The sequence below is a fragment of the Magnolia sinica genome, chromosome 17 (genome assembly GCF_029962835.1).
Source record: "Magnolia sinica isolate HGM2019 chromosome 17, MsV1, whole genome shotgun sequence".
In the NCBI taxonomy this organism is placed as follows: domain Eukaryota; kingdom Viridiplantae; phylum Streptophyta; class Magnoliopsida; order Magnoliales; family Magnoliaceae; genus Magnolia; species Magnolia sinica.
Window position 1 is genome coordinate 2,502,851 of NC_080589.1, and position 72,089 is coordinate 2,574,939.

General features: G+C 40.2%; 5 protein-coding genes and 2 non-coding genes across 9 annotated transcripts in view; 4 read left to right on the top strand and 3 right to left on the bottom strand.

The window, feature by feature from the left end:
* The window catches only part of LOC131231861 (CRS2-associated factor 2, chloroplastic), an 8,319-nt gene extending 8,215 nt beyond the window's left edge, over nucleotides 1-104 (top strand). For all 3 annotated transcript variants that reach the window (XM_058228177.1, XM_058228175.1, XM_058228176.1), the window contains one exon: nucleotides 1-104. This exon is cut by the window's left edge and continues 550 nt beyond it. The gene's annotated coding sequence lies outside the window, so the exon portion shown is untranslated.
* A 3,758-nt stretch (nucleotides 105-3,862) lies between these two features.
* Nucleotides 3,863-7,054, bottom strand: LOC131231862 (S-adenosylmethionine synthase 2). The gene is made up of 2 exons (XM_058228178.1): nucleotides 6,902-7,054; nucleotides 3,863-5,328 (listed from the first exon to the last, which is right to left on the bottom strand). The coding sequence occupies exon 2, from the start codon at nucleotides 5,314-5,316 to the stop codon at nucleotides 4,135-4,137; it is 1,182 nt and encodes a 393-aa protein (XP_058084161.1). The 5' UTR covers nucleotides 5,317-5,328; nucleotides 6,902-7,054; the 3' UTR covers nucleotides 3,863-4,134.
* Nucleotides 7,055-32,377: 25,323 nt separating this feature from the next.
* Nucleotides 32,378-32,450, bottom strand: TRNAF-GAA (transfer RNA phenylalanine (anticodon GAA)). The gene has a single exon. It is a non-coding gene; the product is annotated as a tRNA-Phe (tRNA).
* A 5,088-nt stretch (nucleotides 32,451-37,538) lies between these two features.
* LOC131231743 (protein RALF-like 19) lies at nucleotides 37,539-37,952 on the top strand. The gene has a single exon (XM_058228043.1). It carries the CDS (start codon nucleotides 37,539-37,541, stop codon nucleotides 37,950-37,952), a length of 414 nt encoding a protein of 137 aa, XP_058084026.1.
* A 3,856-nt stretch (nucleotides 37,953-41,808) lies between these two features.
* TRNAF-AAA (transfer RNA phenylalanine (anticodon AAA)) lies at nucleotides 41,809-41,881 on the bottom strand. Its single transcript has one exon. It is a non-coding gene; the product is annotated as a tRNA-Phe (tRNA).
* Nucleotides 41,882-57,220: 15,339 nt separating this feature from the next.
* LOC131231322 (probable beta-D-xylosidase 2) lies at nucleotides 57,221-63,778 on the top strand. The gene is made up of 7 exons (XM_058227482.1): nucleotides 57,221-57,609; nucleotides 57,721-58,026; nucleotides 58,672-58,841; nucleotides 59,180-59,280; nucleotides 61,068-61,409; nucleotides 61,812-62,225; nucleotides 62,918-63,778. The coding sequence occupies exons 1-7, from the start codon at nucleotides 57,319-57,321 to the stop codon at nucleotides 63,535-63,537; spliced, it is 2,244 nt and encodes a 747-aa protein (XP_058083465.1). The 5' UTR covers nucleotides 57,221-57,318; the 3' UTR covers nucleotides 63,538-63,778.
* Nucleotides 63,779-66,718: 2,940 nt separating this feature from the next.
* Nucleotides 66,719-71,245, top strand: LOC131231744 (probable beta-D-xylosidase 5). Its single transcript, XM_058228044.1, has 7 exons — nucleotides 66,719-67,235; nucleotides 68,079-68,384; nucleotides 68,768-68,937; nucleotides 69,214-69,314; nucleotides 69,397-69,738; nucleotides 69,911-70,324; nucleotides 70,629-71,245. The coding sequence occupies exons 1-7, from the start codon at nucleotides 66,759-66,761 to the stop codon at nucleotides 71,243-71,245; spliced, it is 2,427 nt and encodes an 808-aa protein (XP_058084027.1). The 5' UTR covers nucleotides 66,719-66,758.
* Nucleotides 71,246-72,089: the final 844 nt, after the last annotated feature.

Consider the following 72,089-nt stretch of genomic DNA (forward strand, 5'->3'; position numbering starts at 1 on the left):
GGAATCTCATAATATCAGTGTACACATTGAAAGAATTATATATGTGTAAAAAATTACAATGTATTTTGAGGAAATTTATTGTTACTGAACATTCTTCTCTGTTAGTTTGGTTGCTATTTCTAGAGCTGCACACGAGCCGAGCCGAGCCGAGTATTGCCCATCTCGTGCTCGGCTCATACTGCCTGAGTCCCAGCTCGTACTCGGCTCGGCTCAGCCTTGGAGCTCGGATGCCCAGCTCGTGCTAGGCTCATCCGAGTTTGAGCAGATGTCGAGCCGAGTTCGAGCAGAGTTTTTGGCAGGGAGCAGGATCCAGCTGTGTTCGATCTCGGTAGGGAGCAGATAAGCTCGGTACTCCGCCAGCTGCGAAACCGTCTTGAGTTCTTTCTATGTTAGTTCACAGTTTAAAACGCGGTGGGGATTCATTTCTGCATGTGAAACTGATAAATATACAGCCATCCTGACCATCCAAACTGTGGGTCCCTTAAAATCACACCGATCGAGCAATGACAACCATCCAATCATTGCCTATCAAAATGGACAGTTATAGTAAGATAAGTCATCCAAGGTAGAATGGGAAAATCAAATGGTTATAGGAATGGGTACAGATCTTATTTCTGTACCACTTACTACGTGTACGGTCGATGAGTTACTCCACCGCTTTCTTTTTTACTCTTGAAATCGTCGATGTTCTCCTACTTGTTTTGAAATGTTAGTCCGCAGATTCCTTCCATTGTTTGATCCTTCGGTTTCTACGCTGCGCTTGAAGGTGTGTGAGCTATGACATATTTCAAAACGAGTGGGAAAACAAGTGGGGTATATATACTCCTGGTCGAGTACCGAGTCGAGTCGATTTCGAGTACTATTCGAGTCGAGCCAAGTCGAGCAGGGTTAAGCTCGTGCTCGGCTCGAACTCAATTCGAGCACCAAAAATCAGCTCGTGCTCGGCTCGAACTCATTTTGAGCCGAGTTGAGTCAAGTATTTCCGAGTCGAGTCCAGTGAGTTACCAAGCTAACTCTGCTCATGTACAGCTCTAGCTATTTCTGAATGTAGTGAAATTTTCTGCCTTCAGCGAGTGGTGGGACGTCCGACTCATCTCTTGTTGATGAGTGGTCATTTGCAAGCAGTCGCAGTCATCCGTTCCATTGGCCATTTTCGGAAGTTCCTAGCTGATTTTGGACTCTTTCACTATCAATTAATTGTCTTGTTGAGATTCTTCATTCTCTTCCAGCCATGGTTTTAAGAGTCTGTGACTCAGATCAACTCGTTCGGTCTCGAGTTGTGGCTGGCGTCTTAAGTCGAGCCACGACTCGCCTGTTTTTTTTTTGGAATTTGAACTTTTGATTTTAGAGAGAACCCAAAATTAGATTTTGGGGGATGAGAAAAACTATCAAGATTCAAGAATGGGAGTCTCCCTTCACTACTGTGATTCTTGCTTACCTTTTCAATTAAACTCTTCTCATTGCATACATAGATCTAGCTTTTCTTTTCAGTGTTTCCTTTTTAGTAGAAAAAGCGATGTCAGGGTAGTTACCGATCTATCTATTCATTTTCACCATCTAGTGTTTGGAGGGTCCTTATCATTTCAGTCACTGTCTTTGCGTAGGCACGGGTATCTATTCATTTTCACCGTCTAGTGTTTGGAGGGTCCTTATCATTTCAATTACTGTATTTGATTTGATAGAAGAAAATATCGGTACCCCAATTCTACTATTTGGTTCTCAATAATGCCTACCCAAATGTATGGCTGTCGATCATCGGGTCCGATCAGGTCTTACAGTTTTGGGAATCGTGCATGAGGACCCGGACCCAAACTGACCAGGTTCTGGTCATGCCCGGGTCCAGTAAGGACCTTGCAAGGTTGGACTAGAGCTGTCAATAGGCTGGGCTGGTCCATTAGGTTTTTAGACGTAGCCTGCTTTGGGCTGAGCTTGGGCTGAAATACTTGGACTGAGGGCTGGACCTGGGTCTAAAATTTAAGCCTGTTTATTAATTGGGCCTGTTTAAGTTTTCAAGGGCATTTTTGTCAATATCATGCATGATAAACAGCCTAGATCTTGCATGAAAAACGGTGGCTCTGGGCCGTCATAGCCGAGAGCCGGGCTTGGAGCTTGGGCAGACCTCTGCCTGATGCAAATCCAGCCTATTGATAGCCCCTGGGCTGGGCCCAATTGATGGATGGATGGATTAGATCACAGATATGTGTGCCACTTTAAGAAATGCATGATGAGTAGATGGGCTTTCTCAGATACATATGTGGCTTGGAAAACCTTATTCTAGTACTAACATATGCAACTGACTTTACCCAGCCCAATTTTAATCGGATCCAATATGGTGAATCGGATCCATGCCCAACTAGACCTTGATTTTATTTTTTTTAATCGGGTCCAAAATGGTAGTCCCAAAGTAAGGCTTATTAAAATCGGGTCGGGTCTATCAGGTACCCGCTAGTGGGGTCCCATTGACAGCCTAGCTTATTCACATGCGCGTAAAACTACTTATTCATTTTTGCCTCTGTCGGATTCATGTTCAGTGGTAAAAATGAGGCCAACCACCATGATGGATGGGAAGCCCCAAAAGTCAGGCATGTCTAGTCATTAGGTGGGCCCACCGTAGAAAACAACTGAGAACCATCCATGGACCATCCAAAAGCCACCAAATTGATATGGTGGACCATGTAATGGTTTGGATGGTTCTGATTTTGGGGTTACCCAACCTGGACAGGTTGCTTGACATACGCCACTGTGGGATCCACTCGCAAAGCCTTGTAGAGGCTTTTGGGTAATAGAAACGCCAAGATTTCTCTAGTTTTGGTAATAGAATAGACCTTCAAAAAACTGATAACTGACGGTCCAGATCTGGTGCGGCCATTGAAGAACAAAAGATTTATCATATTTGGTGGGCCCAACCTCAAATAGATTAAAAGTGCTTACGACAAACAGAATAAGGAGAGATATCATGGTTGTCACATGGGGTACAACTAACTGTAAGGGTGGACCTTAAAGATGGGATAAAGGAAGGAAACGCATGCATAAATACAGCAGGTGATAGAGGTGGGCCTTACCCATTTAAGCCATATGACATGACTTACCTTTGCATTATAACAAATGGAAGAGGATTCCCTGCCTCTTTTTTTTCGTGCGTCCACGTCATTCTGAACACGTGGTAAAACGTATATAAGATAGATACCGTTAATTTCGTATTTCAGGTATTGAGTAGGACATGGTTGAAAATCACGAGGTTGATAGGATGACCCCGGGACCTGACTCTTTGGGGCCACCTTGATGTATGTGTTTTATCCACCCCGTCCATCTGTTACACATACATCAGGGTTGGGCCCACAAGTCGGTTATCGCGGGTGAACAAGCCCTCCAGAGGTTTAAAAAAAAGACTGTTTTATTAGAGGATTAGGGATAGGGCAGGACCAATCAACTGCTGAGGCTTCCCATCCCAAAGTCGTAGATCGGCCACATTTCATTTAAAAAAGCAAACTTTGCACGATAGACACAGGTTTTAGTTTTGATTAGTAGGGCCCATGGTTTGGTGACCTGGGCCATCAGTCCATCCATGCTTTGCTGTTGGCTGACGAGGCTCCAATAATCTCCCATATTATAAGACCTCAGAAATCATTTTCTTAGTGGAATGGGTACTCTCCAATCAACACGCCCCAAAATGCTATTGGATAGAATATGAATTGCGTGCTACAATTCCAAACTACAATTACAATGGAAGGTCTTACAAGAAACCAACCACTGTTCCAGTACCATTTGCAGTAGGTGGCTCCATCTTTCATACACGGCTCCGATGGGCAAATACCTCTTTCAATCACAAACCAAAAATCATCCACTAACTACAAACACATCGTAAGGAAGGCTCTCTTTTCTCTTTCAAATTCATTAAACAAAAATCGATATCTTCATTTTTATCAATTCTTCCATCATCCAAGCAACACCGAAAAAAGAAGGAAAAAAAAACAGAAACACAAGATGGTTAAAAGATATAGAGAAGATAGTAGGCAATGCAAGGAATTCTCTTGCGATTGAGAGAGCGAGCGAGCGTGGCTGCAGCATCAAGCTATACACCCAAACGTAAGAGATTCAAACGCTTGTATTATGTATATGTGGGAGAGAGAGATTCTATGCAGACGTCTTCTCCCACTTGAGGGGCTTCACCACCTCCCATGTAAAATCCGTGTCGTCCCTACCAAAGTGACCGTAGGCGGCTGTCTTTAAGAACCTGCTGTTGCCTCCCCTCTTCAGGTCGAGGTTGATCGTGATCATGCCCGGCCTGAAGTCGAAGTTCTCCTTCACTATCTTCAGTATCTCCTTGTCGGGTATCTTCCCTGTCCCGTACGTGTCCACGAACACTGACAGTGGCTCTGGCACGCCGATGGCATATGACACCTGCACAATGCACCTCCGGGCTAGCCCGTTGGCGACGATGCTCTTGGCTGCCTGCCTCACAATGTAGGCACCGCTGCGGTCCACCTTGGTTGGGTCCTTGCCAGAGAAGGCACCCCCTCCGTGGGCTCCCCAGCCACCATAGGTGTCGATGATGATCTTGCGGCCAGTGAGCCCAGCATCACCATGGGGCCCACCAATGACAAACCGGCCCGAGGGGTTGAGGTGGAAGATGGTCTTCTCGTCAAGGTACTTCTCGGGGATGATGGGCTTGATGACGTGCTCCTTGAGGTCAGCAGCGATCTCATCGTTGGTGACAGTCTCATCGTGCTGGGTCGAGATGAGGACGGTGTGGACGCGGATGGGGACCATGGCGCCTTTGTCGTTTTGGTACTCGACGGTGACCTGGGTCTTGCCATCGGGCCTCAACCAGGCACAGGTGCCATTCTTACGGACCTCGGTGAGGCGTGCACCAAGCTTGGTGGCCAGGACATGGCTGAGGGGCATCAGCTCCGGTGTCTCGTCAGTGGCATAGCCGAACATGTGGCCCTGATCACCAGCTCCGATCTCCTCAGGGCGCTTGGTGAAGTGGCCATGGACACCCTGTGCAATGTCAGGGCTCTGCTGCTCGATGTTCACAAGGACCTTGCAGTTATCAGCATCGAGGCCAACATCATCGGATACGAATCCGATCGTGCGGCATGTGTCCCGGACAATCTTCTCATAGTCGATGTTGGCCTTGGTGGTGATCTCACCAAAGACCATGACCATGTTGGTCTTGGTGCAGGTCTCGCAGGCGACCTTGCTATCGGGGTCTTGCTCGAGACAGGCATCAAGGACTGCATCGGAGATCTGGTCACACAGTTTGTCGGGGTGGCCCTCGTTGACGGATTCCGAAGTGAATAGGAAGGTCTCCATTTTCTCTGGGAACTGCGCAACCCAAACACCAGAATGGAAATCAACAGACCATAGGAGTAGCTGAGTCACCTAACTCAGCCGAGTCAAGTGGCTTATGAGCAAGAACCTATGAAATAGTGAAATTTCAGGAATATATACATAAAAAGGAAAATCTTCTCAAAATCCGTTTCTACCAAAATAAATTCCTTAATCCTGATTATTAAAAGTCAAAAGAATCCCTAAAGAGAATCGAATCCTGAAAAGGCCAAAACCCATTTTGGATAACTGAGGGCACATGTTAGCAAGAAGAGGGTTATTCGTTCCTTATCTGGCACAACTGAAGGCGTATGTTAGCAAAATCCACCATCCAATTTCAGTCAATGTACTAAAATCCTAGTAAGACTCATCAAGCTACTGGAAATCTAGAGAAAGAATAGATCTAGGAAAATAATCTGGAAGTTCTCATGCGAAAAGCAAGAGAATTGAAAAGGGGAAGCAGATCTGGGAAAATAAAGAGGCAAAACAGAGCAAACAAAGCAACTCTTCTGGAAATCCATGGTAGAATACTGAGATTGAGGATATATTCGAGCAATTCTCAGTGTTTCAAGTGAATTCATGATAAATTTCCTAATTCCAAACAAAAATAGATTCGATGATGCTAAAACCCTAGGGCTTGTAAACAAGCTAATCTTAGAAATTCCAAGCATTTCTTCAAAAAATCACATCAAACATCATATTTCTTTTACCAGATTACTGGAAATTAAACCGTAAAAAGCAAATAATCACAAAATCGGTTGATCGAATCAGATAATCGGTCTCAAAATGCATTCTGAATTAGTTAATGGAATCAGATCATCAATCTCAAAATACATTTTGACTTTAAAAATAAAAATAAAAATTGAGTAGGGTAAAACCTAAACGCTATAAACAAACAGATCCTCAGATAAAGTTTTCCCACGAGATTTGTTACAGATCGAATTGAGAGGATAGAAAATAAGCCCTATAATCCTTTGCAGAATTTGAAAATCTACAGTTGGAAAAAAAAAAAAACTCTGTGCAGAGCTCGAAAACCCCACAAAACGAACGGATCTCAGAGCCTCCCCACCATTTATTTCCACTACTCGAATTGGAAGAATCAACTTTTAGCTCCAAAACCCTAGAAAACGAATGGATCTCAAAACTTCTGAATCATTTCTACCCGGAATTTCAACTGTACAAAATCAAGACCCGTGAGGAAATAAAAACAGATCTGGAATCGTTTTGAAAGCATTTCCCTCAAACGTCCAGAGAACCAACAGATCTGGACCCGTTTTTCCCCCCAAACACGCCAACATAAAAGAAATTCAACCAGATCCCATCATCTAGTGGAAAAAAAAAACACAGCATTCGCCAGAAATCAAGGACGATAACAGATCTCCAATCCTTTCTCCTAAAAACTCGACGCAAAGACAGAAAAAAACGAGAAACTCGACTAGATCTGCTCATCCGCAGCCCAAAAACAGGACAAAAAGAGAAACGGATCTTCGAAAAACAGAAAGTAAAGTAACTCCACATCGCTGAAATCGATGAAGATCTACAAAGAAAAGAAAAGGATAACATCACGCACCTGGATGAGAGCTAAAACCCTAGCTGTAGTAGATCTGGGAGGAGTCGATAGCTGTTCTCGTTTCTCGGAGAGGTTCGAGTCTTATCGCTACCTTCTACCCCGGTATTTATAGGGGATGACGGCCCTGTAAGTCCATGCCACTGGATCTCCTTACGGAATCTTAGATCCAAATACACGCCGTTGGATTTCCTAATGATCGTGCGGCCAGGATTTTCTGGAGTTGGTGGGAGAACGACCCTCCCTCGAACCCTCGACCAACCACGACAGAGTCGAGTTCCCGGGTTTACCGGTAGAACCGGTAATTCACCAACCCCGGAGCGGTTTTCGGCTCGGCTTGCTTCTTATTTAGCCGGTGAGAAGGGTTTAACATAAGCGAAATTACTTTATTACCCTGCATGAATAATTTTGCTGTACGAAAAGATACGGTAGAGACAGAAGAACCTGAAAATCCAAGTGCGATCTCTCTACTATCAATCTGAACCGTCCAAACTAGTGGACCCCAATGGATGTACAATGTTGTAAAATCATACCCATCAATTCATCTTTAATTTTGAACACTCAGGGCTTGTTTAATTTACCAATTCACTTGGAAATACCGTATAAATATGTAATATTTATTTCCTTTGTATTTACCTCACATTTTTCCAGTTTGACGGGAACATATGCATTTTTTATACAAAAATTAAGAGAGCCACAACATATTCGTGGGTCCAACCATGATGTGTATAGCTTATCCACACCGTTTATCTATTATGCCTGATAAATTTATGGCATAAGCCAAAAAATGAGGCATATCGAAAGCTCAAGTGGACCACGCCACTAGAAAAAGAGAATCGAACACTTACCATTAAAAACCTTTCATGCCCACTATTTCTTTTTGTGTGGGTCATTTGAGTGTTCAATTTACCTAATTTTTCGGCTCAAACCTTAAAATGTTTTTTTAAAACGAATGGACGAAATGGATTTATCATATACATCACTTTGGGGTCCACAAATTTAAAATAACTCTTCTGACCAGTTCTGTAGATTTTCAAACTACTTTCAAACAGATGAAATGGTAATAATTATCCATTTCAAGGATATTTACACATCCGCTGAAAAATCAAACACACCTTTAATGTTAAAAATTAACTGTTTTTCTTTCCCTAAGAGGATTTGTAGGCCACTACTTAGATTATTAAGATCACCGTATCTAACAACTTTGGCCTTTGGCCCTATGGTGTCAGCTCCCTTGGTTTAGAAGGCGCTTTTGCTGGAGAAGACATTTGATACTCTGATAGAGTGTGATGCATGATACACGCTCACTCAGACATATATGATTTTTTGGCTCAACTGCAATTACCATGTAAATTAATAATAATTATTTACTTAGGTAATCACTACATCGTTTCTAATATAGATTGTGATTGCATACTTTTTAACACCAAATTTAATAAATATGTGGCCTGCGGTGATTTTGAATCGGTACCACAAGTTAATTTATTTAATTTTATTTAATGGATGCCAGCTCTACAATTTCTGAGTGCTTGCTAGTAATCAAGTGCCATACTCTACCATATTATCAAATTACTTATATATCTATTGAAATGGAGATTGATTATCTACACGCTTATATTCCACTGTGCTAACTTTTGAATGTGTAGGACATTGTGTTAATGAAAGGTCGGCCCGATCATGAAGTTCACACGCATGTGAAATCAGATGGGCCTCACCTAGTTCGGTCATTGGTCTATCAATTTTGATTGTGGGGCCCACCAAATGAAATTGATCGGCTTCTTTGTAAGATTGTTCATCTTAATGTGGGTTGGGATTATGCAAGACAAAGTCAACATATGCCGTTGATCAATAAAGCCTACATTATAGAATTCTTAGAGTAGGTAAATACATGAGAATGTCAACATGGGCCATTAAGATATAAAAGCTCCAATGATTTAATGCGTATTATAACATTTAATGCTCTTAACTTTAAGATTTGGTTATTTACTTCGCGTGCATATATTTCATTGGAAAGCACACTATGAACTTTATATCATAGCCTGTACAAAAGTCCATTAGTTTTTAAATAGTTTTTCAAGAATAAAATCATTTTAGGAATTAATTTTAAGTTAAAAAATATTACTTTTAATAAGTTATATATTTTATCAATTTTATGGATATTTTAGGGTCTTGAGAGTCCTGAACTAACTTAAAGTTCTTATTTGAGTTATAAATTTATTGTTTTGAAAAAAATTATTATTTAGAAAATATCATTAGCTTAGTATTTAGACTTTATGTAAGTCGCATTACTTACTTTTCAAATGGATATTATGGCTTTCATTAACAATATCATTTTTATTTTCTTTTTTTTTTTTAGAGATTTTTCTCTACTGATAAATTCAATGATTATTTTTGAAAAGGAAGAAATGATCTCTTTTCATTTATCCATGTACCCTTGTCTTATAAGACTAGGACAAAGGCTCATCTTCAAAATGTCTAAACTCACCAAACTTGTTTGTTTTTTACCAATAGAGCTCAAGTTGAGCTCAGGTCTAAGTTTTACCTTGCAAGCTGACCTGGATAGACCTTGGCCTGGCACCTTGGCCTGGCCTAGCAATGGCTGCAGGTCTATCCGGCAAGTCTTGCTTGTTTGAGACTTAGAAAAGCTCCTAAATGAGCTCCTAGTAATTCTACTCCAAAACTAGCTGAATCAAGTTTATTTAAGTGATTTTCAAGCCCAACCACTTAGAATTGAATCATGGGTCTAATTCAAGACACCACATAGCTTGAATCATATTGATTATCGGATGTCCTAACATCTCATTAATGGACTTCTTTTGATGAATACAAAGGGTGGACCATCTTATACTATGTATGTATAACAAAAGATTAAGTATTAATTATTTCCAACCAAATGAAAAGATCGGATTTGGCACATGTTTTCCCTAATGGCACGTGTATGAAATTACCAAACCTCTCAGTTTAAGTGTGCAACTGGGAAAAATATAAATAGTAAGTTTTAGTTTGATTATAACTCTTCATCCGTCGGGCTTTAGGAGTTGCGCCCAACGTGAAAAGAGCTTAGAATAATTAGGAGAACGGTTTGGTGAAGCCAAATAAGACACTTACTATTTTTGGCCGAAAACCTTGCACACTAGTAGACATCACGACCGTCTATAAATAGTAAGTTTACTATTCATAGTAAGTCGCGGATTCTAAGAGTTTGAGTTGTAGTTTGATTCTAATTTCTTTCCCATTGCTTGGTACCTCTATTTAAAGAGTTGTGAACTCGCTTTTATTCATCAATTAATCATTTTCGAATTTATTAGAATTTATTTCTATTTTCTGCTTTCTTTCCTCGTGGATTCGGAGTAGTTATCCTCATCACATTCATCCCTGCGTCATATCTCATTGTAGCAAGAAGGTAATCACATTTGAGAAACAGCAAATACTAAGTGGGCCAGAGCTTTAATTGCTTATTTAGTTGGGAATTTGGTGGGCCCTATTTGATAGGATTTATTAATTTTGCTCCATGTCACTGCAGTGAATTATTCCCTGGCCTTTGGGTTATAAAGGAAAGCTTTGATACTCCTGGAGGGTGTGATGGATGATGCACATGTACTTTAAAGTTACTTAGAACTTGCATACTTGGCGATTTCATTTGAGATGACCCATGAATAAAAATTAAAATTATTCTTGAGATGACCCATAAACAAAAATTTGAATTATTCGATGATCTGACCATTGGATTGGCGGACATTTATTCGACGGTCAAAAATAAAAAATATCTAATGGTCACATTTTAACAAACAAGTGTCCCCAACAGAGGTTAGGATGGGTCACCAATCTGATTTTGGGACACTACTTATCGAGACTGGACTTTACAATTTCGAATGACACATGTACAGTTTCTTGGTGCCTGTGTATCAAGCATCTTCCAGAGTATCAAATAACTCCCCTTTGTTACGACTTTCCTATAAATTCTCATAGAATGTAACACTGCTTTCTGTTTTCAGTCGTTTTCTCTTTTTAGGTGAAGATCTCGAATCATATGCTTATCTTAAGCAAGGGTTTTAGCATGGAAAAAGTCAGATATGGAATCATGGCCCACAAATCATACTCCCGGGAATTTTAATTTCATATGTGCGGGAGCCCTGCCCATCTACAACCACATGCAAGCACACGTGCCAGTATGGAAATGTGTGCGAGATCTGATCTTTCCATCAAGTGGGCCACAGTGATTAGTTCTTCTTTCCTGAAATTCAAACCATTTTACACATCAGGTGGACCTCAACACAGAAAATAAAGGACAGCAGAAGATCTAACATTATTTCCAACCGGATAGAAAGCTCAGATCCCACGTGGCATGTACTTGAGAGCCGATGGGTAGGCTATGTGCCTGATGTAGAGCGGGTCACGGATAATTTCATGGCCAAGATGGACTAGAAAAGGCCCGATCGAAGGCAAAAGTGATTAGGACCGATGTAAGATTACTAATGCAAGTGTATGTTGCAAACCGAATTGTTATTGTACAAAATATGAATTTAATTTGGAATAGGAGAAGCCACTTTAGCCAACTAACCCTACTACGTTGGGTTGCCCAAAACCGAAATTGTGAGATTCCATGAGATTGAAAGTCAAAAGTCCATTTTAATTTCATCTTTACTATTTATGATAAATTTTAGGCCCCATTTGTTAAATCTGAAATCTGAAGCCTGAATCTGAAATCTGAAATCTGAAATCTGAAGTCAAAAAACTTGTTTGACAATTATGGCTGAAGTTTGAAAATTAAGTACTGGATTTGAAATAATATGTTTGTTAACAAGCATCTGAAATGTTATGAAAAATGTTAATTTGACACATTTGCCCATATCTCTTGTTTGGAAATATTTTATGTTATAAATAAATTATTTTTTATTAAATGAAAATAAAATTATTCTATTTAATTCAAATAAACTATAAAGTACTTAATAAAAAATTTAAATATCATTATTCATAAAAATAGATTTAAAAAAATTAACGATTTGCAGATATAAGTGTGGCGGCAATTTCTTCATTTTCTGACCTAATGTCCTAAAATGAGTTCATAAAATGGATGGACGGGGTAGATTTCTCACAAAAGTCAGGGTCGGCCCCATATAAGTTTCCAGCGCAGGAACTTCATGCAAAAGGCTTTCCCACGTGTACATGGGCTGGCGTACACGGGCGCAAATTAGATACTTACAAGGTAAGTAGCCATATCGCTACTAAAGTGACGTCACCAAGCTCTATGGACCCCACCATGATGCGTGTGTTGTATCCATACCATCCAATCATTTGTAGAGATGGTTTTATGGCATGAGAAAAAGAATGAGATAGATCTAAAGTTCAAGTGGATCCACTACAGAAAACCATGGGATCAGTCACACCCACCGTTGAAACATTTATAGGGCCCACCATGATGTAATTTTTAGATCCAACCTATTCATAAGTTAGATCATAACACTTAGGGGTCGTTTGGCACCGCGGACTGGAGGGGATTGGAGGGGGTTTTCAATCCCGTGGTTGTTTGGTAGCATAAAGTAATTGGGGGTTTCCAATCCCCTCTCTGAGGAGGTTTGCAATCCATGGTGAGAGCTTGGATTACACCTAAAATCATTTCAATAGTTGCAGGTGTAACATGTGTGTCACTATACACTATCATTCTATTGGGCACATGGCCCACTAATGATGATCAGCACCATCCAAACATTGTCCATGTAAATCAGCACCGTCCAAACATTGTCCATGTAAATCAACGATTAAAAATCGTTGGTTAGTCACTCAAACATGATCTTGTGCTTGTGGCCCATCTGAGACTTAGAATTTCATCATTTTCAGGCAAAGCATACATTTCAGCCAGCTTATCACAACCTATTGTATCAAAAATTACATATCTCACTAATTAGAGATATTAAAGTTGATTTAGTAATTAAATTCAAATCCCTGTAAATGTACTATAGATAGGTACTTTTGGATTAAAGTTGATTCACACTCCAAGGTGTCAAACACACTGGGAGGATTGCAAATCCAGGGGATTTCGACTCTAGGGGATTACAAATCCACGTTCCCAAGCAAGCCCTTATACTTTGTGCTTTAGGAGCCATGCCTAACATGAGAAGTGCTTAAAATTTTGAGGAGAATAACGTGGTTAAGCCAAATTGAACACTTACTATTTTTGGCCGAAAGCCATGAAGTCCGGTAAAAGTCAAGATGGTCTATAATAGTAAGCCACATTTTTTGGGAGTTTGATTCTAAACTTATTTCTCAGTTTGATATCACTGTTTAAAGGGTTGTATTCTCCTTTTTATTATGAATCAATTTGTTTTACACCCAGATCCATAGCTCAACTGGCAAACTGAGTGGAGATACCTCGTTTCAACACTTGAGGTCTTGGTATCGATCCCCAACAGGGGTGGCTAACATGGAGTGTGTGTACTGACATGGGTGTGTACTAACAAGCTAAAAAAAAATTGTTGAGTCTAGAGAGACTCCGTGGGTTCGGAGTAAATATCCTTGAGGAAGACCGTGCTTGACCTCATCATGTTCATCCCTGAGTTAATATGATATCGAACAGGTTGACCTGTCATGAAAATAGACTGGCTTAAAAATCATGCCGATCCAACCATCATATGGACCAAATTGTTAAAAAGCAATGAACAATTAACTGAGAGCATTAGGGCCTGTTTGGCCAAACGGATCCCATGGGATTAGGAGGGATGGGATGGATTTTAAGGTAATGATGGTGGTGTCAGTGGATTGGTTTAAGATCCATGGGATTGCTATATCCCGGGACAAGTTCATCAAGTTCGTCTGGCACGCCCGGCATATCCTGGGATTTTACCTTCCAATCTGTCCAACCAAACACCCCCCAGGCACGATTGAACGGGATTAGGAGGGATGGGATCAATTTTAAGGTAATGATGGTGATGTCAGTGGATTGGTTTAAGATCCATAGGTTTGCTATATCTCGGACAAGTTCATCGGGTCTGTTTGGCTCGTTTGGCATATCCCAAGATTTTACCATCCCATCCCTCCTAATCCCTCTTAATCCGCCTGGCCAAACAGGCCCTTAATGTGATGGCCCACCTTTTTTTCTTTTCTTTTCTACACACGCTCACATGTACACATCCAATACTATCACCGGAACCCATGATCTCAATGTTGAAACGCACTAATTATACCACTATGGATTGAACCCCCACATGGTGGCCCCTTATTTGTTGGATTAATATTATTTTTCGAGGCATCCCATTTCACCAAACTAGGACTGGATGAATGACATGCAAACACCACGGTGGGCCCCACACCTTATCTAGTTGCATCTCCAATCAGATGTGGGTGGGTGAGGTCTCTTTTGTTAGTGCTTGCCTTTGATACAATGGAAGACACAAAAGTTAAAAAAAAAAAAAAAAAAGAGAGAGGCAAAAGGAGTCATTCTTATGCCTTTAAGTCATTATATGATGCTTAAAGGCTGCGTCGAGGATGACAGATAAGCACCCTTAACCTAAACATCTCACATATATTAACTCAAGTTAAACTGACTAATTGTGGTAATGTTACCGAATTACCGTTCCAGATTCAAATTCAATTACACACTATAAGGTTGACCTCTGTGGGCCCACTGTGATTTGTGTTGGACATCCACCTGTCAATTAGATGCGCCCTTCCATGGTGTGCCACAGGCCTAAAAATAATGTAAATTGATGACTTAGGTGGGCCACACCACAGACAGCAGTTGAGAGTAAATACCCACTTGTTGATACTTTCATGATCATATATAGTGCTCACCGAGATGTGGTTGAGAAATCCAGTCCATCCATTGTGTGCATCCCACTAGGATGAGGGGTCACACTAAATTTCAGCCACATCGAAAATTCAGGTGGGCTCCACTACATGCTTTTATATGTTTCATGCACAATTCACATGGTTTCAAATGGTATGATCCACTTGAGTTCTAGATAGGGCTGAATTTTTTTAGACAACGTGTGGCATAGAGGGACCCAACAAATGCACGGAGTGGATGTTTGGCAGATATCATGATGGGGCTCATATAGCTCGACCTCATGAGAAGCTCCACTGAAGTGGACCTCCTCAGCCTCACAGTACCTTTTCACTGTAAGTGAAAAGGTACCAAGAGGTCGATGTCATGGGAAACTTCCCATGAGGTTGAGCTGTGTAGGGCCCACCATTATGTGTGATGGACCTCTACTCCATCAATCAATCAGATGCACCCTTCCATTGTGGGTCACTGGCCTAAAAATCATGCCAATCAATGATATAAGTAGGTTGCACCATAAACATTAAACAATAGTTGAGAGTGGATTTTCACTAATTGAAATCTTCATAACCGCTTATAGGGTCCATTGATATGCTTTAGAAATCCAACCCATCCATTGTGTGTGTCCCACATGGATGAGGGGTCACACTAAGTTTCAGCTATAGACAAAACTGAGGTAGGCCCTAGCAGGTTCTTTTAGATATTTTGGGCATGATTTTACATTGTTTCAAATGGTGTGGCCCACTTGAGTTCCAGATACAGCTGATATTTGGGATCCCATAATCTAGAGGAGACCTACCAAATGCATGGTGTGGATTTCTGATATACATAAGTGGGGCCTACCCAGCTTGACATCGTGGCACCATTTTCTATATATATGTGTGTGTATCACTAATTGCCTGATTTAATTACTAATATACGATGACAAAGGAAGAAATTCCAAAAAGAGAAAGGAGTTTACAACTTGGATGGGCATCGCAATGGTGGAAATGTAAAATCCACTCTAACCATTTGGCGAGTCATCCCATTATAGACCGAGGGCTAAAAAACTATCCCCATTCGTGGTTCCGCACAATTGAAAACTACGTACATGGAAAGCTCACCTTTCCAACTATTTCCCATGGTGTGGACCATTTGAATTACGTATGGACCTATTTTTTTAGGCATCAAGCCTAAATTTTGGTGTGATATCTAATAGTTGGAGTAGATTTCATATGTTAATCACAGTGGGCCTTGTAAAGATCAATGGTAGATGTTTCTCCCAATTGTTCCAATTGGCATGGCTCACTTGAGTCACAACTAAGCCTCTCTTTTTTTTCCTTTATCTTTTGTTTTTGCTTCGGACCTAATATGAGATAACGCATCTAATCTTACAGATCATGATGGGCTCCATCAAAATGAAGAGTGGAGTCTCTCTCACACACGTTCATTGCCAATTAGTGATAATAGATGAGGTGTTACCAAGATAATATTGAAGTGGATGTTTTTTTAACAGTGGGCCCACCTTGATATATGTGTTATATATCTACACAGCTTACTCTAGGGCATGCTTCTAAAAATGAAGTAGATCCAAATGTCAAGTAGACCGTGCAATTGGAAAAAATGGTAATTAACTATTAAAAGCTTCTCATAGGCTACAAAAGTTTTCAATAAGCTGATCTTTGTGTTTTCTTTTCATTTATGTTTGTGTGACCTTATCAACAAGTTAAATAACAAATAAACATTACATCGGTCCTTATCAAGTTTTTAATGGTTGTTCAACAATATTCATTGTTTTTTATCCTCTGGGCCCCTTGAGATGTGGATATTCTATTGGAAAATAAAAAATAAAAAATAGTGAAATTAACACAAGGCTTAATTGCATATAAATATACTGTCTTTAAAGCTTAATTCGCTCTATTCTTTATTAAAATTAAAATTAATGTTGGGTCACAAGCGAATTGCTTTCAGGATGTGAAAAAGTTTTCTTATTAAGATTCTATGTACAGCAATCACGGAGGGATCTACTCATAAACTCAGAGTGATCCACTTAAAATTACAATCTAATCTCATTTTTAGGCTCATGCTTAAAAATGAACAAATAAAATGGATGAATTAAGTTTACAATCTTACCTCAATTTTGGGTTCTTGAAATGAGTTGATAAAATGAATGTATAGCATACATGGGATACTTACATCATAGTGGTCCCCACATATTTAATTAAACCCAATCCATTTCAATTTCATACATACAATCACAGATATCAAGGTGTACCAGAGAGATAATTTCTCTTTTCAAAGGTGAGTAATGAGTGTGGATCCTCTGCGTCCCAGAGGCATGGAGCGTTTTCATTGGTCAACATCATTTTAAGTGCCAAGTCATTAGATTTTTTTAAAATATATTAAAAAAAGTACATTTATAACGGAGACGTTAACGGAAGCGGTTTGCGTGCTGAGTAACTCAGCAGGGTAAGCGTACTGAGTAAAGTCCGTGGAGCCCACCGTCGTCATTTGTGCATTGTATCAACTCCATCCATCTCTTTTATTATCTAATTTTAGGGTTTTACAACAAAAATTAATCATATTCAGAGATCAAATGGACCACACTGCCTGAAACAGTGTGAATTGGATTCTACTGTTGAAAAGTTGTTGGGGCCCATAGAAGTTTTATATCAAGATGATATTTGTTTTTTCCATTCATCCATGTCTTTGTGATCTTATGAACAGTTTGGATGAAAAATAAACATCATTGGGGGCTTAGAAACATTTCAATGGTGAAAATCAATACTTCCACTGTTTCATTTGGTATAGTTTACTTGAGCTTTTGATATACTTCAGTTTTGGGCTCAACCCCTAAAATGATCTGAAAAAACGGATGGACGGCGTGGATAAACCACATGAATTCATAGTGGGCCCAACAGAGTTTACTCAGTAAGATAAGACTTGTACCCAATCCGATTTCTGGTTAGAGATGCAGATTTCCAGCCAAAGCCTTTTGCAATAAGATCCTGTGCAAGGATTCCAGATGGGCCCACCGCGATGTTTGTGATAAATCCAACCCGTTCATCCATTTTTAGATATCATTTTAGGACATAATACTAAAACTAAGGTGTATACAAAACTCAAATGGGCCACACAAGAGGAAACAATGGGGATTTAGTGTCCACCGTTGAAATATTTATATGGTCACAAAAGTTTTGCATCGGTCTAATATTTTGGTGTTTTCACTTCATCCTAGTAAAAATGACCTTATAAACAGTTTGGATGGAATATAAACATCAAGACGCCTATGAAGGCTTCAACTGTAGGAATTTCTTTCTCCACTGTTTCATCTTGCATGGCACAGTTGAGTTTTTGATCATCCTAATTTTTGGTTACATGTCTTAAAATGAGCTCTAAAAATGGATGAATGGATTGAAATTCTTATAAACATCATGGTGGACCCCACCATACATCCCAGTGCTGGAACTTCATGCAAAAGGCTTTCCTCGGTGAATCCGTGTCCACGGTTTCCATTGGAAATGGACTGGCTACTCCCCTGCCACTCGGTACTATGTGGGCCCACCATGATGTATGTGTTTCATCCATGCCGTCCATTTATTTTTCTAGATCATTTTATGGTCTGAGACCAAAAATGAGGTATAACCCAATCTCAAGTGGACCACATTACATGAAATAGTGTTGAATGAACATTGACCATTAAAAACTTTTTGGGGGCCATAAAAGTTTTAGATGTCCAATTACCATTGTTTTCCTATGGTGTGGTCCATATGAGATTTATATCCCTCTCATTTTTGGGGTCAACCCCTAAAATTATATTTAAAAATAGATTAACGGAATGGATGAAATACATACATCATGGTGGGGCCACAGAGTACCGACCACCACCACCATTGGGCTACTGGTGGGGGGGAGTAGCCAATCCGCTTTCATTTCCATTTAGGATTCAGTGCCACATTGAGCAATGAGACTCACTACTGAAGTGATGTCACCTATTTATATGGGTCCCACTATGATGTATGTTTTGTATCCACACCGTCCATCCATTTGGAGAGATCATTTTAATGCATGAGCCAAAGAATGAATCAGATCCAAAACTCGAGTGGACCCCACCACAGAAAATAGTGGAGAGAGTCACACCCACCATTTATTACGACTGAATCCAATCCAAACCCCGTCACTTTGTCTACCGAACCCCGTCACTTTGTACTGCAACCCCGTCACTTTATCTACTGAACCATGTCACTTAGTGTTGCAACCTCGTCACTTTGTCTAGTGAACCCCGTCACTTTGTATTGCAACCTCGTCACTTTGTCTACTGAACCCCGTCACTTTGTATTGCAATCCCTTTACTTTGTATACTGAACTCCGTCACTTTGTACTACAACATCGTCACTTTGTCTACTGTACCCCATCACTTTGTGCTGCAACTTGGTCACTTTGTCTACTATACCCCGTCACTTTGTGCTGCAACCTCGTCATTTTGTCTACTGAACCCCGTCAGTTTGTACTGCAACCCTATCACTTTGTCTACTGAACCCCGTCACTTTGTACTGCAACCACGTCACTTTGTCTACTATACCCCGTCACTTTGTACTGCAACCCTGTCACTTTGTTTACTGAACCCCGTCACTTTGTACTGCAACCCCGTCACTTTGTCTACTGTACTCCATCACTTTGTACTGCAACCCTGTCACTTTGTCTACTGAGCCCTGTCACTTTGTCTACTGAACCCCGTCACTTTGTACTGCAGTAGACAAAGTGACGGGGTTGTAGTACAAAGTGATGGGGTTCAGTAGACAAAATGACAAGGTTGTAGTACAAAGTGACGGAGTACAGTAGACAAAGTGATGATGTTGCAGTACAAAGTGACGGGATTCAGTAGACAAAGTGACGGGGTTGCAGTAAACAAAGTGACGGGGTTGCAATACAAAGTGACGGGGTTCAGTAGACAAAGTGACGGAGTTCAATAGACAAAGTGACGAGGCTTAGATTGGATTCAGTCGCAATAAATGGTGAGCGTGACTCTCTCCAATATTTTCTGTGGTGGTGTCCACTCGCGTTTTGGATCTGATTCATTCTTTGGCTCATGCCTTAAAATGATCTCTCCGAATGGATGGACGGTGTGGATACAAAACATAGTTCATAGTGGGACCCATATAAATAGGTGACATCACTTCAGTAGCGAGTCTCACTGCTCAATGTGGCACTGAATCCTAAATGGAAATGAAAGCGGATTGGCTACTCCCCCCACCACCAGCCCGGTGGTGATGGTGGTTTGTACTCTGTGGGCCCCACCATGATGTATGTGTTTCATCCATTCCATTAATCTATTTTTACATATAATTTTAGGGGTTGACCCCAAAAATGAGAGGGATATAAATCTTATATGGACCACACCACAAGAAAACAATGGTGGTTGGATATCCATCGTTAAAGTCCTCCTAAGGCCCACCTTACTGTTTATTTGACATCCTAGATGAAGGGTAAAAACAAAGACAAGCTTGATCCAAAACTTTTATGGCCCCCAAAAAGTTTTTAATGGTCAACGTTCATTCAACACTATTTGATGTAATGTGGTCCACTTGAGATTGGGTTATATCTCATTTTTGGTCTCTGATCATAAAATGATCTAGAAAAATAAATGGACGGCATGGATGAAACATATACATCATGGTGGGCTCACATAGTACCGAGTGGCTGGGGAGTAGCCAGTTCGTTTCCAATGGAAACCGTGGACGCGGATTCACCAGGGAAAGCCTGTTGCATGAAGTTCCAATACTGGGATGTATGGTGGGGTCCACCATGATGTTTATAAGAATTCCAATCCATTCATCCATTTTTAGAGCTCATTTTAAGACATGTAACCAAAAATTAGGATGATCAAAAACTCAACTGGGTCATACAAGATGAAACAGTGGAGAAAGAAATTCCTACAGTTGAAGCCTTCCTAGGCATCTTGGTGTTTATATGCCATCCAAACTGTTTATAAGGTGGGATGAAGTGAAAACACGAAAATATTAGACCGATGCAAAACTTTTGTAGCCATATAAATATTTCAACAGTGGACACTAAATCCCCACTGTTTCCTCTCGTGTGACCCATTTGAGTTTTGTATACACCTCAGTTTTGGTATTATATCCTAAAATGATATCTAAAAATGGATGAACGGGTTTGATTTATCACAAACGTCGCAGTGGGCCCATCCGGAATCCTTGCGCAGGATCTTACTGCAAAAGACTTTGGCAAGAAATCCGCGTCCCCGTTAGACACGTGAAATCGGATTGCGTACGAGTCTCATCGTACTGAGTAAACTCTGCTAGGCCTACTGTGAATTCATGTGGTTTATCCACGCCGTCCATCCGTTTTTTCAGATCATTTCAGGGGTTGAGCCCAAAACTAAAGTATATCAAAAGCTCAAGTAGACCATACCAAAGGAAACAGTGGAAGTATTGATTTTCACCATTGAAAATGTTTCTAAGCCCCCAATGATTTTATTTTTCATCCAAACTGTTCATAAGATCACAAAGACATGGATGAATGGAAAAAACAAATATCATCTTGATATAAACTTCTGTGGGCCCCCAACAACTTTTCAACAGTAGAATTCAATTCACACTGTTTCAGGTGGTGTGGTCCACTTGATCTTTGGATATAATTAATTTTTGTTATAAAATGGTAAAAATACATGATAAAAGAGATGAATGGAGTTGATACAATGCACGTGGGCTCCACGGACTTTTCTCAGTACACTTAACCTACTGATTTACTCGGCACGCAAACCGCTACCCTTTAACGTCTCCGTTATACTTCTTATTAAATGTGTTTTTTTAATATATTTAAAAATTTTGATGATATGGCACTTACCTTGACGTTGACCAATGAAAACGCGGGAGGCAGGGTGTTACTGCCTACGAGAGGCAAAGAATCCGAAAATTAAAAAAAAAATCGAAACCCTGTATAATGTAATGTGAGATTGAAAAAATAGCATTCGATTTTCAAACAGGTAATCGTTGTGGAATGATGTAATAATGTACTAAATCCAACTAAAATCATTTAATGCCACCTAATCTCACCCGCCAAACAGGCACGGAGCCAAATGCAAGGAAGCCGAAGCCAAGAAGCCAAGCCAGGGGCGGAGTACTGACACCGCTGCCGAGCGCGAATGGCTTCTCGTGGTAAGTGCGGGAGGTACGGTATGGTGCGCGATTGCGCAAGCGTCCCAAAAGGTCGGAAACCGGCACGTGTCAGTCAAAAGGGTTGGTGACAGGTGGAAGGAAATCTCCAACCCCCAACCAAACGAGAAAGTTTCCGTGCACTCGCGCAGGTGCACTTGTAAACGTACTCGCCTCACACGAGGACAAAAGTCACACGTGTGTAAAATAGTTGCCACTCATCATGGAATACGTAGGTCCTCGTCTATAAAATCACCTCAATCTAATCATCAAATGAACCTCACGTCTAAAATAAATTTGAAGCATTGGTTAGTTTCTATGAACCGTTCATTTGTTTCACGCATTTGTGGCCCACCTGATGACTGTACCAGATTTTTCAGAAATAGTATTCAAACGATGGGAACTCGATCCACGATGTGGATTTTGGATATCACATGTGCGTACATCATCTCCACGTGTGAGGCGACTAATTCGCATTTCTCCTAGCCGAATTGCATGAGGTATTTGGAGTTTTGACAGGCCACGCTGCCTCGGTACGGGGGTCTGTTTCCACCCTGGATGCATCTAAAATGATGATCTGAACCGTTCGTGTTTTGGATTATATGCTACCCAGGCTATTCTAAGAAATATATTTTTAACAGATGATTATCGTTGAAGATGAATACTCAATGGCTTATAGTCAAATCCAAGTTTCAATGGTCAGGATCATCAATGAAGTATGATTATGAGATCCTTACTTTTATATGGCCGCAGTAAGGAAATGAACCGTTCAAATCAACTAAGTATGAAATAAGGGGTTGGAAAACGGCCACCGTACGGTACAGCGGTAGGTGGCAACGGACCCTATTATAACCCTTAAAATATGCAAGGATCTCAGATCTAACTTATATTATTTTACTTCCATTTCATTTCGGGAGACGTTGGACTCCACGTATTTCAATTGGATTACTATTTCCACGCGCGTATGAAAAATCTGTCCATCAAAACACAGGGACACGTGTCAATATAGAACACATATATAGGATCTGATCCTTCCATCATGTGGGTTGCACTTTTTTTTTTTATATCTCCTTTGTAAATAACAGAAATTCTGACTGTGATTTGGGCTACACCATAAATGGACGGTTCGATAAAGTCTACTTGGAAACTTCTGGTTTGAGTGTTGAGAAGAACCGTAATAAAATTGAGAGGGAAGATCTTAGCATTATTTCGAAGCAGATGGAAAGATACGATCTCCAACACGTGTAGCTTCGTGTGGATGCGCAAGGATCCATACGCGAGTGTAATTATCATCTGAGTAAGACTCCGCGGCACGGACGCGCATAGCTACTGACAGGGTGAGTAGCGAGAGTCGCTACTGAAGTGACGTCACTAGGTTCTGTGGGCCCCATCATGATGTTTGTTTTGTATCCACACCGTCCATCCATTTTAAGAGATCATATTAGGGCATGATCAAAGGAATGATTCAGATCCAAAGCTAGAGTGGACTCCATTTCATGTCGGGAGATGTTGGACTCCACGTATTTCAATAGGATTGCTATTTCCACGCGCGTATGAAAAATCTGTCCATCAAAACACAGATACAAGTGTAAATATAGAACACGTATGTAGGATCTGATCCTTTCATCACGTCGGTTACATTCTTTTATATCTCCAAATATAAAGAACAGAAATTCTGCATGTGGTGTGGGCTACACCATAAATGGACGGTTCGAGAAAGTCTACTTGGATCAATCTGGCTTGGGTGTTGAGAAGAACTGAAAGAAATTTTAGGGGAGAGATCTTAGAATTATTTAAAAACAGATGGAAAGCTACGATCTGTAACAGGTGTAGCTTCGTGTGGATGGGCAAGGATCCATACGCGCGTGTAATTATCAAATCTCAGTATGCCTCCGCGTGCACAAAATTCCATAGGACGCGACGGATCGGAAAGCAGTGTCCACTGCCCAAAACGAGGTACTTGGAATGTATAAAGATAAATCTAAACCATTAATTTAGTTCTTTGATTGCATATATTATCTATGGTTAGAAAGAAAGCAGAATAGATAATCCTAGTCTTATTTTTTTTCAGTTGAATATTGCCCATTAAAATCTTTTATCATTCATATCGTAAGCATATTCCATTCATGTTGAGATTTCAAATGAAGGCCATCCAAGGATGGGCCCACTAGATGGCGGTTTGGATACATTGCTCCAACAGACACAGATTTTGGCAATGTATGATAAACGGCCCTCTAAATCCAGCTCGCCAAACAAAACCTTCTCTTCAATGATTGAATGCAGGGGTGGCGTTACGCGGAGGTTTGCTCATTCCACACGCGTGTGAGATCCCTTACTGATGTGGAACATGTGCTGAGATCCGAATTTTCCATCAGATGGGCTAGACGTTTTAGATTTTTCTACCTCAAATTCAGACCATTTCACAACTCAGGTGGGCCTCACCATACAAGACAAATGGACGGCTAGAGAAAATCTAAGCATTATATCTAACAAGACTGAAACCTCAGATTTAACATATGCGTTCCACATTGGCACGTGTGTCTGGGCAGGGCTTCGCACGATCAACAACAAGCGAACGTACGTGTGCATGTGTGGCTAGACAGAGATCCACACGTTTGGAACAAGCAAACGTACGTGTGCGCTTGTATCTGAGAACCATGCTAGTTTGCATCACAAACAGCATAAAAATATCCTCTCTGATACATGAACCATTGTTCTAGTGGGCCATCAAGTGAACAGGCCATCTCCCAAAAAATCAGGGGGAGTGAACCGCTGTAACCGTCCGATGAGCGACCTGCAATATGAACGGTTAGATCAGCCACCCACATCGAACCATTAAATTCCACAGAGCACTGGATGGTCTGAGTTGTCTGCTCAGTGCGATTTTTTCCCTAGAGACTATCAGTACGGTGGCCTAACAGATCAACGGACATGGATTGCCTGCAGACCAGTGATCCGACTCTGTGAGGCCCACCGTGATGTATGTATTTTATCCACGCCGTCCATTCGTTTTTCCAGTACATTTCAGGGCATGAGCTAAAAACTGAGGCAGATCCAAAGATCAAGTGCACCACACCACAAGAAACAGTGAGGATAATGATGGCCACCGTTGAAACCTTCGTAGGGCCCATCTAACCTGTTCATAAGGTCACATGGACCTAGATGAAGGGTAAACACAAATATCAGCTTGATCCAAAACTTCTGTGGTCCACAAGAATTTTTCAATGGTAGGCATTCAATCCCCTATGTCCACTTAAGCTTTGGATCTGCCTTATGTTTAAGCTCATGTCCTTAATTCATCTGGTGAAACAGATGAACGGCCTGGATAAAACATACACATCACGGTGGGCCCCACAGAGTCCGACTTCTTCTCCAGGCAATCCCCATCCCAGATCAACGGTTCTAAGTTTTGCCACATGCACCTCAAAGAAGAACTGCATACTTGCATACAGATTTTGCACATTTTGATCATTGATTAGGTCAATTTGGAATTGTCAATCATCGATCAGGGCCGTCCATAGCATCCAGGGCTCATGACATCACAGCCGTTGGTTTGGTCTGAGGCAAACACATGCTCCGCGTGGGTATACGGCACTAATTGCCAATTTGCCATGCTGGAGGGCATAAATCGCGTGGGAATGTATAATAATAAAAAGTGCGTGTGCACACTCATACTTTTCGATTGCACACATCACTCTCCATTCATATACACAAACGAATTTGCATACATCTATCCGATTGTGGTGGGTCCCACTTCAGATGGGTCACAAACCAACAAAATTGCAATGAATCGTTGCCAGACCGGTCAACGGTGCAATTTCTACGAACGTGTCCATCAATCAGAGTTTTGGATTAGTCATTGCATGAGAAAAACTTAATTACTCTGGTAGAGTGTGATGGTTGATACACAGGCGCTTACAAGAATATAAGTAATTCAGATTAAACTGTCCACATGATGGGTCCAAGTTTCGATGAATCATGCATGACCCAAAAACACACTTATTTGATTATAGCTGTCTATCAAATTAATTTTCTTAAATAGAAAAATATCCAATGGTCTTATTTCAACAAGCAGTCCATGAATCAAAGGTTAAGATTTTTCTATGAAAATGGCACGTGTTTACTTTCATAGTGCCTGTGTATGAATCATCGTACACAGCCGGAGTATCAAATAACTCCCCTTTTGCCCACAATTTGAGCGGTCTGATGGATGAGTGCATGCGTATGAACCTCTATACACGGCCAGAGTATAGGATAGATAATTACTCCGTTTATATAGGAATTCGTGGGTCAGAGCTTTTTCGCTACCCAAAGTCAAACAAAAAAGAAATAGTAAGTTAGACCTACCCCTACCCGTCTGCCCATCAGGTTTGACTATTCTACGCCTCTATCCGGGCCGGTCACATAGAAAGGTCGTATCTGTGGGTGGGCCCCAGTGCTAAAACTCACTAATCAGAGATTGCCACTGACCATGGAAAATAGGGCCGTTGATGGCCCGTATTGGCTGGGCCATTTGTCCAAGCTCGGCATGTGGTAATTTCTCTATTTAAAGAAAAAATTAGCACCGTAGAAGCTTACTTTTTGTGCCTTTTTTTTTTTATTTTTCCGAATGGCCAAAAATTTATATTACATAAGTAGATTTTTTGAGGTAAAGGAAAAAAGTCTTGAACAAAAATATCCCTGATTCATAGGTAAAAGCAGCTGTAAAAGTATGGGTATTTTCATTTTTATTGGCCGGTCTCTATAGGTAAAGACCTAAATTGATAAGGTAGGTTTTGTTTGGGTCGAAAAATTAAAAAGTGTAGATGGAAGGTCGTGCCTATAGTAAAAAATTACCCCTATTTAAAATGTCATGTATCTCTTTCATATTAGGTATGAGAAATTTTTATATTTATTATTTTTTTTAACCATGGAAAAATCATATGAGCCAATGAATCATGTGTTTTCGCTTTCACCCACTGTCAATTACTTAAATGGAGGATTTGGGTTTATTTTAATTACAAGCTATTAAATATAACTAGTGATTTCAGTCCATATGGATTTAATAATAATTGCATACACACATCAATAATTAGGAGTGGACACAATTTGGTGGGGCAAAATCGAACTGAACCGTTCCCAACAATTGTAGGAAAAATAGTAGCAGAATCTGGACTGTTTGTACCTTAGAACCGCATTCGAACCTGGCTGTAAAAAACCAGTTCTATTCTATAGTTATGGGCTTTATATAATCTAGTCCAATAACATGATTTGTTTTTATAATCCGACCCAAGCACATGATTTTTTTTAATAATCTAGTCCAATTACACAGTTTTTGAGAGATGGAGAAAAGCTACGAAAGAGGGAGAGAATAAAGAAAGATTAGGGTTTTTAAAGAAAAAAATTAATTTAAATATTTATTGCCTAAGGGTTCCAATTCCCGTTTTGATTTTATGGTCTGGCTCACGATTCGATTCTACAAAACCCTAAACTAAGAATCAAACCGAACTAACCGGTTCTTTAATTTTCAGAACTAAAACTGAAATCGGTGCGCTTCAAAAGCGGACCAAACGAAGCCTGGAACTTTCCGGTCCGATTTATCAGTTCTATCCGTTACGTGTGCAGCCCCATCCATTACAATCCAACAAACACCACCTTATATGTAGCCCGGTTGTACAAACGGGCCACCCACATTTGTGCAAGATCTAGGATGTTCATTAAGTGTACCCCACCATGTGTGACATATAACAAAAATGCCCTTCAAAATCCTAAATGGGCTCTTCCGATGGGTTCTTCAACATTGGCCTAACTGGCCTGATTAATAAACAGGCTTAAATTTTAGGCCCAGCTTGGATTAGCTCACAAGACTAATATATAGTCCAAGCCCAACTTGAATCAGGCTAGCCCAAAAGCCCAACAAAATCACTAATTAGATTTCAACACTCCACATACACAATGATGCGATGATGATATCTAACGTGCAGGATGCGTACAATGAAAGCATTACATGGTGGGACCATGGACCTATCAGATGAACGGTCTGGATTGTGTGATGAGCAATATAGTAAAATGTTGAGGCCACGTTTGGAAGTACACCAAATTGACATTTGGAAGAAACATGATAAATTGAACTTACTCAGCTTTTGATTTCTCCCCCACTGAAGTAATACTTTCACCAACGGATTACCAATTAAAAATGGGCCCCACTGGCATCCGAACCATGCATCTAGTGAATCTCCTCTAGAATATTGGAATTACCAAAAATTAGCCCTATCCAAAATTCAGATCGACCACACCATCTGGAATAGTGCTGAATCATGCTTTAAACCTCTAATTTCACATCATGGGGCCCACCTGAGCTTTGGAATGAACTGAAAGATGGTCAGTCTGCTCATTCAAGTAGGATGCACACAACAAACAGGTCAGATATCTGAACTACATCATGATGGACCCTGCACACAATGAACGGTGCACGTCCACTCTCATTGCTCCTTGTGTACGGCTCACTTAATTCATAGGTTGGCCTGATTTTTTGAGATCATGGCCAACATGGAAAAGACCATCTAATGGATGGGGTGGATGTCAAAACAAATAATGGTGGGCCCACACTGCTCGACCCTCCTAGTACAAGCAGCCAAACAGGAATATTTCCCTTTCATATTTCAGTAATGAGATAATGCGAATGCTGCGTTTGGAAGAACTTCAAATTGGCATTTGAAAGAAATATGTTAGTGCAGCCACTTCAATCTTAACTTACCCGGCATTTAAGGTGACATTTAAAGCTACTTAAGATAACCTACTTATACCTCAAGTAATTTATCTTGATTTCTAATCGTTAATCTAAAGTGATTAAGTAACTTTAAATAATAAAAACTATTTATAATTGATCATAAACCAAACTTACTTATCTCAAATTAGTTGCTTATTTAGTATGTAAGTAGAAAAAGGAACTTATTCGGTAGTATCCAATCTATGCAAATGATGTAGAGAGGGTCGCGGACAATTTCAGGGTCTAGATGGATTAGAAAATGCCCGGTCGATAACAAAAGTGATCCATACCATCAGACTTTAATTTTGGCATATTTTGCAATTGAAAATGAGTTGTCGGATGTAAAATATATGATTTTGGGGTAGAACAATCTACTTTAGCTACCTACGAAATTGCGTAAGCTGGATATGCAAAATACCATTAAATCTACATTCGTTTTCCTATGTTAATTATGTTTTTACTATAAATATTAAGTTTTAGTTTGATTGTAACTCTTCATCCATTGGGCTTTAAGAGTTGTGCCCAAAGTGAAAAGTGCTTAAAATAATTAGGAGAACAATGTGGTGAAGTAAATAGGACACTATTTTTTGCTAAAAACCTTAGTATGAATTCTATAAATAGTTAGTTTAAATATAGTAAGTTATGAATTCTAGAAGTTTTAATTGAAATTTGATTCTGAAATCTCTCTCATTGCTTAGTATTCCTATTTAAAGGATTGTAAACTCATTTATTTCATTCATTAATCATCTTATGAATTTTATAGAATTTATTTTTATTTTATTTTTTTCCTTTTTTTTTCCTCATGGATTCAAGAAGTCTCCACGAGGAGTTCAAAGAAGTTCCGTACATCCGGAGTAGTTATCCTCGAGGAATATAGTGATCGATCTCATCATGTTCAACCATGCATCAGCAAATAAGTTACTTTCCTACTTACAGCATTAATTAATCACTATTTGTGGTTTGATCATTCTGTCTTTTTCACCGAATATATTCCTTTTTCTACTTACAATAGGAGGTAAGTAACTTATTTGAGAAAAGTAAATTTGATTTTTGATCAATTATAAATATCTTTTTTTTAATTACTTAAAGTTACTTAATTATTTCAGTTATTAATAAGTAGTAATTAAGATAAGCTACTTAAGACATAATTAACTTATAATCCATGGGATTGTTTAGATGCTCTTAAAATCTCCAAAGTTGTAAATATTTTATACCATGGAGGAGAAAAATGGTGTCAAGCGTTTATACCCCACAAAGGGTTTAAACAAAAAATCTCTTCAAAAGTTTACATCCAAAAATTTGTGGGCCCCATCTTGATTGATCATCCCTATAAAAACCCACTTCCAATGAATGATCCTCATCGTCCATTCAATGCCCCCAGGGAAATGGATGGTTCATGTCAATCATATTCCAAACAGTCCTACCCTTAATTGCCCACCTTTCTAAGAAAATCACTTTGGCTTGAATAGTCTAATATTCCAATCAATGCTTGGGGAAATTGAAAGCTTTTATTGATCATGCTAAAAATGTCCCAACTGTTGATCTTTAACATCCATCCAGCGGGTCCCATCCTTGATAGTCCATCCCTCTAAAAAAGTCACTTGGTGGATCCTATTAGAAAATTAGCGGTCCATATAGACCATATTATAAATAGTTTGATCATTGATCTAAGCCATCCATTAAGTGGGTCCTACCTGCAATTGCCAACCCATCTTAAAAAATCACTCTGATTGAATAATTTTAATCTTTCAATCAATGGATAGGAAAATTGATAGTTCATATTAATCATGTACAAATGTTCCACCCTAAATTGCCTCTCTCTCTCTCTCTCTCTCTCTTACAAAATCACTTTGTTAGGATGATCCTAGCCTCTAATCAATGCCTCAGGTAATGGATGATTTATATCAGTTAAATATGATTTGGTCATTAATCTAGACCATCCATCATATGGGCCCCACTCTTGATTGCCCGCCTACATAACAAAAAATAGTCACTTTTACCAAATTATCCTGACTACCCATTTAATTGTCAAGTAAACTAATGGTAAAATAATAGCCACTTTTATTGGATGATCTTATCTTACCCATCTATTCAATAATTGAGAAAATGAACGGTCCATATTAATCATACTACAAATGCTTCGGTCATCAATGAGATCATTACATTCCACCCTTAATTGCCAGTCTCTTTCAAAAATCACTTTAGTTGGATGATTAAACCATCTAACCAATGCCTAAGGAAATGGATGTATTGATCATACTATAGACGGACAGATCACTGATACAACCATCCACAATCCACAGTGGGTCCCACCTTTGATTGGTCATTCCACTAAAAAAAAGAAAAAGAAAAAAAGAAAAAATGATGTGATCGCTGTCTCAAACCCTCCATCACATAGGCCCCACTTTTGATTGTTAATCTCTCTTAAAGAATCACTCTATCCAATGATCCTAACCGTCAGTTGTTTCCCACTTTTTGAAACTCCATCCCTTTAAAGTGGGGAAACAGATTGGCTACGGACCCTGCCACTAGCCAATGGCTAGTGGACGGTGCTCAATGGGCCCCACCATAATGTATGTGTTTCATCCATTCCGTCCACCCATTCTTCCAAATCATTTTATGGTATGATACAAAAAATGAGGGTGATCCAAATCTCAAGTGGACCACACAGTGTTGATTGAACGCCACCATTAAAAACATCTTGGGGGCCACAAAAGTTTTGGATCAAGCTGATATATATTTTTTCCCTTCATCAAAGTCTGGATGACCTAATCAACGGTTTAATGTCAAATAACCATTACAGTGGGTCCTAGGAGGATTTTAATGGTGGACATTCAATCACTACTGTTTTCCCATGGTGTGGTCCACCTGAGATTTAGATCTAACTAATTTTTTGTATCAAGCCCTAAAATTATCTTTCAAAATGGATGGACGGCGTGGATAAAACACGTACATCATGGTGGGGTCCACATAGCACCGACCACTAGCCACCTGGCAGGTAGGTGGCAGCGTCACTAGCCAAACCGCGTCCAAGTGGGGTCACGATCTGGCACGGTGCACTTTGATACGGAGCCGTTGGATGCTCTTGGAAATCACATCATCCTTTTTAAGTATTGTACTTTGTAAGATAGGGTCCGTTTGGTTGCACCAAATATCAAGAAATTTCAAGATCTGTTGCACCAAAATAATTTTTTTATTAAACAACCAATTTATCAACTTTACCATACTAACCTTGGGCCATGAAATCTGGGCCGTTCCTTACTGTAAATGATGGGAAATAAGAATACATTGTGGCCCACTGTCAGATGCATGGCTTACAAATGCACACTTGGATGTGTAACTATAGACATTGGATGACTGAACTTGATGGGACAATCTCAAACCATCTACTCAATGGCCTGAAAATCAAAACTCTCGTATGGGACAACCATGCGTATACGGACAATCCCAACCGTTCTAATTAATGGCCTGAAAAAGATGTCGACTGTGTAATCGATGCATGGGGAAAAAGGGCCTGTGTTGGGGCAATCCCAACCGTCTAATCAATTGACTGAAAAAATCCCAACCATATAATCAATGGCTTGAAAATGAAAATACCTTGGATCCTGACCATCAGAGAGGTGGGATGCAAATGCACAATTGTGAGGCAGGTAATCGGATGATCCCAACCATCTAATCGATGGACTGAAAGAAATCTCACCTTATAATCAATAGCTGAAAAGGATCTCAACCGTCTGATGGAAGGAAAAGACAAAGGAACTAAGAAAAACATCTCAATCGTCCATAGCAAAAAGAGAATTTGCGGTGAGCGTGGATCGAACACGCGACCTTCAGATCTTCAGTCTGACGCTCTCCCAACTGAGCTATCCCCGCCACATATTTAGAAAGCGAAAATAAAAATATTTCACATATGTGTTGGTATGCAAGTGCATTTAGTATGTTGGGACAATCCCAACCGTCCAATCAATGGCCTGAAACAAATCTCCTCTTATGATCAATGGTGAAATGAGATCTGAACCTTATAATTGAAGATTTTTTTTAAAAAAAGAATTAAGAACAATTCTTAAAATAATATTAACCGTTCATATCAAAAAATATAAACATTCAGTGAGCGTGGATGAACACACGACCTTCAGATCTTCAGATCGTGATGGCTTACTGTTTTGGGACTTTTACAGCCGAACCAAATTATTTAAAATAAATAAATAAATAAATAAATAACCTCTCTTGATAAACAAGTTGCAGAGAAGCTGGGCTGGCCCACTCTTGCTTGGGCTTGGACTTGGACTGAAACTATAAGCCTGCTTTTGGACCCGATTGTGTTTCCAAAGCACAATGAGCAATTGAGGTGGGCCAGATATTCACTCCAGCTTATTAAATATTGCATCTCCGAAAAATAGTAATTAGGCCGGGTCCAATCACAGTTCCTTAGTGGGGCCCACCTATTCTCGGACCCGGTAGCGGTTGCAACTTTCATAGATAGAAACTGTGTAGCCCATGGACGGTTGTATATAAGGGCGGTCCCAAATTTTGAACGGTGGATCCGTACTCTGCCCAATTACTAGATACAATCATTTATATGCATATGTATATATACTTATAGTCTATTAATTTGTTCTGGATTTTGGGTGGGCCCGAGCCAGATCGCGTGATCTAGACCATCCCATTGATAAGTTGTATGAGTGCAACCAGAGCCCAACCCATTTACTTAAATGAGCTACATTTTCTGATCCGAACCCAACCCACTGCATGTTTATTTTGGTCATAACCCTCATCAGAAGTGGGTCTGGCTAGTTGACCTGCTGGCCCACCCGACCCATTGCCATACAGCTATTACAAAATGCTTATTTATTTATTTATTTATGTAGATTTCTCATTTAAAATCACATTAAACTACTCTTATGACTTCGGTTGAGATTCCATAAAACTATTCCTAGGTAATTTAAGGACCACTAAAAAATTGATCGATTAAATGGGTAGGACTCTCGGCATGTGACGAGAACAGTCAATGGACCTGATCAACATTTCCAAAACTAGACAAATCAAATCTTGTCCAATCATCTAGACCCTCTGGGACCATAATTAGCACCTTCAAATTATCTCGACTTGTAAAATATTGTAAATCCAAACGGGTCACAAATTAAGAGTCCCCAACACCTCCCGGAAGCAACCAACGGACAAGATTGACAAAATAAAATTGTGGGCTCGCGGCGAGCAGCCGTGACAGTGACGTCATCATTCCAATTTTCATCTTTCGCTACCATAGGTGTCAAGGAGCCTATTTTGTCCAACAAAATAGTGCCACGTGGACCGTAGGCCCACCACAAGATGACAGCTACCTGGCGCACTTTTTTCTCAACCTAAAAGTTATATTATGACCCTATACATGCTGTAATCAAGAAATAGTAACACGTGTCCACTGTCAACTTACCACTACTTGAAAGTCTCCCTCTGTAAATCCAGCGCAATAACGACCATTCCATCGGACCGGGGAAACTTGGGAGGGACCAAGCGACACATGGAGAGACATGGGGTAGGGTCCTCTTTCTCGAAGACTCTAGAGATCTCAGATCGATGCTGGGCTCTAACCAAACTTAGAAGTTAACCCTCAAGCGGAATTCTATCAAAGAAGTCAGTAAAGTTAAAGAATAGGGTTGGAGTGGTATCCAACCTTTTCTTTCGCAGAAAAAAGGTTTTTTGAGTCTTCACTTTTACTTTTCATATTTCAAATTAACTTGCATTTTAGTTAACACATTTTAAACATATCAACAGCATCCATAATCATTTTTTTATTTCATTTCTACAATCACTTTCCTATTTATCTTTTATTTTATTTTTTTCGCCTACTCGATTTTAAAACCCTATATAGTAAGGGTAGATGTCGTTTATTTTCTCCTTTGCCTGCGCAAAGTCATAAACTCTATGAAGCACAACTAAATATTGCAACATTGAAATTTCTCAGAATCCTTCAAAAAACTATAAAATTTCGTAAGGTGCACGGGCGAAAAATAATGCCTAACCCATTCTTTTTTCCGTAACTAATGTTCTTAATTAGAATATATGGTTGTATACTAACTACAAAATTCACTTGAATTGAAGAATTAATCTTACAATCCCTCGACCTTTAAGATTATATAACTTAAAGGGAATAAACTAAGACAAAGCAAATGTAATTAATAATATAATCTACATACAATCGTCTAGAAAGGGAAATAAAAAAGGTCTTCGGGCATGAAAGCTGGATTGCATGTTTAGCTGCTTCATGGCAAGATGGTCACTGGGAATGATAATTTGTTTGTTATGTGACTATACTTCATTGTATAAAACAATTGGGGTTCCTGAGAGGGATGGATTATCTTTTAAGATTTTCAAAAATGTTTTCAATAAAAATCAGTTGTAATTGTCAATTTATAAAATGATGAACTTCATCATTTTTCAAAATTTTCAAAAATAATTTCAATAAAAATTGGTCTCGATCACAATTGTCAATTTGCGAAACAAATGACTAGATCATATTTAAAATTTTCAATAATATTTTCAATGAAAACCAATCTCGATCGCAACCATCAACTTATGAAACGATGGATTGAATCTTCTAAATTTCTAAAAAAAATGTTTTAGATAAAAACTGATTTCGATTGCAATGATTGATTTGTAAAATGACAGACCGAATCATCTTTCAAAAATTTACAAAAACATTTTCAATAAAAGACCGATCTCAATCATAATCATCGATTTGCAAAATATTAGACCAGATCATCTTAAAAAAATCTACAATAAAATCTTCAATAAAAGATTGGAACTGATCGCAACTATTGATCTGCACAATGATGGACCTAATCATTTTCCTTAACACTAAATTTATCCCCTTAATGGTATGTGTAAGGATTTGTGCTATTGCATTAATAATAGAATGTGTAAGGGTATGTGCTCAATAATAGAGGTTTCATCGTCTCTTGATAATAATGTGAACTTAGGGAACTTGAAACGTTGGGGAACTCATAATTTCAGTTGACCCACTCTTGGTACAATTTTCTATAAGTCGGCTAAGACAATAGTCAGCCGTACCAAGGCTATGCGGTGCAAGATATGAATGCTATCAGCCATAACATAGCCATGCAATGCGAGATGCAACTCAAGCATGCCAATCCTCATCATATATCAGTACAGTTCTCATTCTGAATAATCACCAGGGTTTAATATACTCCAAATGACACTGTCACTCTCCTAGCCGCACAGTCCAAGTAAGCGTAAGAAACCTCACTATCTGTCTGGCCAATAGTTTGCTAATACCTATCTGGTATGTCGATAATGGACCCATTCGCGAGCTGGTTAAACTTAGCCTAGTATTGGCCCCTACCCTCGGGCGAGTAAGGCCACACCCCTTTCCAACTGACCACGACACAGTGGGAGACGGGGCCTCCTGGTATTCGGCCCTCGTGCGCTCATATATCCACTCGGTCTCGATGTTGGAGTCATCCTTTGGTACCATCGGATTTAGAAATTTTTATCCAGGAACATCTATGGCGCCCATATGCTAGAACCAAACATTTTCGGTATCCAATCCAGCCACCCACGATGTGTCTGTGGAGGCTTTGACCTTGATGTCACTAAGGCATACAATAATCACAATCACACAAATGCAAGTGCATGAATCATACTATCAGATATGCAACAATCCTGCGTGTACCGAGCGCTCATGTGGGGCAACTCCGCCTATCTGGGAGCCCATAAACAATCTACCCAGAGGCATATGCTATAATCAGTCACTCCTCATATCAGGCATACATATGATGTGTATGATTATGGATCTATGTTATACATGCTATGTGACGATGGGCTCTGATCAAAATGAAGATGGGCCTAGACGGCCTATACACTGCAAGTATGAGCCTATTAATGGCCCTAGGGAGAGTGACAATGCGGACATTTAACCGATATCATCCTTACAATGTGGGCCTCTAACCATCATTTTTCCCAAGGCACTCCCATTTATAAACATCATTATATACACCACGGAGGAATCATGCATTGCAATGGACCTAATTGCGCCCCATTGGGCCTTAAATACATCAATTGGGCCATATCATATGGGCCTTATATTCATCAAGTGGGCCGTATCAATGGGCCGCACCAACGGGCCTTACGTACATTGCAATGGGCCATAACTCATGGGCCTAGCATACATCACAATAGGCCTCATAATATGGGCCCTATACAAATCAAAGTGGGCCTCAACAAGGACCACCAATACATCAAGGTGGGCCTCAACAATGGGCCTTAAATAATCTCCAAAATGGTTGGATGGTTTGGATGAAACACATGCATCATGATGGAGCCCACACTAATGGAGGGTGTGGATTACAATACATACACAAGTGGGTTCTAAGTAGGACTCACCATAATGTTTATTTTCCACCCAACCTAGGGCCCAACATAATGTTTATTTTTCACCCAGCCTAGGGCCCAACATAATGATATTCAGCCAGAACCAGTTCCATTATGCCAAAACATGCAACTTCAAGAGAAATAGATAAAATAGCTGCATGGATAGCCAAAATGAATTAAATAGGGTCTAACTAGATCCTTTTTGTTCATTGATTAATCCATGTCCCTAAATTAAAAAGAGTGTTTGTGGATTGAAATAGGAGGTTATAATGAATGCATGCATTGGATTTGTAACTATCTAATCTCCTAATCCCAACGGCCTCCTCCCTCTTCAAAAATTTAAAATAATCCATAACAAACACACCCAAGAAACAAGCCCTTCCAAACAGATGTGCCACCCAACGACAATTCCGTTAAAAGATAAAAACCACCAATATCCTTTATCTCTCTTTCTCTCATTTTCCTTTCCTTCTCTCCTCCTCTCTTACAGAGGAAGGGCAGGGACTAATCTCTCTCTCTCTCTCTGTCTCTCTCTCTCTCTCTCTCTGTCTCTCTCTCTCTCTCTAGTCTTGCATGGCACTTCAAGTCTTATTCCTCCTCTCCATTTTGGCTTTGGCCCATGTGGCCACGTCATCAATTTGGGACTCTGGGGCCCATTGGCGCCTCACTGATTTCACCACCCACATGCAAGAAAATGGCCTAGATGGCTATAAGAAGTGTAATGGGGTGATTATGGAGTGCATGGAAGAGGAGGAGGAGGAGATGATGATGATGATGGATTCTAAGGTTAGACGACGTGGGCTTGTTGCTACTACCACCAATCATTTCATTAGCTACGACGCACTGAAGAAGAACATGGTCCCATGCAACCACCGCGGCGCTTCCTACTACAACTGCCAGCTCGAGGAGATGAAGACCGTTAATCCATACCGGCGTTCTTGCACCATCATCACACACTGCCAGAGGATGCTGTTGGAGATGAAATGAAATGAAAGAAAAGAGAGATGGTTTATGGTATTTAATAAGATAGAATATTTTAATCTCTCGATCCATCATTTAATTCTTACTTTTAATCTCAGCCGTCTAATCAATGGCCTGAAAAGATATCGATTGTCTTATGTCTAATTAGTTGCATGAAAAAAAAATACAGTTTTGGGACAATCCTAACCGTCTAATTAATGGGTTGAATCTCAATTTTTACTGATATCCACGCCGCCCATTCATTTTTATAGATCACTTTAGCAATTAATCTCAAAAATGAGGCAGATCTAAATCTCGGGTGGACCACACCACGGGAAAATAGTAGTGATTGAATATTCACCATTAAAACTCTCTTAGGGCCCACCTAATGTTTATTTGATATCCACACCGTCCATTTATTTTTACAGATCACTTTAGGAGTTGTTCCTAAAAATGAGGCAGATCTAAATATCAGGTGGACCACACCATGGGAAAATAGTAGTGATTGAATCTCCACCATTAAAACCCTCTCAGGGCCCACTGTAATGTTTATTTGACATCCTTCAATCATACAGACCTGGATGAAGGCAAATTACCAAAAAAAAAAAGAAAACACAAATATCAGCTTGATTAAAACTTTTGCGGTCCCAGTAAGTTTTTAATGATGAGCGTTCAATCAACTCTATATGTGGTCCACTTGAGATTTAAATCTACCTCATTTTTTGGACAAATACTGTTAATCATATGGAAAAATAGATGGACGGAATGGGTGTAATAATAAATCATGGGTAGTGGCGTGGTCACTAGCCAATCCCTTTCCTGATGGAAAATAAAAATAAAAATTCTCACCTGTTGTAGCAAAAATTTTTATAACCTGCGGTGAGCTTGGGTAGGTAATTGGACAATCCCAACCGTCTAATCAAAGTCCTGAAACAAATCTCACCGTCTAATCAATGGTGAAAAAAGATCTAAACCGATCATAGCAAAAAAAAAAGGCCTCAAACAAATCTCACCGTCTAATCAGTGGTGAAAAAGATATGAACCGTTCAAAGGAAAAAAAAAAGAGTCAGAATCAAATCTCACCGTTTATTTACTAATAACATGCGGTGAGCGTGGATCAAACACGCGACCTTCAGATCTTCAGCCTGACACTCTCCTAACTAAGCTATCCCCGCCACACATCAGTGGTATGCAAGTGCAAAAAATTCAGTGTTGAGACAATCCCAACCGTCTAATCAATGGCCTGAAACAAATCTCATCGATCAATGATGAAAAAAAGATTTGAACCGTCTAATTGAAGATTAAAAAAATGAATTAATAATCATTCTTAAAATAATATGAACCATTCATAGCCAAAAATATAAACATGCGGTGAGCGTGGATCGAACACGCGACCTTTAGATCTTCAGTCTGACGCTCTCCCAACTGAGTTATCTCTGCAAGATATAAAATTTATTAAAATAGCATTACTTGTCTATAAAATACAGATTTCATCTCAGAAATCAGAAAATCTTATCCTTCCAATCAACAATCACTAAATCGAAAACAAAAACAACTTTCAATTGCAACGACCGTGATGATGGGCCAGATGTTAAGTAATCCGCATAAAGAACAGTAGATCCGTCTGGCATGACCCAGGCCAGCTTATTAAACATTGCATCTCTGAGCAATAGCATAATGGACTGGGCCGGGTCCAATCATAGATCCTTAGTTAGACCTAGTTGTGCTCAGACCCGATCCCGGTTGCAACCTTCATAATAGAAAACTACGTTGCCTGTGGATGGTGGTTCCGAGCTCTGCTCAATTACTAGATACATACAATCATGTGTGTGTGTGTGTGTGTGTGTGTGTGTGTGTGTACACATATCATTTATTAATTTGTTTTGGATTTGGGGCCGGAGCCCGATCATGGTGGGCCGCCCACAGCCAACCTGGTGTAGCCCAAGCCCGGTTGAAGAAAGCTTTGCTCGGCTCGTTTGCTTTGTTCGACTTCAGACGACTAGTTTGGTTAAGATGCCTAAGCTGAGCCCAATCCAGTAATGCACGATAATATTAACCACTTAACCACAATCACGGGATAACTAACAGCTTCATAATGTACGTTGTTCTCACCTAATGGCAGAGATCGTGCTGAGATTAATGGACGTGCACTCAGACCAAACAGTATAAATATGGTTCTTAACCTAATGGAACACGTATGCAAAATCTCTCACCCAAAACCCCATTTACACAACTTAGACCCAGATTCCAAGCCTGACTTTGGCATCGAAGGGTCCCCTACTCGAGCCAAGGTCTCCATTGTCATTCATTTGTCCATGTGCTTGGATCTAGGAGTTCGACGAGGGTGAACCAAATTTTTGCATCAATAGTTGCTATATGAAAAAACCTAAAGTGTTGGATGGGGTGGCATGGGTTGTAATTTTGGGCTTAAGTTGGGCACTATGGTAATTTCACATTTTCATATGTTTGAAGGGTTCTAAACACCGATTTTAAAGGAGGGGAAGACAATTGCCAAAAGCTGGATATAACACCTCGAATTTTATGGATCGAGCACGAACTCGATCCCTGATATTTCTGATGTCACTTATGCTTATGCACATCTATCCAAAAAGTGGGGTCCATAGCTAATGCCCAATATACATTTCCAAAATAAACTAAAATGTGTCAAATATAAAGTCTACCCAACTTTTTAAAAAAAATATTCACCGCATCCAACTGAGCGACGGGCCGAATACAACGGCCTGTCTGATAGTTTAAAGTAGGAGAACTCCTCCATATCCATGTACATATCCACCTGCATCCATAAAAATGTCTGGTTAGTGTTTTAAAAATTGTCTTAGAGTGGGAGTGAATGATTAACTCAGTAGTTCCATTAATTCTAAATTACACATGTTATCAACTCAATTAACGTAAGTAATGATAAAACAGGTAAATAGGTACTTCTTAATTACTCTTGTTAAGTGCGTGAATATCATTATAAAATGACGCATAAGCCTTACAATCTAGCACTCCCTTACAAACAACTCCATATATTTCGCAAATGCCAATACTTCCTCATTACGCGACTCCAACACCAAATCACAACAACCTATTCTAGTGCAATGTAATTAGCATGAATGATTAACCAAGTAGCTATTAAGCCTTATTCATTCAGAATATTGGGAAAGGTAGATTACCTCCATTGTATCACTGGTTTCAACTAGATAACTAGGCTCGGAGTGACTATAATGACTCTTTCATCTGTGTCCCTTGATCCGTTTTGGGTTTATCACCCGAATCAGTCATACATGGCAAGCAAGTTGTTATCATAATTGCTCAATATACACTACGGGAAGACTCATCACCCCAACATAAGTCGATAACTCGAACACGGGGTCCCATACCACTAAGCTCGGCTCATGAGTCTTGTAGGAATGCAGTGCTAACAATTATAAGTAGACTCATTCAATGGAAATAAAGGTATCCTAGATTCAATGATAGTTATCACACATTATGAATATAACATGATCGGTTGGGCATTAAGCTAATCTGATTCACATGGGAGAACCTCGGTGCGACATTAGGTACAAAGAATCCTGCGTAGTCCTACTATTATCGATCGTTCGTGTTCAACCTTGGTCAATTGAACAAGTCTAGTATGGCCGACCCAATATGGGCCACCCCTTATATGGATGATTTGCTGACTGACCCATCATCAAAGATAATTATAATCATTAAACTAATAACTAGATAATCACTAACCATTCATACAGAGATTATACATAAATCATAAAATCAGTAAGCATATTCATTCAAGCATTTCATTGAGCATGTGAATCGTGAACTGTTCAAAAGATTTAAAAAAAAGTCAGAATCAAATTTCACTGGCTATTCAATGATCAAATGCGGTGAGCGTGGATCGAACACGCGACCTTCAGATCTTTAGTCTGAAGCTCTCCCAACTGAGCTATCTCTGCCACATATTAAAAAAATGAAAATCAAATTAACTCAGATACTCTAGTAATATGTAAGTGCAAAAAAGTCACAATGTTGGGACAATCCCAACCATCTAATCAATGGCCTGAAACAAATCTCATCATATGATCAATGGTAAAAAAAGATCTGAATCATCTACTTGAAGATAAAAAATGAATTAAGAACAATTCTTAAAATAATCTGAACCGTTCATAATAAAAATGTGATGAGCGTGAATTGAACACCCAACCTTCAGATCTTCAGTCTGACACTCTCCCAACTGAGCTATCCCCGCAATATATAAAATTTATTAAAATAGTATTAGTTGTCAATAAAATATGAATTTTATCTCAAAATTTAGAAGATCTTATCCTTCCAATCATATTAAACATTGCATCTCTGAGCAATGTCATAATGGGCTGGGCCGGGTCCAATCACTATTCCTTAGTTGGGCCTAGTTATACTCAGACCTGATCTTAGTTGCAACCTTCATAGTAAAAAACTATGTTGCCTGTTGACCCAAGTATATATGGGTGGTCCCAAAATTTGAATGGTGGTTCTATTAAGTCTTATTCATTCATAATATTGGGGAAGGTAGATTACCTATGTTATATCACTAGTCTCAACTGGATAATTAAACTCGGAATGACTATATCGGCTCTTTCACCTGTGTCCTTTGATTTGTTTTGGGTTTATTACCTGAATCAATCATACATAGCAAGCAAGTTGTTATCATAATTACTCAATACACACTACAAGAAGGCTCTTCACCCCAACGTAAGTTGATAACTCGAACACAGTGTCCCAAACCACCATTCTTGACTCATGAGTCTTATAGGATCGCAGTGTTAATGGTTATAAGTAGACTCATTCAATGAAAATAATGGTATCCTAGATTCAATTAGTAATTATCACACATTATAAATATAATATGATTAAGCGGGTATTAAACTAATCTGATTGACATGGGAGAACCTCAGTATAATCAGCATTGGGTATAAAGCATCTTGCGTAGTCCTGCTACTATTAATCGTTTATGTTCAACCCTGATTAATCGAACGAGCCTAAGGTGGTTGACCTAATATAAGCCACCTCTTATATGGATGATTTGTTGACTAGCCCATCATCAAGGATAGTTATAATTGTCAAACTAATAATTAGATAATCACTAACCAATCATACCTAGACTATACATAAATCATAAAATTAGTAAGCATATTCATTCAGGCATTTCATCGAGCATGTGAATAAGTGGCAAGAGTTGCAATAATAACAGAGATGTATTCATGCTATCTTACGATAAGTAATTCACAACAATGAATCATTAACCGAAACCCTAAGGGTTGATAAAAGGTAACTAAGGAGTAATGGTCTACACCTTTTAATGGTTCACCTAACTTAAGATGCTCTTACGGTTAAGGTCTAGAAAAATATCACTAGAACCTAGAAAATCTCATAAGCTTTCCCAATACGGTATGTTCCACCTGATATTTGAATTTGCTTCATTTATGGGCATGTGCTATTAAATGATTAGAAAAAATTGATGAAAGGCATGGATATAAAATACATACATTAAGGTGGGCCGCACTGTTTTGGGTTAAGCTAGGGCCACCCCTCATATGCTCACTCCATCCATAGGGATGTTTGACGCAAGCTCTACACCTCGATGCCAAGAGCCCCTTGTTGAATCATGACCTTTTTTAGAACATAAGCCAGCCATGCTAGGTCAAGTAGATGGATGAATTCATTGAAATAGTAAGGTGTGGTATATTGAGGCAATTATACATCAATTACAACCATCCATCTTCTATCATTTGTTTTTTTTCTTTTTATGGCTAAATAAATAATGTCACCTTTTTTTTTTCCATGTTATCTACATTGAAGAACTAAAATGATAGATATATTAGATCTCTTGTTAAGGGGTTATTCAATATGTGTAACCGTTTCAAATGAGTGCATATCAAGTGTCATATTCAATCAGTGTATCAAATAACCCTAGTATTTGTTAGAATTTTAAATTATTTTAGATTTTTTTCCTAAAATTCTTACCTATTAGTTTTAGGCTACTTGAGCTTGTTAATTTTTTAATGTATTCAGCTTGAATCATAGAGAAAAATATAAAAAATTAAATAATAATCATATAAATAAAAAAATAATAGTGATTTAATGCCTGCCATTGAAAAGTTCTTAAGGCCCACCATAATGTTTCTTTGCTATCTAACCTTTTGATATGATCATACAAACCTGGAGGAAGAGAATATATATATATATATATATATATATATATATATATATATATATATATATATATATATATATATATATGCGGGAAAAGGTTCTATACGGTCGAGATCATGGGAACACCCCATGAGGTCGAGCTGTGTGGGCCCCATCATGATGTATGTTGAACATCAACACCGTGCATTTGATGGGTCCCCTTTAAATTTTGAGATATCCCAAAAGTCAGCTGTATACGGAACTCTGGTGGGCCATACCATCTAAAATCATGTGAAGACATACATAAAACATATAAAAAGCACTTGGTGGGGCCCACATGAAATTTGGATGCGTCTGAAGCTTGGTCTAACCCTTCATCCAAGTCGGACACATATAATGGATGGGCTGGATTTGTGAACCACATCTTGGTGGGCTCAAAAAATGATTATGAATATTTTAATGGAGGGTAACCCCTCTCAACATTTGTGTATGGTTCAAAACTTTTGTGGTCCAGAAGAAGTGTTTAATGATGCAGATTGCATGGGCACTTCCTGCGCTCGGAAGTTAGTGGGCCCACCGTGATGTTTGTGAGAATCGCCATATCCATCCATTTTTTTCAGCTCATTTTAGGAAGTAGACCAAAGATGAGGTGCATCAAAAATTCAAGTGGCCATACGATAAGAAAAAGTGAGGAAAGTAATGCCTACCATTGAAACGTTCCTGAGGTCCACCTTAATGTTTAGGTGCCATCCAAACCGATCATAAGGTCACTCAACTGAAAACACAAAAATCTTATACGGATAAAAAACGTCTATAGTCCTACAAATGTTTTAATGGTGGTCCTTTAATTACCACTGTTTCCTCTCGTGTGGTTCATTTGAGTTTTTGATCCACCTTTATTTTAGTCTCATAATGTATAATTAGATGAAAAAACAGATGGTCGTTGTTGATCCTAAGGCCCATTGTAATGTTTATTTTCCATCCAACCTATTGATTAGGTCATACATACCTGGATGAAGGGTAAACACAAATATCAGCTTGATCCAAAACTAATGTAGCCCCAAGAAGCTTTTAATGGTGACCGTTCAATCACCACTCTTTCCTATGGTGTGGCTCACATAATATTTGGGTCTACCTAATTTTTGGTCCCTTTGTATAAAATGATCTATAAAAATAGATGGACGGCGTAAATAAAACACATACATCATGGTGGATCCCATACGCATTTCCATGTGGTGTGTGTTACTATATCCAATCTGAGTTCAAATTTTAAGATTAAAATCCCTTGTTTTTTTCTCAGAGGAGACTTGAAATTTAAAAAATCTAACAAGTTACAGTCTTACAGATAAGCTAAAATCAGAAGCCAGATTATCATCACCCACTCATATCAGTGTATAAATACATCACCAAACTATCTTTTTTTTAATCCAGCTCTCTCCTTTCGGATAGAAGTAGAAATGGCTACCATCTCTCTCTTCATTACTCTCCCCTCCCTTTCTTTATTCACCATTTTTATAGCCTACAACCACATATGTGACCCTACATATGTTATTTGTCTCTTCATCTTGTGGTGTTAGTCATACCATGATTTCTGGATAGAGCTGAAGTTCACTTATCAATTTTCTAGCCATCTTGCGGAGTTCAAGTACAACATGATTTCCGGATGAAGAAGAAGTTTGAAGGTTGACTTTCTATTCACCTCATGGATTTCACTTGTACCATGATTTTCGGGTGGAGCTGAAGTTCGCTTATCGATTTTCTAGCCATCTTGCGAAGTTCACGTACAATGTGACTTTCAGGTGCAATAGAAAGTCGTATGGTGGATTGGTTGGGTATCTGGACATGTTTCCTTACCTTGCGACTGTTATTATATCTTGCTTATGATGAGATTGTGTTGATTAACTTGATTTTTGTATGTATGCTCATGATTATGAATTGCCCTATTTAATATATCTATTTTCATGGCTAGCAATTTGTACTGGATTATGAACGATGAGTACGCAATCTTAGAGGGTGCTCCTCACTGTGATAGTCATTGACACTATCAAACCGTAACAGTTGATGTAGGTATAAAGTGGGTCGATGCTGTTCACTGAGTTGCTAGAGCAGATTGATAGCTGAAGAGCTAGGCGGGGTCCCTACTGCCCACATCGATCCCCACCACTAGTTGATAGACTCTTGTTTTTTGCTTACCTGAACTTTGTTATTTGAGATTGTATAAGTCCTGTATGGGCGCCACATTTAGAAATTTGGTGATGATCAGAATGTTTTTATTTAACACATAGTTTATTCTAAATTTGTTGTTATTAACTCTGATTAATGACAAATAGTTCAAATTTACACTGGATTTTATAGGCTAACACTCGGGTTTTTGGGAAACGGGTTATATACTAGGATCCTAAAAACACGGGGCGTTACAACATAATGAAATAATTAGGCAAAATCTTTGACCCAAAACCCCATCTACACAACTTAGACCCAGATTCCAAGCCTAACTTTAACATTGAAGGGTCCCCTGCCCTAGCCAGGGTCTCCATTGTCATTCATTTGTGCATGTGCTCGAATCTAGGAGCTTGACAAGGGTGAACTAGATTTTTGCATCAATAGTAGCCATATGGAAAAACCTAAAGTGTTGGATGAGGTGGCATGGGTTGTAATTTTGGGCTTAAATTGGGCACTAAGGTAATTCCACATTTTCATATGTTTAGAGGGCTCCGAGCACCGATTTCAAACGAGGGGAAGACAACTGCCAAAAGCTGGATGTAACACCTCGAATTTTATGGATCGAGCACGAACTCGATCCCATATTTCAGATGTCACTTATGCTTTGCGGAAATGTGAATTAATGGTGCTTTTAATCTGATATCCGAGTAATCATAGAACTAGGCTAAACAGTGCAACATAGTTTGAAATAAATGCATCTAAAACAAGCAATATTATATATTAAAAAAAATAATGCACATATATCCAAAATATGGGGTCCACAGCTAGTGCCCAATATACAGTTCCAAAATAAACTAAAATATGTCAAATATAAAGTCTACCCAACATTTTTTTAAAAAATATTCACCGCATCCAACCAAGCGGCGGGCCGACTACAATGGCCCGTCTGATAGTTTGAAGTAGAAGAACTCCTCCATATCCATATACGCATCCTCCAAAGCGTCCAACTTAGTAACTCCCGCATCCATAGAAATGTTTGGTTGGTGTTTTAAAAACTGTCTCAGAATGGGAGTGAATGATTAACTCAGCAGTTCCATTAATTCTAAGTTACACATGTTATCAACTTAATTAACGTAAGTAATGATAAAACAGGTAAATAGGTACTTCTTAATTTTTCTTGTTAAGAGCACGAATATTATTATAAAATGACGCATAAACCTTACAATCTAGAACTCCCTTACAAGCAACTTCAACGCATATTTCGCAAATGTCAATACTTCCTCATTACGCGACTCCAACACCAAATCACAACAACCTATTCTAGTGCAATGTAATTGGCATGGATGATTAACCAAGTAGTTATTAAACCTTATTCATTCAGAATATTGGAAAAGGTAGATTACCTTCATTGTATCACTGGTTTCAACTGGATAACTAGGCTCGGAATGACTATAGCGGCTCTTTCACCCATGTCCCTTGATCTGTTTTGGGTTTATCACCCTAATCATTCATACATGGCAAGCAAGTTGTTATCATAATTGCTCAATACATACTACGGGAAGGCTCATCACCCCAACAAAAGTCGATAACTTGAACATGTTGTCTCATACTACCATGCTCGGCTCATGAGTCTTGTAGGATCATAGTGCTAACGGTTATAAGTAGAATCATTCAATGAAAACAAGGATATCCTAGATTCAATTGGCAGTTATCACACATTATGAATATAATATGATCGGTTGGGCATTAGGCTAATCTGATTGATGGGGGGGGAATTGGTAGACTGAGTGAAAGATACCTCGTTTCAACACTGAGGTCTTAGCATCGATCCTTAGCGGGGATGGCTAACAATGAAGTGTGAACTAACAGTGTTGTGTACTAACAAGCTAACAAAACAACGAGAAAAAAAAAAATCTAATTGACATGAGAGAACCTTAGTGCAATCGGCATTAGGTACAAAGCATCCTGCGTAGTCCTATTATTACCAATCGTTCGTGTTCAACCTTGGTCAATTAAATAAGTCTAGGGTGGCTGACCCAATATGGGTCACCCCTTATATGGATGATTTGCTGACTGGCCCATCATCAAGGATAATTATAATCATCAAACCAATAACTGGATAATCACTAACCACTCATACCGATATTATACATAAATCATAAAATCAGTAAGCATATTCACTCAAACATTTCATCGATCATGTGAATCATGAACTGTCTAAAAGATTTAAATCGTTCAAAAGAAAGGTTGAAAAGATAAAAAAGGTCAGAATCAAATTTTACTGACTATTTAATGATCAAATGCTGTGAGCGTGGATCGAACATGCGACCTTCGGATCTTCAGTCTGACGCTCTTCGAACTGAGCTATCCCCGCCACATACTAAAAAAATGAAAATCAAATTAACTCAGATACTCTGGTAGTATACAAGTGCAAAAAATTTACAGTGTTGGGACAATCCCAACGGTCTAATCAATGGCCTGAAAAAAATCTCATCATATGATCAATGGTAAAAAAAGATCTGAACCATCTAATTAAAGATAAAAAATGAATTAAGAATAATTCTTAAAATAATCTGAACCGTTCATAATAAAAATGCGGTGAGCATGGATCGAACACGCGACCTTCAGATCTTCAGTCTGATGCTCTCCCAACTGAACTATCCCTATAAGATATAAAATTTATTAAAATAGTATTTGTTGTCAATAAAATATGAATTTTATCTCAAAATTTAAAAAATCTTATCCTTCCAATCATATTAAACATTGCATCTCTGAGTAATGTCATAATGGGCTAGGTTGGATCCAATCATTGTTCCTTAGTTGGTCCCAGTTGTACTCAGACCCGGTCCCAGTTGTAACCTTCATAGTAGAAAACTATGTTGCCTATGGACCCAGGTATATATGGGTGGTCCCAAAATTTGAATGGTGGTTCTATTAAGTCCTATTCATTTAGAATATTAGAGAAGGTAGATTACCTACGTTGTATCACTAGTCTCAACTAGATAATTAAACTCGGAATGACTATAGCGGCTCTTTCACCTGTGTCCTTTAATCCGTTTTGAATTTATTATCCTAATTAATTATACATAATAAGCAAGTTGTTATCATCATTACTCAATACACATTATATGAAGGTTCATCACCCCAACGTAAGTTGATAACTCAAACACTGTATCCCATACCACCATTCTCAACTCATGAGTCTTGTAGGATCGCAGTGCCAATGGTTATAAGTAGACTCATTCAATGGAAAAAATGGTATTCTAGATTCAATTGGTAATTATCACACATTATGAATATAACATGATCAGGCAGGCATTAAGCTAATCTGATTGACATGGGAGAACCTTAGTACAATTAGCATTGGGTACAAAGCATCCTGGGTAGTCCTACTACTATCAATCATTCATGTTCAACCCCGGTTAATCAAACGAGCCTAGGGTGGTCGACCCAATATGGGTCACCCCTTATATGGATGATTTGTTAACTAGCCCATCATCAAGGATAATTATAACGTCAAATTAATAATTAGATAATCACTAACCAATCATACCGAGATTATACATAAATCATAAAATCAGTAAGCATACTCATTCAGGCATTTCATCGAGCATGTGAACAAGTGACAAGATTTGTAATAATAACAGAGATGTAGTCATGCTATCCTACGATAAGTAATTCACAATAAAGAATCATTAACCGAGACCCTAAGGGTCGATAAAAGATAACTTAGGAGTAATGGTCCATACCTTTTAATGGATCACCTAACTTAAGGTGCTCTGACAGTTAAGGTTTAGAAAAATATCATTGAAACCTAGAAAATCTCATAAGCTTTCGCAATACGGTATGTTCCACTTGATATTTAAATCTACTTCATTTATGGGCCTATGCTATTAAATGATTTGAAAAAAAATGGATGAAAGGCATGGATATTAAATGCATACATCAAGGTGGGCCGCACAATCTTGGGTTAAGCTAGGGCCACCCCTCATATGCTCACTCCATCCGTGGGGATATTTGACACAAGCTCTGCACCTCGATGCCAAGAGCCCCTTGTTGAATCATGACCTTTTTTGGAACATATGCTATCCATGCTATGTCAGATGGATGGATGAATTCATCGAAACATTACCTGCAAAGTATGGTATATTGAGGCGATTGTACATCAATTACAACCATCCATCTTCTATCATTTGTTTTTTTTTTAATTCATGACTAAATAAATCATGTCACCTTTTTTTCCATGTTATCTACATTGAAGAACTAAAATAATAAATAGATTAAATCTCTTGTTAAGGGGTTATTCAATTAATGTGTAACTGTTTCAATTGAGTGCACATCAAGTGTCATATTCAATCAGTGTATCAAATAACCTTAGTATTTGTTAGAATTTTAAATTCTTTTGGATTATGTTTTTTTCTAAAATTCTAACCTATCAGTTATAAGCTATTTGAGCTTGTTAATTTTTAATGTATTCAGATAATAGCTCCTAAATCATAGAGAAAAATATAAAAAATTTAAATAATAATCATATAAATAAAAAAAATTAATAGTGACGTAATGCCTTCCATTGAAAAGTTCTTAAGGCCCACCATCATGTTTCTTTGCCATCCAACTTTTTGATAAGGTCACACAAACCTGGAGGAAGAGAATATATATGTGTGTGTGTGTGCGCGCGCGTGTGCGTGTGTGTGTGGGGGGGGGGGGGGGGAAAGGTTCTATACGGTTGAGCTGTGTGGGCCCCACCATGATGTATGTTGAACATCAACAAAGTGCATTTGATGGGTCCCCTTTAAATTATGGGATATCCCAAAAGTGAGCTGTATACGGAACTCTGGTGGGCCATACCATCTAAAATCATGTGAAGACATGCCTAAAACATATAAAAGCACTTGGTGGGTCCCACCTGAAATTTGGATGCGTCTGAAACTTGATCTGACCCTTCATCCAAGTGGGACACACATAATGGATAGGCTGGATTTGTGAACCACATCTCGGTGAGCCCAAAAAATGATTATGAATGTTTTAATGGAGGGTAACCCCTCTCAACTTTTGTATGTGGTGTGGTCCACAAAAGTCACGGATTGACTTGATTTTTAAGCCATAGGCCCACTATGGAATGGTGCATCTGACTGATGGGGTAGATGTTAGACATACATCATGGTGGTGCCCACACAGCTCGATTTCATGGGGAGTTCCCATGAGCTCGACCGTATAGAACCTTTTCCATATATATATATATATATAATTGATTCAAAATTTCCGTGGTCCAGAAGAAGTGTTTAATGATCAATTATTATTGTTTCCTATGGTGTGGTCCACCTAAGACTCGAATATTCTTCCTTTTTAGGCTGATGCCATGAAATGAGATATAAAAACGGATGGATGGAGTGGATATACAATATATATATATATATATATATATATACATACATACATACATACATGAACATGATCTCCATGGTCAGGGCGGCACCGTCTTGGGTGAGACCGGGGCTGCACCTAATCTGCTACCCTTTCGCGGATGATGCAGATTGCATCGTCAGGGGCACTTCCTGCGCTCGGAAGTTAGTGGGCCCACCGTGATGTTTGTGAGAATCTGCCCTATCCATCCGTTTTTTCAGCTCATTTTATGCAGTAGACCAAAGATGAGGTGCATCAAAAATTTAGGTGGCCATACGATAAGAAAAAGTGGGGAAAGTAATGCCTACCATTGAAACGTTCCTGAGGTCCACCTTAATATTTAAGTGCCATCCAAACCGTTCATAAGGTCACTCAACTGAAAACACAAAAATCTTATGCGGATAAAAAATGTCTGTGGTCCTACGAATGTTTTAATGGTGGTCGTTTAATTACCACTGTTTCCTCTCATGTGGTTCATTTGAGTTTTCAATCAACCTTTATTTTAATCTCATAACGCATAATTAGATGGAAAAACGGATGGACGTTGTTGATTTCTCAAAAATATTAAGGTGGGCCCCACATAGCTTCCGAGCGCAGGAAGTTCCATAGACGGTAGGACACCGCCCTTCTGTGTATTCAGTTCGTCGGAGGCAGTATTTGGCAAAAATATGTAAGAGGCGGTTTTTAGTAAAATAAGAATTTCTGGTTTACGCACTCTGATTAGCACAAGCGCACGTTGAGTTGAACGACATAGAGTGCGCAAACACTCCGTGTGGCCAAACCACTGCCGTCAACCCTAATACGACTCGGGTTCGTCAAACACGTCCTACGTGACAAAAACAACCTCGACCACAAATTCAAGATCTATTACCGATTTCCTGGACTATTTCATAGTCCCAAACACATTCAAGTATAACAGATATTCATACCCGCAATTCAGAACAGTAATGGATCAACAATTCTAATCATACAGTATGTGAGCATTTGATAAACATCAACTTAACATAGATTTACACATAAGTAGAGTCTGAAGTTAAACAACAAAGAATGTAAATTGCATGTAAGAAATCATACACATCAATAAGATAGTTGAGAATCTCTTCTCAACGCCCGTAAATAGGATAATATATTACACACTAGATCATTCAGACATTTTTACAAACACTTAGGCTACATATTCCAACATACATAATGTATGTTGGTGATAACACACATTTAGACAATTCCTTTTGCCAAGGAGTTGATACACATACAACTAGCACGAATACACGACAAGTAATCATGACAAACGCATGTTCGTATTTCATACGTATACGATACTTCTACATATACAAGGAATACACAAATTTCAATATAGCTCATACATATCAGGAACACAATATAAACGTCACATTTAGCATGTGAAATTGCACCCACAACAATAATAAACCATTATCTGACATTAAAATCCTTGAAAACCATAACCTATACGAATATAGTCCGCACCTTAAACCAGAAAGTGCGCAACAGATCTGATTCAGACAATAAGTCTTCGTCAACGGCGACTAGATAACCTAAGGCATGAATAAAAGAGCTACATCAACACTTAGACTATTCTAAGCTCCAAAACAGGTTAGAGTTTGATTGACTTACCCAAGAATGAACTTAGAATCGCCGGAATAACGATTCAGAAGTGATGGTTTAGGTACGCAGAGTAACAGGGAAGAATCTCAAGATGATTCACCAACTTCTCTCTCACTTTTTCTCTCTTTTCCTCTCTCTCTCTTAGCTAGGGTTTAGGAAATTCGTATGGAATTTGAGAGTGAGGGTTTAAGGTCTTTATATAGGCCTAAAAATGATGAAAATAGCCCCATGGCCAAGGTATACTTAGGTTATAACCAAATCGGGTCTATTTCGATCCAACGGAGCGCTTCTGGTGGTCCATTTTCCACGTACGATCGGACTTAAGCTCACTGACCATGGATCTAGTTCAGGCTGAGTTTTAGTGCCGATCAGATTTATATATCGCTCATAGCGTACCAATCTCAATTCAACAGTCACCGAAACTCGATCAGGTCCACCGGCAATATGACATGCCTGGGCCATCTTCCCTGATCCGAAGGTAAATTTGGGCCAGAATCCAACGGTCAGATTGCTTAAAATCGTCGCGCAAGCGACACGACTCAGATTTCATAAATCCATATTTAATTTCCCACCTTTCTCACACTCTTCACTCCGAACTCAAGCAAATCGATTTAGGACATCATCTGGACTTAATTTCTGAGGTGATGGTCAAGCCCAACAAGACGATCATAATTATCTAAGATCATCGCTATCGGACTTCGGACGCGCGGTCCAGGTCCGATACAAAGTTTCCAAGTACTCCCGAGAGCAACTGGATTTAGCGTTGAATCCTAGATTTCAGGGTAACATAGCGCTAACGATTCTACAGGTTTTGAGCCTTGCAGATCAAATTTAAAGTGATTGGTGTTAATTCACAAGCAATCGAGTTTAGCGCTAATTAACCCATAAATAACTTCTAAAGAATTTGAGGTAGTACTCGGGTCTTTGCACGAAATTTTTCGGCTCATTACAATCTACCCTCCTTAAAGAAAAAATTTCATCCTCGAAATTCGTACCTTCTCATACTCCTCAAGGATCTGAAGGTAATTCTTTCTAACATCAGCTTCAGTCTCCCAAGTAGCCTCTTCTTCACTGTGATGCGTCCACAGTACTTTCACAAGAGGGATAACCTGGCTACGCAATACCTGCTCCTTCCTGTCTATGATATGTGTCAGTCGCAGTACATATGTGGCATCCTCACTCAACTGCACCTGCTCCCAGCTGATAATATGCGAAGGATCAAGAACGTACTTCTTCAGCATAGAAACATGAAATACGTTATGCACGCCCACGAGTGGTGTGGGCAAAGTAAGGCGGTACGCTACCGCTCCCACTTGATCCAGTATTTGAAATGGACCAATAAATCTTGGCGTGAGCTTTCCCTTCTTACCAAACCGCAGGACTCCCTTCATAGGAAAAACCTTAAGAAATACATGGTCTCCAACCTCAAACTCAAGCGGTCGCCGCCTCGTATCAGCGTAACTCTTTTGCCTGCTTTGGGCTGTCAGAAGTCACTAATTAACCCACAAATAAGTTCTAAAGAATTTGAGGTAGTACTCGAGTCTTTGCACGAAATTTTCTGGGTCATTACAGGGATATCCCAAAAGTCAGCTGTAAACGGAACTTTGGTGGGCCATACCATCTAAAATCATGTGAAGACATGCCTAAAGCATATAAAAGTACTTGGTGGGGCCCACCTGAAATTTGGATGCGTCTGAAACTTGATCTGACCCTTCATCCAAGTGGGACACACATAATGGATGGGCTGGATTTGTGAACCACATCTTGGTGGGCCCAAAAAATGATTATGAATGTTTTAATGGAGGATAACCCCTCTCAACTTTTGTATGTGGTGTGGTCCACAAAAATCACGGATTGACTTTGATTTTTAAGCCCTAGGCCCACTATGGAATGGTGCATCTGACTGATGGGGTAGATTTTAGACATACATCACGGTAGGGCCCACACAGCTCGATCTCATGGGGAGTTCCCATGAGCTCGACCATATAGAACCTTTTCCATATATATATATATATCGATTCAAAATTTTCATGGTCTAGAAGAAGTTTTAATGATGAATTATTATTGTTTCCTATGGTGTGGTCCCCCCGAGACTTGAATATTCTTCCTTTTTGGGCTGATGCCATGAAATGAGATATAAAAACGGATGGATGGAGTGGATATACAATATATATATATATATATATATATATACATACATACATACATACATGAACATGACGTGCGCACCTTTGCACACGTGCCATGGGTGTCTAATCTGAACGGTCCATGTGATGCGGAATCCCATAAAACCCCATGCATTAAATTTTCACCCCGATATAATATTCTGGTGGGCCATAGCAAAGAGAAATGCAAATCAAGGGAGGAAACTGTTTTCATTTCTCATGGCCCATCAAAGTTTTAGATCAAAGTAAAACTTGGGCGTAAGGGGTTTCAGGAGGTTCTGCTTCACATGAACGGTTCAGATTTTGGATCCACATCACGTATGATGGGTTCTCAAAAAAGTTCGTACGTAGTACGTACGAACTAGTTCGCAGGTGAGCGTTTCCGTGTGTGTGTGTGTGTGTGTGTGTGTGTATATATAACACACATGAACATGATCTCCATGGTCAGGGCGGCACTGTCTTGGGTGAGACCGGGGCTGCACCTAATCTGCTACCCTTTCGCGGATGATGTAGATTGCATGGGCACTTCCTGTGCTCGGAAGTTAGTGGGCCCACCGTGATGTTTGTGAGAATCTGCCCCATCCTTCCGTTTTTTCACCTCATTTTAGGCAGTAGACCAAAGATGAGGTGCATCAAAAATTCAAGTGGCCATACAATAAGAAAAAGTGGGGAAAGTAATGCCTACCATTGAAACGTTCCCGGGGTCCACCTTAATGTTTAGGTGCCATCCAAACCGTTCATAAGGTCACTCAACTGAAAACACAAAAATCTTATGCGGATAAAAAAACGTCTGTGTCCTACGAATGTTTTAATCGTGGTCGTTTAATTACCACTGTTTCCTCTCGTGTGGTTCATTTGAGTTTTCGATCAACCTTTATTTCAGTCTCATAAAGTATAATTAGATGGAAAAACGGATGGACGTTGTTGATTTCTCAAAAATATTAAGGTGGGCCCCACATAGCTTCCGAGCGCAGGAAGTTCCGTAAGCACAGTAGGACACTGCCCTTCTGTTCATTCAGTTCGCAGGAGGCATTATTTGCTAAAATACGTAAGAGGCGTTATTTAGTAAAATAAGAATTTTCGGTTTACGGACTCTGATTGTAGTTAACCATGATGTATTTGTTTTATCCACACCTTTCATACATTTTTTCAGTACTTTTTATGGCATTACGCTAGAAAAGAGGCAGATCCAATTCTCAAGTGTACCACACAACAGGAAACAGTGGTGATTGAACGGTAATACTTGAAAACTTCCTGAGGCCCACTGTAATGTTTATTTTCCATCCAACATGTTGTTTAGGTCATACATACCTGGATGAAGGGTAAACACAAATATTAGCTTGATCCAAAACTAATGTAGCCCCAAAAAGTTTTTAATGGTGACCGTTCAATCACCACTCTTCCCTATGGTGTGGCTCACATAATATTTGAGTCTACCTAATTTTTGGTCCCTTTTATAAAATGATCTATAAGAATGGATGGACGGCGTAGATAAAACACATACATCATGGTGGGTCCCACACGCATTTCCACGTGGTGTGTGTTACAATATTCAATCCGAGTTTGAATTTTTAGAATAAATCCCATGTTTTTCTCTAAGAGGAGACTTGATATTTTAAAAAATCTAACAAGTCACAGTCTTACAGATAAGCTGAAATCAGAAGTTAGATTATCATCACCCACTCATATCAGTGTATAAATACATCACCAAATTCTTTTTTTCTAATCCAGCTCTCTCCTTTGGGATAGAAGTAGAAATGGCTACCATCTCTCTCTTCGTTACTCTCCTCTCCCTTTCTCTATTCACCATTTCTACAGCCTACAACCACATATGTGACCCTACACGTTATGCCGAACTGGGCCACAACATGGCCGACTTTTCCTTCTGCGATAAATCCCTACCGTACGATGTTCGTGTCAAGGACTTAGTCGATAGAATGACGGTCGCTGAGAAAGTGCAGAATCTCGGCCACAGAAACAATGGGGCCCACCGTCTCGGTCTACCAAAATACAATTGGTGGTCAGAGGCGTTGCATGGCGTCTCCAACGTCGGATCCGGGACCCATTTCAATCAGACCGTCCCTGCTGCCACGAGCTTCCCAACCGTCATTCTCACAACGGCATCCTTTAATGAGACGCTGTGGAAAACCATAGGCCAGGTAAGAAAATGTTACATGGCGGCACGGATCTAGATGCAGTTTTGGAATTTGGATTTTGAAAAGTTCATTTTAGAATTACATTTTGATTCTGAATTTTCTTGATGTTTGTAGGTTGTGTCTACTGAGGCTAGGGCCATGTACAATGTAGGGTTGGCTGGTTTGACATTTTGGAGCCCTAACGTTAATGTGGTGAGGGACCCACGTTGGGGACGGACGACAGAGACGCCTGGCGAAGATCCGTTTGTAGTGGGCCGCTATGCTGCTAACTACGTGAGAGGCCTGCAGGACGTCGAGCGCTGTGATGATGTGGATGACTTGAATTCTAGACCACTCAAGGTCTCTGCATGCTGCAAGCACTATGCTGCCTACGACGTGGATGCTTGGCTCACCGTCGATCGCTACCATTTCGATGCAAGGGTAATGATCTCTAAGAGTGGCCCACCTGTTTGAATAAGGGACATGGGCAGTGATACCAGCTAGGTGTACATGAGTCGAGTCGACTCGGCTCGGCCACTACCTGACCCAACTCAAACTCGGCTCGGCTCGGTCCTCGATCCTCACTAGTCAGCTCGGCTCGGTTCGATCAACATCTCGGGCCAGTTCATGCCAAGTTTGAGCCAAGATCGAGCCAAGTTCGCATGTGCGGCATTTTCACAAATACTTGAACTGCACATTTAAATTCTCACTGTATGTAAAATAACATCAGTGACTTTGCAGGTATTTCATCATTATCAAAGTAACCGGGTCACCGAATTGGTTCGATCCGTGTTCAATCCGAGTCAAGTTGAGCTCGGCCAAGCTCAAACGTGGTTCGAAATTTTTTCAAGCTTAAAAAATGAGCTCGACTCAACTTAAACTCAGTTTCAAACCGAGTCAAATCGAACTTTTTCGAGTCGAGTCGAACAAGCTAACTGAGCTAACTCAGTTCTCGTACAGCCCTAGATACCACAGCCCATAAGCAATCTACTGTCAATTCCATCAATTATAAGTGGGGCCCACTATTATCTAAGTTATTATAAATTTTTATTAAATGTTAATTATGTTATTATTATCTTTTTAAAGGTGACTGAACAAGATATGGTGGAGACATTTCTTCGTCCTTTTGAGATGTGTATCAAAGAAGGGGATGTTAGCAGCGTCATGTGCTCATATAACCGCGTGGATGGCATTCCAGCATGCGCGGATCCAAAGCTGTTGAAACAGACGATTAGAGATGAGTGGGATCTTCATGGGTAATGAAAATCAAACATATCAAATCCATTTATTAGATACAACATGAATTTTATGGTAGACCCTTTTAAAATCAATTGGATTGGATGGTTGTTTGATCAACGGTTAGGATTATCTGATAAATAATCTGTATTGGAGCCAACAAATTGATGGGTATGATTGTTTACTGGAACAATTGTTCCATAAACGATCTCAACCATCCATTTTATAAGCTAGATATTGGATGGTCAGATCCATCCAATTAATATGATTTTTTTATAAGCTAACTGACAGCCCAGATTAATTGTGTTTTTTTTTTTTTTTTCATAATTTACTTTGATCTGATTGATCATCCAAACAGGTACATTGTTTCGGACTGTGATTCGATTCAGGTCATGCACGACAATCATAGATGGTTGAACGAAACGCAAGAGGAAGCAGCTGCCCAAGTTCTCCGAGCTGGCAAGCACCCAATCGCCCATGTGTCCTTTGAATTTTGATTTTTCTAATTTTTACTTTTAATACTAGGGAAAAAGGGATTGGTCATGCTATCTTTAATTATCAATCGCGTCCGTCCATTCGGCCTTGACTCGAATCGACCCATTAGGCGAATGGGCGAGTTTTGACTCATCATGTCCTGACGTGAGTTGTGACTCATCATGTCCTGACTTGAGTTGTGACTCACCGAGTCAGGGCTTACTCAGTATATCTGACTGTATCATGAGGAATTTTAGAATCCGAGTTAACTCGGACGAGTTGTATCAGACACATCAAAGTCCTAAAAAGCATTGGCCCACCATTAGAGGTGGGCATCGAGTCGAATCGGACTAGATTGGGTCCAACTTGACTCGATCTGGTTTTTAAAAAACCTAACTCGAACTCGATTCGATTCGAGACCGAGTCCAGCAGGGCTGACAACCGAGTCCGACTCGGTTTGGGAAACCGAATCAAGTCGGATCGAGTTGAGCCTAGCTGGAGAGAGAGGGAGAGAAAGGAGGAGAGAAAGAAGGACATGTGGGAAACCGGGAGAGAAAGAAGGAGAGGAGGGAAATCAGGAGAGAAAGGAAGAGAGATGGGTTGGTGCCTCCTTCGGGTAGGGAAAGATGGGTTAGGGTTTGTTCAGTTCGGGACGGGTAGACAGATGTGTAGTAAAAAGTAAAAAAATATATGTAAAAAACTTATAAGATCTGACTCGATCCAGTCAGATCCTATATATAAGTTTTTTGCATATATGTTTTTTACTTTTTACTACCCATCTCTCTACCCGTCCCGAACCGAACGAACCCTAACCCCTCTTTCTCTACCCGAAGGAGGCGTCACACCCACCCATTTCTCCTCCTTTCTCTCCCTCTTTCTCTCCTGATTTCCGTCCTCTCCTTCTTTCTATCCTCCTTTCTCTCTCGGTTTCCCACATCTCCTTCTTTCTCTCTTCCTTTCTCTCCCTCTCTCTCCCTAGACTCAACTCAATCTGACTCAATTTTCCAGACTGAGTCGGACTCGGTTTGGGTCAGACCAGCAAGGATTTGGATCAGATCGAGTTAGACCTACTGGACTCGGTCCCAGATCGGATCGAGTTCGGGTTAGGTTCTTGAAAAATCGGATCGAGTCGAGTTGGACCCAATCCGATCCGACTCAACTCGATGCCCACCTCTAGTGGAACCCTTGATTGTGGTGCTCACATTGATATATGTTCCTTAAATCCACACCTTCCAACTGTTTTCAAAGCTCATTTTAAGGCATGATCCCAAAAATGAAGCATGCCAAAATCTCAGGTTGACCACACTACAGGAAGCAGTCATGATTGAATCCCCACTATTAAAAACCTCGTACAATCCACCTAAATATTTATTTTCCATCCAACCTGTTGATAAGGTCACAAATAACTACATGAAGAGACCACCCATATATCATCTTGATCCAAAGCTTCCCACAAGAAGTTTTTAACAGTGAATCACTACTTTTTCTGTACTATTGTTAATCCGATGGTTGGATCCACTGTATTTTTTGAATCATGCATTAAAATAGGTTTTCAATGTAGATGGTGTGGACTTAGTCATATACATTATGTTGTTGATGTATTAGATCTTTCAAATATAGAGTTATCATTGACCGATCATTCGATGCTATCAAGAGCTATTTGATGCCATTGAGAAAATTCAGAATTCACTTGTTTCATCACAGTTGGCTGCACTCACTACCCAATTGGCAGCCACGTGGCATCTGAAATTTCATTTTATTATTATTTGTAGGGTTGGATTTGGACTGCGGTGATTACTACCCAAAATACACTCTACCAGCTATCAGAGAAGGGAAGGCCAGAGAGGGTGACGTGGACAAGGCGTTGAAGAACCTTTACATGGTTCTGATGAGATTGGGGTATTTCGATGGAAATCCTGCATACGAGTCGCTTGGGAAAGATGACGTGTGCACAAAGGAGCATATCGAGCTGGCAGCTGACGCAGCTCGGCAAGGTATCGTTCTCCTCAAGAACGAGAACAACACCTTGCCCTTGGACCCCACCAAGTACAAGAAGATCCTCGTGACGGGCCCACACGCCAATGCCACCACTGCCATGATCGGCAACTATGCTGGTAATCTCCTTTTAATCTACCAATCCAAACCGTCCAATCTTCTGGCCCGAAAGGCAGATGGTCCATCTATGCCCATTTATGAACCTACGTGTTTTATTTCTATTTTACTTTTAACCATATATTTGATAGGCAGGTAATAGACGGTTAGGATTTTCTGATCGTTCTGATTTTAAACATGTATGATGAGTCAGCACCACGGTTGACTTGAATGTAAACAGGAGATCAAACGGTCAGGATTGATTGTGAAAAGAATCCAATTTTGATGAATGACTATTGAACGTCCGCTCTTCCTATTGAACGGGACTGATCATGAATGCGCAAAGTGGGTCCTCAGTTATTTTAACGTACGCACTATGCGCAGTGTGCCACTAACATGGTCTTTTTGATATCTGTTCGTCGCAGGCATTCCATGCCGGTACGTCACACCCGTTGAAGGATTCTCCTCGTACGGGGAAGTGCATCTCGCCAGGGGCTGTTATGACGTTAAGTGCACGAATTCGTGGCTGATCCACTTCGCCGTAGATGCAGTAAAGAATGAAGATGCCAGCATCATTTTGGTCGGTCTAGATCTGTCCATTGAGGCCGAGAGCAGGGATCGGACGGATCTCCTCCTTCCAGGTTACCAAACCGAGCTGATCAACAAAGTTGCCGATGCCGCTGCTGGTCCAGTCATTCTCGTGATCCTCTCTGCAGGAGGTGTGGACATCTCCTTCGCTAAGAACAATCCCAAGATCAAGGCCATCTTGTGGGCCGGATATCCGGGCGCTGAAGGTGGACAGGCGATCGCAGACGTTGTTTATGGAAAATACAATCCTGGTAAGTGTTCAACCATTCACTTTCAATAAATGGACGGTTAGGATTGCAAGTGGTGGCTCAGATCATTTTCTCTGGCATGAGATCCAAGCCGTCCATCCTCTTCGTTCTATCATTTTGATTCTCCGCCACAAAAATTAGGCCATGTATAGAGCTGGGCATCGCGTCAGACCAAGGACCAAGTTAGGGCTGACCCGAGCTTGACTTGACTAGCTATCGAGTCCAGCATGTCTGAACCGATCTGAATCCAGGTTTGGCTTGGACTAATCTGAAACGAGTCTGACCAGTAAAAAAGTACTGAGTTGGTTCGAGTTTGCACCAATTTGGATCGAGAGATGAAGAAGGGAGTCGGCTTGAGAACGAGTGAGTTTGTCTGGATCAAGTTTCGTGTGAAGTTAGGTCGAGTTATTGTGTAAGTCGAACTCGACTCAGTTTGAGTTCGGACTGGGCAAAGCCTATTTGGTACAGACTACTCACCCATTCGGTTCGGGTCGAGTCAGGTCCAAACGAGCTGGAAAACTCAACTGTTGCTGTTGTTGTGGTGGACCTGAATTTTGGGTCTCTCTGATTTTTTGACCTCCGCCCAAACAAATGAGGACGCATCTGATGAACGGTCTGGATTTTATCCATATATTGCATGGAACCCATTTTCATTCGTTTCCATTATATTTACTATTTTTGAACATTTTTATCAGGTGGGAAACTACCACTTACATGGTACAACGCGGACTACGTAGACCAACTACCCATAACATCCATGAGACTCAGGCCAGTCGATGAACTGGGCTACCCAGGCCGAACCTACAAATTCTACAATGGTTCGACGGTCTACCCATTCGGTTACGGCCTCAGCTACACTCGCTTCAACTACAACCTAAAGTGCGACTCTCAAAATTCCATCACCCAGCTACTGGCCCCACACCAACATTGCCATGACATGCTCTACACGCCTAGCACGGACGCACCACCATGCCCGGCCGTCGTGATCGACGATCTAGATTGCAGCCACAACGTCGAAATCGTTTTTGAGGTGAACAATATCGGTGATGTGGATGGGACCCACGTCGTTTTGATCTACACACAGCCACCCAAGCACTACGTGGGCTTGCCGTTGAAACAGCTGGTCTCATTCGAGAGAGTGTTCGTAAATGCCGGCGAGTCTCGGAAGAGGAAGATTTCTTTGAACGTGTGTAAGAGCTTTGCGGTTGTGTCGCACACGGCCTACACCGTTCTGCCGTATGGGGAACATACGGTCGTGATTGGAGATGGTGATGAGGCCCTTTATGTTCCTGTCCACGTGGATTTTTCGTATTAGGAGATTGGTTTGGAGAGAATGTATTTTTATGGGTTTTTTTTTTTTTTTAAAAAAAATTATATATATGCTTTTTGTGGTGTTCAACAATGGGTTGAACGGTTAGGATTTGTTTTCACATTTCTGTTTTTAAGGCAATAAAAGAGATGCATTTAGGCTAACTTACAAATGCACTTACATGCACTTAAATACACGTACATGCATTGGATGCTTTGAACTCAAACACTTACAAATGCTCTTATACACTAAAGGTGCACTTATATGCATTGGATGCATGTCTATTATGGATGGATATTACCTTATGTTACATTTCTTACTGGTTTTCGATGGACTACTAACAAGGGATTGGCTACTTTCTTGGGCTCCGCGTGATTTTTATATGAAATCCACTCGTGTGTCATCTCAAGCTTAGAACCTAGGCTCAAAAATCACCCTCTCGCAATTATTTCCCTTGGTGTGGCCATTTCTCTCCCAATTATTTCCTTTGGTGTGGCCATGGTCCGCCTGACATGGACCAATAAAATATTGCCATATTTTGACATTATGGGACTAATATTGGCATAAAACTTACTCTTGCTCAAGATTATCTTCTTTGATCTTCCTTAACGAGAAAATGAATTAAAAAATGCCTCTTGGCCATGTTTATTGTACTAATTAATGATGTAGTGTGTTTGGTACAACTATAAGAGACCCACTTAAAGAATAGAGATCTTATTACATATTTGGCAAAGATACTCTTAATGACGTTTGGAGACTATGTAGTGTTTGAAAAGATTCTGAATATCAAAGGATCGGACCGATACCTAAGCGAACCCACTGCAAATTGGACCCAAGTCTAGAGAGACAGATACATTAGTCGAATGATTCAGTCCCAACTTGTGGTTGAATCGAAATGAAGAGAATGATAGAACTAGATGGAGAATCCGGCTAGGCTGTTCTAATGTCAGATCCCTATTAGTAAACCACACTATTATATGGTGAATAACAATTAAAAGCTTTTAAGGTCACAAAAGTTTTGTACCAAGCTAATCTTTCTATTTTGCCTTCAGCCGGTTGTGTTAAATCTTCTCTATGGATTGAGTGACAAATAAACATTACGGATAGTCTTACAAAGGGCCTTGGAAAGTTAATTTTTAATGATGAATGTTCAATCATCGTTGGTCCACTTGAGGTTTGGATGTGCTTAATTTTTGGGATGGCGTCCTAAAACAAGATGGTAAAAGTATACAAAATATAATCAAGGTGCACGGTAAGGGTAACACCCACTAATCTGTTACCCTGGTAACACCTAATCTGCACCAATGTATTGTACATACACTGTCTACTTAGATTTTAGAGTTCATTTTAGGACATGGTCCTAAAAATAAGGTAAATCCAAATGTCAAGTGGACCACACTATAGGAAACACGATGATTGAACGCCCACCATTAAAAACTTTTTAGGAGAAAATGCCAAATCAGCTTTATCCAAAACATATGTTGTCTTTGAGAAATTTTCAACGGCAGGAACTGTCTCATTTTTGGGCTCATGTATATCTTAAAATCATATGAAAAAATCGTATGAAACAATAGATAGACGGTGTTGATAAAATGGGTGGGGCGCACCTGTTCAGTCAGATCGTTGTGGTCCATTGATTGTGGCCTGATATTTGTTCCAGATAACCATCATGGTGTGGCCCACCGTTCCTTCGTGGCACTGATGTCCCACAGCAATGGCATGTTAGCCGAAAACATGGTACGGTAATGCAGGTGACAGAAGAGCTGATTTGAGGCGCACGTGGGAACTTGCTGCAAATGAGTGGTATCTGGACCGTTCATCAGATGTGGCCCACATATAAGATGCCTTGAATTAGTTTGTTCCACTCACGAGGTGGGCCATAACACATGACAGAGATAGAAAAGATGGCCCACATTCTACCGTCAGTACATGCGTGGAGGAATAGCTTGGTTTTTTGGACGCGGATTGGGTACTACTTCAGTCGTCCCTAGCTAGGAATGGACGGGGGATCTGAGGGGCCACCATGATGTATGCATTTATCCATACCGTCCATCAATTTTTAAATATCATTTTTGGATAAAAACTCAAAAAATAGGAAGTTTTGAGGTCTAAGTAGACCACACAGTGTGCATTGAACATATACCATTAAAAACTTTTGGGGGGCCACGGAAGTTTTGGATCAAGCTGATATTTATCTTTTAGCTTTATCCAGGTGTGTGTGACTTTATGAACAGGTTCGATGGAAATTAATCATCAAGGTGGGCCCGAGGAAGTTTTCAACGGTTGGTTTCATTATCACCGCTTCCTGTGGTGTGGTCCACTTGAGCCTCGTACCTACCTCGTTTACGGGCTTGCAGCCAAAAATGATGTGGGAAAATGTATGGACAGTGTGGATGTATGGTGGACCCACAGAGGAAATGTAGGTTACTAGCTAGTGACAGGCGGGGTAGTAACCAATCCATGTCGGATTAAAGGCCATTTACACGGGGAGCGGATTAGTTACTGCCGGACCTTACACGACACCGTGCGTCCCTCACAGTGGGGCCCACATTTTTGTATATATTATATATCCACGCCGTCCATCCATTTTTCCAGATTATTTTATAGTATGGACCCAAACTTGAAGCAGATAAAATTTCTCATGTGGACCACACTATAGAAAAAATTGGTAATTAAACTCCCACCATTAAAAACATCCTACGGCCCATCGTAATAGCCACCATAATTTTTATTTGCCATCAAACCTGTTGATAAGGTCACAAAGATCTGGATGAAGGTAAAAAAAGGAAAAATAAGATTGATCAAAAACTTTTGTGGCCCACAAGAAATTTCTCATGGTCAATCACCACTGTTTATTGTTGCATGGTCCACCTGAGATTTGGATCCACTCAAATTTTGGGCTCATATCCTCAAATGAGCTGGAAACATTAGTGGACGGCGTAGATATACAATACGAACATCAAGGTGGGCCCCACAGTTAGGGCCGTACCGTGTACGATGAGGCCGGGCTGCACCCCATATACACCAACTGGAATTAGATTTTTTGCCTTTTTGGACAATTTTATGATCTTTGATGGACAGCTAAAACAGCAATCTGTAATTATTTTAGAGCTATCATGATAAGACCAAAGACAAAACACTTACGATTAGAGCCTATCCAAAGCTGTATATAAATACATGTATCAGTCCCTCCCTAATCCATATCATTTCAACTGATCCACAGAGCAATGGCAACCGTTGAGCTTTTCCTTCTCGTTTCCCTTTCTCTTCTTATCATTTCCACAACTTCCAGGACCATCCATTCCAGCCATCCATCTTCTGCCCCACATGGCCATGTTTTGAACGGCCTGGATGCAACCGACTTCACCTATGTTTGTAATCCGGAATGGTTTACTTCATTGGGCCTTGACATGAAGGCATTTCGGTTCTGCGAAAAATCGCAGCCGTTTGATGCTCGGGCCAAGGACTTGGTTGATAGTATGACGCTTGCTGAAAAGGTGGCCCAGCTTGGAAACAAAGCGTACGGTGTGCCGAGGCTGGGCCTACCCAAGTATGAATGGTGGTCAGAGGCTCTGCATGGTGTGTCCAATGTGGGGCCCGGTACTCGGTTCGACAACACATCAGTGCCAGCGGCCACAAGCTTTCCTACAGTTATTCTAACGGCAGCATCATTCAACACTTTTTTATGGAAAAGCATAGGAAATGTAAGGATGGTATACTCATTGTTAGACATAAATCATACACGTGGCATGCATAGATGAGATCAAACCGTTCATTTTACACGTACAGCATTGTACCTGCCATGATTAAAAATCATACGTATTGGACGGTCCTAACCATTTAGCTGTGGGCATTTGAATCAGGAAAAAAAAAAGTTTATTTATAACCCATTTCTGTTTACTGATCAATGACCTCATCTGATGAACGGTCTGGATCATCCATGCAGTGGTAGATGATATTTACGGCGTGCAGGGCAAGGACGACGGATGAGTAGGGCAGGGACGACGGACGAGTATCTCCACCCTTTGCGTGCAGCGGATCAGCGGTGCAGGGCACCGGACAGGCCACAGGGACGAGAGAGAGAGAGGGAAGAAGAGGGACGGCCGGCCGGTCGCTGGGGGAGAGAGAGAGAGAGAGAGAGAGAGAGAGAGAGAGAGAGGGAAGTGGGTTTTCGTTTTTGAACGGGCACTATTTGAAAACGACCCAGATGAGTAGGGTTTTTCTTTTAACCGAGTTATTCTGGATCATCCATGCAGTGGTAGATGATATTTACGTACTGTTACTCCTCTTCATGTTCACGAAGAGAAATCAGAACGTACAGTCATTGCATGGGAACTTGGTACATACAGCTCATCTTTCCCACGAACGTTGCCAAATGTTGTGAAATCCAAACCGTTCAAAAGCTGGCCCTAGAAATGTTCATCACACCATCTCACTTCTGAGGTTGATCAGACCATTGGCCGTCTACTGGTTTTGTTATTGTGGTCCACACAATGAGTGGATCAGATTGATTATTGACTTTTTCTTTTTTCTTAATCACGTTGTAGGCTGTTTCAACAGAGGCAAGGGCCATGTACAATCTAGGGTTAGCTGGATTGACATTTTGGAGCCCTAACATCAACGTAGTTAGAGACCCAAGATGGGGAAGGATCACAGAGACACCCGGAGAAGATCCGTACGTGGTGGGCCTCTACGCCGTTAACTACGTCAGGGGACTGCAGGATGTGGAGGGCCATGAAGATGCCGACGACTTGAATTCTAGACCGTTGAAAGTCGCTGCATGCTGTAAGCATTATGCAGCTTATGATGTTGATAACTGGCAAGGCGTGGATCGCTACCATTTCGATGCAAGGGTGAGTAAATTATTAAAATTTAAACGGTGATGATCTCAAGAAAGTAGCGGATCATGTCTGATCAGATCTGTGTTTTTTTTATTTCTTAGGTTTTTATTTGATCTATACCATTGATAGGTGGTTGTGAGTGTAAATTGGGGTGATTATCGGTTCGGATTGCTTGATCTTACTGCTATTTGTGTACTTATTATTGGTATCACTGCAGTAACGAAATCAATGGCTTTCCTTTTATGGCCTGATTTGCATCTGTGGTCCACATAATTGATAGATGATTAACGGTGTGATCCATATTTTTATGGCTTTGATTCTTATTATTCATAAGTGGCGTGTCTATCAAAAACATGGGTTATGAATTATCAACGTCTTATATTAATTTTGGAAAGGTAACGGAGCAAGATATGGCGGAGACATTCCTTCGTCCCTTCGAGATGTGTGTGAGGGAAGGTGATGTCAGCAGCGTCATGTGTTCATACAACCGTGTGAACGGAATCCCTACGTGCGCGGATCCAAAGCTCTTGTCAGAGACCATCAGAGGAGAATGGGATCTTCACGGGTAAGCCATTTAACGGTTAGGATCATCCTATCCGAGACATTCTTTTTATCAACTGACCATCCATGGAGTGGCTACGATCATCTGAATTGATTATATTCTGCATGCCATTTATAATGTACGGTACAATACTCGTACGTCCATGTGCTGCATGTGAATGAGATATGAACCGTAAGAAAAATGGGGCCATGATAGCAAAAATGTTTTAAAATGGACAGCAACCACATATCATCCAACATGCAGATGTGGCCCACTTTAATTTCACGTTTTCGATCGTAGGTACATTGTCTCCGATTGCGATTCCATCGAGGTCATCCATCACGGTCACAAATGGCTAGATGATACTGAAGAGGACGCGGTCGCACAAGTTCTCCGAGCTGGTACCCACGTGGCATTATCTTCTATTTTTTTAATTATATTTTTATTAATGAGTTTAATATATTTCTCTCTTTTTAATTTCAGGGTTGGATTTAGACTGTGGAATTTACTACACCAATTTCACACTACCAGCAATCGAGCAAGGGAAAGCTCGAGAGGCTGACGTGGATAAAGCATTGAAGAATCTTTACGTGGTTTTGATGAGGCTTGGATTCTTCGATGGGAACCCTGCTTACGTGTCACTTGGAAAGGACGACGTGTGTACTAAGGACAGCATTGATTTGGCTGCTGAGTCAGCTCGTCAAGGAATCGTTCTACTCGAGAACGTCAATAACACCTTGCCTTTGAGCAACGCTCGGTATAAAAAACTGGCTGTGGTGGGGCCCCATGCAAATGCTACTACGGTCATGATTGGAAATTACGCAGGTTAGCCAAATGATCTCTTATAGCATGTATCTGCTTTGAAAAGACAATCAGAACCGTTCATCCTTTTGCATTATGTGGATGATCTATGATGAAAGGTTCTGATTGACCGTGGTAGACACATGTTCTTTTCTCCATTCCACTGATACGTCGTTATTTTCTTCTCTTAATCTAGGCGTTCCGTGCCGGTACGTTTCACCGTTGGACGGCTTCTCCGCCTACGCAACCGTTGACTACCATATGGGGTGTGCTGACGTGGCATGCAAGAACGACACCTTCATTCATCATGCCGTGCAAGCATCTAAGAGAGCTGATGCTACCATCATTCTTGTTGGATTGGATCTGTCCATCGAGGCAGAGAGCCTTGATCGGACGGATCTCCTCCTTCCAGGCTACCAAACTCAACTGATCACACAGATCTCCAATGTTGCGGTGGGCCCCATCATTCTTGTGATCCTGTCCGCAGGATGCGTGGATATCTCCTTCGCTAAGAACAACCCCAAAATCAGCACCATCATGTGGGCCGGATACCCCGGCCAAGAAGGAGGACGGGCCATCGCAGACGTTGTCTTTGGACAACACAATCCAAGTAAACAATTTAAATGTGGCCCTAAATCCATCCAATCTGTTTCATCATCAGTCCAATCCACATGGTGGCCCACTATCTCAATGGTCCTGATCACCTACAGGACCTGCCATCACCAATCGAATTAAGCTATTTGAATGTAGAAAGGTGGCCCATAGCCCAAAATCACAGTGATCAGAATCGTTGCCATCTGATTAGTATTGCGACTGATTGGATCTGACGGTTAGGATCTTTTGGGTTATGTCCCTTGTGGCACCGATGATTATTGTAAGTACTGATTCGTTACTTATCACGGCTCAAATGTTAGGTGGGAGACTACCGATTACATGGTACACCGCGGACTACGTAGACAAGCTTCCAATGACATCCATGCAACTTAGACCCGTCGACGAATTCGGCTACCCGGGTCGAACCTATAAATTCTTCAATGGTTCGACGGTCTACCCATTCGGATACGGCCTCAGCTACACTCAGTTCAACTACACACTAAAATCCACTCAAAGGTCTCTCGTAACGAAACTGGTTCCAGGTCAGCATTGCCACGACCTCACCCACAAGTCTGACGTGTACGTGCCACCATGCCCAGCCGTGCTGGTCGACGATCTCAAATGCAATGAGGTGATTAGCTTAGAAGTCGAAGTGAAGAACGTTGGACCGAGAGATGGGGCCCATGTCGTGATGGTCTACTTCATTCCTACTTCTGATTACGTGGGCCTTCCGTCTAAGCAACTGGTCGGGTTTGAGAGGGTGTTTGTGGCTAAGGGTGGGACGAAGACGGTTAAGTTCGTGCTCGATGCATGTAAGAGCTTCAGTGTTGTGACTGACTCGGCTTATGTTGTTTTGCCGTATGGACGGCACACTATCATGGTTGGAGATGGAGATGGAGCTATCTCTTTTCCTTTTGATCTCAGCTTTCATTATTAGTGTAGGAGTCTGGATTGGGTTTTGCTTTTGAGTCTTCAACAAGGGGTTGAATGGTTTTTGGTTTTGGTTAGGATTGTCGGTTTGGATGTGGTTTTTATGTAGTTCCTGTTGCGGATTTTTTTTATTTTTTTAAAATTTCTGGTATTTGTAATTGGGTAAATGGTGTTTTTATGTTATTTATAGAGTCTATTTTTAGTGTTGCTGAAATTTAAACCGTTGATTATCTGTTAGTTACAGTGACCAAAAACTGCTAAGCTCCAAATCCACGGTATAGATGGTGTCCTTAGAAAATTTTAAATCTTAAAACAATGCACCCAAATGCAAACTAGATAATGCATCCTATTACGAAAAAAATAGACCAACCCATAGGAGATGGTTGGACCGACACCTAGCATGGCTCATTGAGCTAGGAGTAAGCAGAAGGCCAGCAAATGAAAAGCCGACCGTCTGACTAAACATTAAGATCGGACAACTAAGGACCACATGACTAAGGATGGATTCCTTGGAGAAGATACTGAAGGAGCTAAAGGGTTACATGAAGTGGAGTTCACAATGGCATCACAAGGAACTTTGATCGGTTTAATTATCGAATGATGCTGACGGTCCTTATAGATCGGTCAGTCTTATGACTTTCATCAACCGACCTTAATCGAAGTTCGGATGACTACACGCCAGTCTCTAGATAGGCCGACCTAATATAAAGAAAGACCTGATAGGAGTTCTGTTGAAAATTAGTGGTTTAAAAATACTGAAAAATGAAAATTCAAATTTTTCAAAAATTCAGGATTTTACTGCCAAAATACTTTTTTGAATTTTTAATTAAAAAGTGTGGTGTGTGTGCTTT

Bases quoted from the DNA above. Each gene is read 5' to 3' on its own strand.
- LOC131231862 (XM_058228178.1), bottom strand. From the start codon at position 5,316: ATGGAGACCTTCCTATTCACTTCGGAATCCGTCAACGAGGGCCACCCC.
- LOC131231743 (XM_058228043.1), top strand. From the start codon at position 37,539: ATGGCACTTCAAGTCTTATTCCTCCTCTCCATTTTGGCTTTGGCCCAT.
- LOC131231322 (XM_058227482.1), top strand. From the start codon at position 57,319: ATGGCCGACTTTTCCTTCTGCGATAAATCCCTACCGTACGATGTTCGT. The intron at 59,281-61,067 runs GCAAGCACCCAA...TATTATTTGTAG, and splicing joins TGCCCAAGTTCTCCGAGCTG to GGTTGGATTTGGACTGCGGT. The intron at 61,410-61,811 runs GTAATCTCCTTT...TGTTCGTCGCAG, and splicing joins CATGATCGGCAACTATGCTG to GCATTCCATGCCGGTACGTC.
- LOC131231744 (XM_058228044.1), top strand. From the start codon at position 66,759: ATGGCAACCGTTGAGCTTTTCCTTCTCGTTTCCCTTTCTCTTCTTATC. The intron at 68,938-69,213 runs GTAAGCCATTTA...TTTCGATCGTAG, and splicing joins GGAGAATGGGATCTTCACGG to GTACATTGTCTCCGATTGCG. The intron at 70,325-70,628 runs GTAAACAATTTA...CTCAAATGTTAG, and splicing joins CTTTGGACAACACAATCCAA to GTGGGAGACTACCGATTACA.